Source organism: Oryx dammah, unplaced genomic scaffold, assembly GCF_014754425.2.
Source record: "Oryx dammah isolate SB20612 unplaced genomic scaffold, SCBI_Odam_1.1 HiC_scaffold_2, whole genome shotgun sequence".
In the NCBI taxonomy this organism is placed as follows: domain Eukaryota; kingdom Metazoa; phylum Chordata; class Mammalia; order Artiodactyla; family Bovidae; genus Oryx; species Oryx dammah.
The window spans coordinates 125,241,535-125,313,623 of record NW_024070186.1 but is presented as its reverse complement, the minus strand read 5'-3'; positions in this window follow the sequence as shown (position 1 = coordinate 125,313,623).

Sequence of the window (72,089 nt, the reverse complement as noted above, 5' to 3'; positions counted from 1 at the left end):
TGGTGTGTTAATATGCCCATTAAAACACAGGCCTGTCTTCAAGGAAGCATTGATTAAACAGCTATCTGGTTCCCCTTCTGTCCCAGGTCCAGAGACCCACCTCCTCTTGCTTAAGGAAGTGGCCTTCCCAGGATAGCCCACATCAATGTTTGACTAAGGCCAATACAGGACAACTTTGTTGTAGCATACATTATCCAGTTTCCCATATGACTGTCTAAGATCACACTTCTAATTCTCTCTCGTTTCAGTCTTGCTTTCCACCTCCTCCTTCAAAAGATGGTGATCTCTAACAAATAACAAACAAGACAAACTGACACAAAGAACCTAATGGGTGACAGAAAACTGAATCAATTTCTCTGAAAAAAAAAAAATTCCTGTGAGCTAGGAGACAAATTCTTCTTGAGAATGAGATTTGAGATGCATATAATTATATGCATAATAAATTCAAAGTGGTTATAAATGTTTGAATTAAGTGTTAGGGGAAATAAATGGGCTAAGAATAGTCTAAGGAAACAGAATAATTGCTGGACTGTCTTGGCAACCAAATTAGGGTCATTGATCAAGAAAACTGCGGACATTTCTTTCTTTAAAAATATCTTCCCTCAGATATTATGAAAATATACATATATAGCTTTCTTGCCATCTGTCTTATAGTCCTTCTCACTCTTTTCTAAGGATCTTTTTTCTTATCCATATCCTGTTATATTTAATGTTTATCAGAATCTATCTTGATGTACTTCACACATTTTCCTGAATAGGCTCATTCAGTCCTATACATCACTATCCTCCATCTGTGTGGATCACAATAAACTGGAAAATTCTGAAAGAGATGGGAATACCAGATCACCTAACCTGCCTCAAGAGAAATCTGTATGCAGGTCAGGAAGCAACAGTTAGAACTGGACATGGAACAACAGACTGGTTCCAAATAGGAAAAATAGTACATCAAGGCTGTATATTGTCACCCTGCTTAGTTAACTTATATGCAGAGTACATCATGAGAAATCCTGGACTGGAAGAAGCACAAGCATGAATCAAGATTGCCGGGAGAAATAGCAATAACCTCAGATATGCAGATGACACCACCCTTATGGCAGAAAGTGAAGAAGACCTAAACAGCCTCTTGGTGAAAGTGAAAGAGGAGAGTGAAAACGTTGGCTTAAAGCTCAACATTAAGAAAACAAAGATCATGGCATTTGGTCCCATCACTTCATGGGAAATGGATGGGGAAACAGTAGAAACTGTGTCAGACTTTATTTTTGGGGGGCTCCAAAATCACTGCAGATGGTGACTGCAGCCATGAAATTGAAAGACGCTTACTCCTTGGAAGAAAAGTAATGACCAGCCTAGATAGTATATTCAAAAGCAGAGACATTACTTTGCTGACAAAGTTCCGTCTAGTCAAGACTATGGTTTTTCCTGTGGTCATGTATGGATATGAGAGTTGGACTGTGAAGAAGGCTGAGCGTCAAAGAATTGATACGTTTGAACTGTGGTGTTGGAGAAGACTCTTGAGGGTCCCTTGGACTGCAAGGAGATCCAACCAGTCCATTCTGAAGGAGATCAACCCTGGGATTTCTTTGGAAGGAATGATGCTAAAGCTGAAACTCCAGTACTTTGACCACCTCATGCGAAGAGTTGACTCATTGGAAAAGACTCTGATGCTGGGAGAGATTGGGGGCAGGAGGAGAAGGGGACGACCGAGGATGAGATGGCTGGATGGCATCACTGACTTGATGGACATGAGTCTGAGTGAACTCCGGGAGATGGTGATTGACAAGGAGGCCTGGCGTGCTGCGATTCATGGAGTCGCAAAGAGTCGGACATGACTGAGCGACTGAACTGGACTGAACTGAATGATGAATTCCCAAACGTTTTGCACTGTATATCTCTTTCTTAAGCATATGGCCATATAACTAGTAGTCTATTGGTTATTTAAATCTATAGGTGCTCTAAACCCAGCATACACAAAACTTAACTCTTTGTTTTTATCTTGTTTTGAAAAATGTGTTCTTCTCATATTTAAGATTGCATTCCATAGGTTCAGTTCAGTTCAGTCAATCAGTCGTGTCCGACTCTGCAATCCCATGAATAACAGCACGCCAGGCCTCCCTGTCCATCACCAACTCCCGGAGTTCACTCAGACTCACATCCATCAAGTCCGTGATGCCATCCAGCTATCTCATCCTCTGTTGTCCCCTTCTTGTCCTGCCCCCAATCCCTCCCAGCATCAGAGTCTTTTCCAGTGAGTCAACTCTTCCCATGAGGTGGCCAAAGTACTGGAGTTTCAGCTTTAGCATCATTCCTTCCAAAGAAATCCCAGGGTTGATCTCCTTCAGAATGGACTGGTTGGATCTCCTTGCAGTACAAGGGACCCTCAAGAGTCTTCTCCAACACTACAGTTCAAAGGCATCAATGCTTCGGCACTCAGCTTTCTTCACAGTCCGACTCTCACATCCATACATGACCACAGGAAAAACCATAGCCTTGACTAGACTGACCTTTGTTGGCAAAGTAAAGTCTCTGCTATTAAGTATGCTATCTAGGTTGGTCATAACTTTTCTTTCAAAGAGTAAGCGTCTTTTAATTTCATGGCTGCAGTCACCATCTGCAGTGATTTTGAAGCCCCCCAAAATAAAGTCTGACACTGTTTCCACTGTTTCCCCTTCTATTTCCCATGAAGTGATGGGACTGATGCCATGATCTTCGTTTTCTGAATGTTGAGCTTTAGGCCAACTTTTTCACTCTCCACTTTCACTTTCATCTAGAGGCTCTTTAGTTCCTCTTCACTCTGCCATAATGGTGTTGTCATCTACATATCTGAGGTTATTGATATTTCTCCTGGCAATCTTGATTCCAGCTTGTGTTTCTTCCAGTCCAGTGTTTCTCATGATGTACTCTGCATATAAGTTAAATAAGCAGGGTGACAATATACAGCCTTGACATACTCCTTTTCCCATTTGGAACCAGTCTGTTTTTCCATGTCCAGTTCTAACTACTGCTTCCTGACATGCATACAAATTTCTCAAGAGGCAGGTCAGATGATCTGGGATTCCCATTTCTCTCAGAATTGTCCTCAGTTTATTGTGATTCACACAGTCAAAGGCTTTGTCATAGTCAATAAAGCAGAAATAGATGTTTTTCTGGAACTCTGTTGCCTTTCACATTCCAGGATGTCTAACTCTAGATTAATGATCACACCACCATGATTATCTGGGTCGTGAAGATGTTTTTTGTACAGTTCTTCTGTGTATTCTTGCCACCTCTTCTTAATATCTTCTGCTTCTGTTAGGTCCAGACCATTTCTGTCTTTTATCGAGCCCATCTTTGCATGAAATGTTCCCTTGGTATCTCTAATTTTCTTGAAGAGATCTCTAGTCTTTCCCATTCTGTTCTTTTCCTCTATTTAGATTTTTTAAATTTTGAAATGAAGCTAATTATCTGTAATTTCCTCTCTTCTTATTAAATGTTGTCAACTCTGTAGCCTGAATAATACTTGAATCATCTAGTATACTCTTCTTTATATCCTCCAATGTGTTTGACATGTATTATTTCAATACCCTGAAAATTGGACCCCCTAGCTTGAGTCTTATTCCCCCTGTTTTTTAAGTTAAAATCTATCATTTTATTAGTTCTTCATTAAATTGTTGGAATTGAGAGCTAAACATAAGTTTAAAGAAAAATGAAACACCTCAAAAATAGATCCTGAAAGGCATCTTCTTCTGGCAAGCAGTCAGGGAATAAACATGTAAATAAATTGACTTGTGTGTTCCATATCAGCCATGGTCAGCAACATAATCTCTGCCTTGCTTTTAATTAACATTACACAGACCCTCTATATATCTAACTCAAAGTTTACTGGCTTTCCTCGTGGCTCAGATGGTAAAGAACCTGCCTGTAATGTCAGAGACCCAGGTTCAATTCCACTATTCATGCCTGGAGAATTCCATGGACACAGGAGCCTTGCAGGCTTTTATTATAATCCTTGATCTCTGTACACTAATCAAATACCTGGAAATAGAGCTTTGGATAAAACAGAAAAAGATAGCTTTACTGCTTTGCCAAACAAAGGCTACCTTGAAAACCTATGTGTTTCCACCCCAGAGATGCTGATGAAGGTTTTCATAACACTGAGTCAAAGGTGGGGTCTCTGACAAGAGTAGGGTGTAAGAGGGTTGTTAAAGTTGCTCAGTCATGTCCTTGCAACCCCATGGATAGTCCATGAAATTCTCCAGGCCAGAGTACTGGAGTGGGTGGCCTTTCCCTTCTCCAGGGGATTGCCCCAACCCAGGGATTGAACCCAGGTCTCCTGCATTGCAGGCAGATTCTTTACCACTGAGTGACAAGGGAAGCCCAAGAATACTGCCGTGGGTAAGCAGGGTTTGCACTCCCTTTATCTCATCTCAGGGGGTCAGTTAGCTAATTTTAATGGGCTTCTCTGGTCCTTTTAATCTTGCTTCAGGTGGTTTCTTGGCTGTTTCTCCCTTGATAAGCAACTGTTCAATGGTGGTTTAGTCACATTGTTATGACCCCATGGACTGTAGCATGCCAGGCTCCTCTGTACATGGGACTTTCCAGGCAGGGATACTGGAGTTGATTTGTTGATTTCCATCTCCTTCTCCAGGGAATCTTCCTGACCCAAGAATCAAACTTGGGTCTCCTGCACTGAAAGAACCATGAGAGAAGACCATATAACTCAGGGAAGTTTAGAATGACTGGAGTCAGGACTACAGGAAATGTGGGAGAGGAGGTCTCTGTGCCTGGGAGTCCCACAGGGCTCCACTTGGTTTTAGGATGTCTTGGCCTTCTCGTGAATTCTAGAAACATATTTTTCCTCAGAATGCTGAGGGAGAAAAAAAAAAAAAAAACTTGTAAAAGCTTTCATTTGAGATGCTGGCTTCCTAAAGCTATACATCAGTATACAATAAATAAGTAATTAGAAAATGTTGAAGTATGAAAAGATTTCTTCTTCCAACCAAAACCACTGCTTTCTAGAGGAAATTGGTTTCTCAGTTCAGCCACATTACGGCATTTAAAATTTATAATTATTACCAGGACAATGGAAAAGCATTGAGGCATTTGAAGCAGAAGAAACATTCAGTTCAGTTCAGTCGCTCAGTCTTGTCTGACTCTTTGCAACCCCATGAATTGTAGCACGCCAGGCCTCCCTGTCCATCACCAATTCCCGGAGTTCACTCAAACTCATGTCCATCGAGTTGGTGATACCATCCAGCCGTCTCATCCTCTGTCATCCCCTTCTCCACCTGACCCTAATCCCTTCCAGGATCACTAGAAAAACCATAGCTTTGACTAGATGTACCTTTGTTGGCAAAGTAATGTCTCTGCTTTTCAAAATGCTATAAAGGTTGGTCATAAATTTTCTTCCAAGGAGTAAGTGTGTTTTAATTTCATGGCTGCAGTCACCATCTGCAATGATTTTAGAGCCCCCCCCAAAAAAAAAATAAAGTCTGACATTGTTTCCATTGTTTCCCCATCTATTTCCCATGAAGTGACGGGACCGGATGCCATGATCTTCGTTTTCTGAATGTTGAGCTTTAAGCCAACTTTTTCACTCTCCTTTTTCACTTTCATCAAGAGGCTTTTTAGCTCCTCTTCACTTTCTGCGATAAGGGTGGTGTCATCTGCATATGTGAGGTTATTGATATTTCTCCCAGCAATCTTGATTCTAGCTTGTGCTTCTTCTACAGCGTTTCTCATGATGTACTCTGCATATAAGTTAAATAAGCAGGGTGAAAATATACAGCCTTGATGTACTCCTCTTCCTATTTGGAACCAGTCTTTTGTTCCATGTCCAGTTCTAAAACCAGAATGGATTCAGCACTAGCCTAATCTCAGACACTCAAAGCTCCAGAAAAAGAAGAACTTTGTATCTTTCAGATGCCAAACAGAGAAGTCAGAGAGCACTACCTGAGAGATTGCAGTGTGCAGATTAAAAACTCCACAGTGCACAGCTCATCACAGTGTTTCAACTGTTGTTTCTGAGCAGCTGGTAGAATAACTAAGATATCAACTCTTCATGGCCTCCATTAAACATTTCTTTGTTCTTGAGTCTATGAGCCTGTGACAGAGGCTGGTCTTAGTTGTGTGTACTTACTGATCTATACTGGCCTTGGCTGCTGTTGTTCAGTTTCTAAGTCATGTCTCTTTGCAACCCTATGTACTACAGCATGCCAGGCTTCCCTGCCCTCCACTATGTTTTAGAGTTTGCCCTCCAGGCCTATGGCTCTGCCTTCTCTTTTATAAGGAGATGTGAGATCAAATTGCCAACATCGGTTGGATCACAGAAAAAGCAAGATAATTCCAAAAGATATCTACTTCTGCTTCATTGACTATGCTAAAACCTTTGACTGTGATCACAACAAACTGCTAAAAATTGGGAATACCAGACCACTTACCTGCCTAGACCTGGATATATAACAATGGACTGGTTCCAAATTAGGAAAGAAGTATGTCAAGGCTGTATACTGTCACCGATTATTTAACTTGTAGAACAACTAAGATATCAACTCTTCATGGTCTCCATTAAACATTTCTTTGTTTTTGAGTCTATGAGACTGTGACTGAGGCTGGTCTTAGTTGCATGTACTTACTGATCTATACTTGATCAATTAAATTCGAGTCTATTAGGTCTGCCTTGGGTAAGATGACTGCACATGGTGGGCTGAAAAATGACACTCCAAGAAATATGAGGTCCTAATCCCTGACACTTGTAAATCACCATATCAAGAAAGAATCTTTGCAAATACGATTATGTTAAGGATCTTGATATGACCAAGAATCTCGAAATGGAGAGACTATCCTGGACTACCTGGGTGGTGGGCCTAAAATCCAATCTTGTTGTTGTTCAGTCATTCAGTCATGTCTGAATATGTGTGACCCTGTGGACTGAAGCATGCCAGGCTTCCCTCTTCTTTACCAACACCCAGAGCTTGCTCAAACTCATGTCCATTGAGTCAGTGATGATGACATCCAACCTCTCATCCTCTGTTGTTCCCTTCTCCTCCTGCCTTCAGTCTTTCCCAGCATCAGGGTTTTCTGAGTCAGTTCTTCACACAGCTGGCCAAGTATTGGAGTTTCAGCCTCAGCATCAGTACTTCCAATGAATAACTAGGATTGATTTTGTTAAGGATTGACTGGTTTGATCTCCTTGCAGTCCAAAGAACACTAAAGAGTCTTCTCCAACACCACAGTTCAAAAACTTCAATTCTTTAGGCACTCAGACTTCTTTATGGTGCAACTCTCACATCCACACGACTACTGGAAAAATCATAGCTTTGACTAGATGGAACTTTGTTGGCAAAGTAATTCTCCTGCTTTTCAATACACTGTCTAGGTTGGTCATAGCTTCTCTTCCAAGGAGCAAGCATCTTTTAATTCATAGCTGCAGTCACCATCTGCAGTGATTTCAGAGCCCAAGATAGTAAAGTCTGTCACTGATTCCATTGTTTCCCTATCTATATGCCATGAAGTGATGGGATCAGATGCCATGATCTTAGTTTTATGAATGTTGAATTTTAAGGCAGCTTTTTCACTCTCCTCTTTCACCTTCATCAAGAGGCTTTTTAGTTCCTCTTAAGTTTCTGCCATCAAAGTGGTATCATCTGCATATCTGAGGTTATTGATATTTCTCCCTGCAACCTTGATTCCAACTTGTGATTCATCCAGCCTGACATTTCCCATGATGTACTCTGCATATAAGTTAAATAATTAGAGTGAAAATATACTGCCTTGATATATTTCTTTCCTAATTTGGAACCAGTCCATTGTTCTATGTCCAGTTCTAATTACTACCTCTTGACCTGCATACAGGTTTCTCAGGAGGCAGGTAAGGTAGTCTGGTATTCTCAATTTTCAACAGTTTGTTGTGATCACAGTCAAAGGTTTCAGTGTAGTCAATGAAGCAGAAGTAGATATCTTTTGGAATTCTCTTGCTTTTTCTATGATCCAACCGATATTGGCAATTTGATCTCACATCTCCTTATAAAAGAGAAGGCAGAGCCATAGGCCTGGAGGGCAGAGCCTTGAGCCCAGAGGCTGTAACATTGAGCCTCACAAGTTTATTCTGTGGCCTTGAAATCTAGTAGATTTGCCCTGCTAGCAAATTTAAGTTGCTTCAGAATAGTGATCTCCTTCTTCCTTCCTTTTTCTCCCTTTTGGAATAGAACGTCTATAACTATTTTCCTATTCCTGCTCCTCTTACTTTGTATTTCAGAACATCTAATTTGCTTTCTAGTTTCATGTGTCCACAGATAGAGAGGGATTTTTTTCTCCTTGATGAATCATACATAGTCTCACACATATCTGATTTAAATGATATAAATTGTGAGATTTGAGACTTTTTAATCTAATGGTATGCTGGTAGATCTTGAAATTGACCTATACTTTAATCAGTTATGAGATTTGGGAGTGCTGGAAAGTGATAAATATATTTTCCATTTGTCATGGATATAAATCCTTTAGACCAAAGGAAAGACTGTGGTAGAATCTAAAATTAAAAAAAAGAAAAAAAATGTGCTAAAGTATATCTGATAATCCCTAGGAGCTGTAAATATTTGGGAAGGATCTTTGCAGATATGATTAATTTAAGGATTTTGAGATGGATTATCAAATCCTTGGATAATCAAATTATCAAATCCAAATAATCCTTGGATTATCTGGCAGGGCCCTAAATGAAACCACAGGTGTCCTTATAAGAAAGAGGCAGGGTAAGGTTATCAAAGAATACAGAGAAGAGAATGTGACCATGGTGGTAGAGATCAGAGTGATGTGACCACAAACCAAGGAATGCTGGAAGCCACCAGAAGTTGGAAGAAGCTGGAATAAATTCTCTTTTACAGCACTTGGAGGATCTGTGACTCTGCGAACACCTTGATTTTGGCCTAGTGACAGTGATTTCAGAGTAATACATTTTGAGGAATAAATCTCTGCTGCCCTAAGCCAACCAGGAAACTAATACACTGGAATGAAGAATCTCTTCTACATGTTTCTCTCTTCCTCTTTCATTCTGATAGTGTGCTCTTTTTTTGTGTGTGTAAATTTCAGAAAGCAAGAGCAAAATGGGAAAAGGCTAGGACCTTTTCAAGTCTCTGCTTACAACTAGCTTGCTGATAGCCCACCGGTAAAAGTAAGTCACATGAATGGTAACTGAGTGGCTCAGAGTCAAAGTGAGAGGGTTCTGCAACTTTACATGGCAAAGGATGTGAATATGGGCTAAAAAGAAGGTCAGGGTAATTTTGTAGTTAGCCATCCATATGTTTATTTTCTCTGAAGTAGATTTTTATCTTTGAGTTTGTCTCTGGCTAAATCCCCCTTATTTTCAGATTTTGATCTTTCTTAATGCTAACACTACTATGGTATAATTTTATTTTCACTATCATAGCATTTTCCCTCAAGGCTAATTTCACTGGTTATCACTAGAATGTAATCTCAGTGGGAGGAAGCACACAGTCCTTCTCATCTTTATATCTCCAGTGACTAATGTAGACCCTTTGATATAGGGTCTACATATGCTAATTCAACTACCATACAAATTATATTCTGCTACATTTGACATTCTTCTAATGCACTAAAAAAACAGTATTAATATTTTTATGTCAAAGAATTTTAAATAAATATATTATAACTTCTTCTTTGGACAGATAAGCTTATATACTTTTAATTCTCATTTCATATATTATGAATTGTTATAAAAATCAAAGTTGAAAATCTTTAACTGCCATTTAAAAAGTAAGGCAACCTTAATTGTCACTGATTATATTCAAACAACTTGGACAAATTATTAATATTGAAATTTTCTTTTCAGTTTATATTTTCTATCATTATCCAATTTATTTTCCCAAAAAACTTTAGGAAATAGATTGAAAATACCATAAAGTAATTTTTGCTCACACACTTCCATTTGTTGTGCTCAATCATCCAGTAATGTCTGACTTTTGCAACACCATGGATTGGGATTTTTGAAGCAAGAATACTGGATTGGGTTGCCATTTCTTCTTCCAGAGGATCTTCCTAACCCAGTGATTGAACCCATGTATCATGTCTACATCTCTTGCATTGCAGGCAGACTCTTTACATCTGAGCTGCCAAGAGAAGCCACACATCCAATTAAAATTTACCTATTGTTGAACAAATATGTTCAAGTGTTTGATATTCCTTTTAAAAATTATTAATAAGTCGTAACTGGTTGGATTTTTTTCACCTCTTTTTTCAACTCTCAAATTTTAAGTATAAAATGAACATTATTCTGCTGTTTTACTTTGGTTTTGTACAAAGTGAATAAGCGTGACCTTAACTTTAGCTAGAAATGCTGGTGAAGAAACTAAATGCTGAAAAATGTATTTAATGCTTCAAACACACACACACCTTCCTCTTTACATGACTTCTTATTGATATTACTTTTTATCCTGTTTATCCTTTTTCTGATATTGATATTACTATTTTTAATTATAATGATAATAAATGTAATTAATTCCAGCAGTATCACTTTATTGTTTTATATTTGTTCCTACTTTGATAAATATTTATGAAAAAGAAAAAGAGAAGTAGTAGCTAACATTGTCTAGAAAAATAGTTTAGACACATTCCCCAGAAGGTCCCCCCAAACAGCTGTGCCACTGTACCTCCATCCAAAAGCACTTGTCAAGCTCTGGGCCTTAGCAGCATAAAGAGTGCCAACTTTGCTGGCCTGTGCCAAACTGGGGAGTGCCTGATGCTGACTCAGATCCAGCTGGAATTGGTTTTAAAAACTCTAAAATCAGTACATTTTTATTTAGGAAGAAAATCATACATTCCTTTCTTCTTTTTCTTTATATCACTTTTGAAAAAATATGAACTGCTGAGAATAAGAATCACAGTATGAGTGTACTTTCTGAAATCATATTTGCCATTTTGCAGCTTCCAGATCACAAGAATTTCATATTATCTGAAAAACTGGGTCTCATCCATTCAAATATAATTATTTATCAAACTTTTTTTGGCAAAAGACTACAGTGCATAGTAGCTTAATTTGCACACATGTAAGCAATACAAACATTCTGATTTATTGAACAACAATTAGCTGAATGGCAGTCACTAAATTCAGTCATCCTAGTCAAGCTAGTGGCCTATATAGATGCAGTTTCAATGAAAATAGTAGCAAGTGTCAAAATAAATAGCAAATGTAATAAATTAAAGCTCATGACATATTAGATAATTTTAGTTCTTAAATAAATTTAAGGAGTGAAGGTCAACAGATCAACAATGACAAAGATATCCCATGGAAGCCTTATAAAATGTGTCTTGTCTTAAAATATTTATAAGAAAATTTTATTTGCAATCATTGCTAGCCAAGTCATAATAGTTTTCTTAGGAAAATGAGTAAACTATAGAAATAGAACAGGCTTTCATCACAGAAAGTGTATTATCTGTAGTCTGATGTTATTACCACCAAAACCACCAACCAAAAGTTGAAAACATTAATTGAAATAATACTTCAAAAGTTTATTTTTATTTTATTAATTTAAATTTATTTATTTTAATTGGAGGCTAATTACTTTACAATATTGTATTGGTTTTGCCATACCATACATCAACATGAATCCGCCACAGGTGTACACATGTTCCCCATCCTGAGCCCCACCTCTCACCTCCCTCCCTGTACCATCCCTCTGGGTCATCCCAGTGCACCAGCCACAAGACCATGAAGAAAACGGAAAATCAAAATACAAATTTGATTCTCTGGTAAGCATGAAATATTTCAGAATTGAAAAACGCAAAGTATTGTACTACTCACATTGTGCCATGTTAGCTACCAGTGTGCTGTATTGATAAAAGAAAGAAATTACTACAAAAGATAATCCATCCCCTCCTCTGCTCTCCATGGAGGCTTAATTATTGAATTTTCACTATACTGAAGTATTTATTCATAGCCCTTCTCAGGCAGACAATGTGAAATTATTTTTAAATATTTCTGTATATAAAGATTATGTACAGCAGTAATTATCACATAAAGTAAATGTAAATAAAGTGTCAGTGCAAATGTTGAATAAATGGTAATTATTGCTTATTACTTCTAAAATTATCATTGAACTTCATTAAAATAAATGTTCTCTTTCACTAGTTAAATTTGTTGCAGTGAGATATTAACTTTTGATAGTGAACACAGATCACTGGTGTAAAATCTAATCCAGGTCAACTTAACCACTCACAATCCACTGGTAAAGTGGGAACTTGGAAGATTTCTGTACACTAAATGAAAATATAAAATTTTATTTATACATATGTAGGCATGTTGCCCCTTTGGTTTTCTTTTGTGTGTGTTAAGTCACTTCAGTTGTGTTCAACTCTTTGTGTACCTATGGACTGTAGTCTGCCAGGCTCCCCTATCCATGAGGTTCTCCAGAGAAGAATACAGGAGTGGGTGGCCATGCCTTCCTCCAAGGGATCTTCCCAAACTAGGAATTGAACCCGAGTCTCTTACATCTCTTGCATTGGCAGGCTGGTCCTTTACAACTAGTGCAACCTGGGAAGCCCCTTGGTTTCCTTTACTAGCATCTTAATCGTTGACATGATGCCTTGCAATAAGTAAAATTACTTCATCAGTTGGACATTATCGATGGCAATTTTTCTGTTAATATGTTTTTCCAGCATCCCTTAAGAAATTCTGTTGAGAGAATTTAATATTAATTTGGGGAATAGTTATAAAAGCCATCAGTTGAACATTTTTCTTAGTAAATATTAACAAAGAAAAGATAAAAAAATCACATATCTTCAATAAAGGTAATCAATTTATGAATACAAAAGCATACACAATGTACTCATGCCCATATTAATTTTTTCAAATAAAACCTATTTCTACTCTGTATCATCTAATATGTGCAAAAGCATTTAATCAACAACAACAAAAAAAGAGCATACAGAAATATTACATCATCCTCTTTTGAAGTATCAGGGTAAATTTAAGAATAAGCAACTTATATCTGATGCATGCTTAGGCAATACATGAAATTTTATTGTAAACTAAAATAAAGTAAAAATAAAAATAAAAAATAAAAAGAAGTATTACAAATTAAATAAATCTCTAAACAAGTCTTTTCTAAACAGGTATTTAATGATTTTAGTTTTTTTGTTTTGTTTTGTTTTTTGAATAACAATGTTTCAAAACAAGAGTCCTTTTACAGTAACATGTGAAAGTACATTGATAGTATCTGATAAGAGTCCACATCGCACATCTCTCTCAGAGGTCTCCAAGGTGCTACTAGAGTTTACCAATATTTGATAGGATCTAGAGCTATCATACATTAAAGATTTTATTACATTTAGGCTGGCTAGGGATCTGTAATGGAGAAGGCAATGGCAACCCACTCCAGTGTTCTTGTCTGGCAAATCCCATGGACTGAAGAGCCTGGAAGTCTGCAGTCAATGGGGTTCCTCAGAGTCGGACACGACTGAGCGACTTCACTTTCACTTTTCACTTTCATGCACTGGAGAAGGAAATGTCAGCCCACTCCAGTATTCGTGCCTGGAGAATCCCAAGGACAGGGGAGCTTGGTGGGCTGCCGTCTATGGGGTCGCACAGAGTTGAACACGACTGAAGCGACTGAGCAGCATCAGCAGGGACCTGTAAGGGGCTTCCCTGGCGGCTTAGATGGTAAAGAATCTGCCTGCAATGCAGGAGACCCAGGTTCGATCCCTGGGTTAGGAAGATCCCCTGGAGAAGGAAATGGCTACCACTCCAGTATTCTTGCCTGGGAAATCCCATGGACAGAGGAGCATCGCAGGCTACAGTCTATGGGGTTGCAAAGAGTCAGACATGACCGAGCAACTAACACTTTCAGGGGCCTATAGAGTTATCATTTTGCAGCCTAATAACATGCTGAAAATGAAATGCCAACTAAGAAGAAAATTGAAAAAGATTAACACATAATAGACAGAATAAGAAAATACACAAAGAATCCCTTTAAAAGAATTTTACAATTTTGTTTCTCTAGAGACTCTTCAAATTATCTGTATTCCTAAAGAAGAGATCTTACAACTTTACTATAGATATCTCTCAGCTTGAAATGCAGAGTTGAATTATAATGTATGATGGCCCTTACCAATGAATATCCTTAATTGGAAGATATAGAGCAGAGTAAGAGAAAGTTGTTAATCCTCCATCTTTGGGACAGGGGGTGAATAAAGAACTGTTTAGAAGCAGCTGGGAAGAGAAAATTCAAGTCACCTTCTGAGAAAGTTAGTTAACTGTCGTATTTGATATGTGACTGATACAGGGAGGAGAGGCAGAAACAAAACTGCAGGGATTTTCTCAACAGAACATCTGCTATCATTCTAACAAATCAAAGTATTTGAGGATATGAGATGGTTTAGTAGTTATTCAAATAAATTAATACCAAATAGAAAATCAACAAAAGATTGACTGCTGGACAACCCAGAGCGCTATTGACAAAAAAAAAAAATTTGTTTTGTTTTTAGTTATACAAAAGGGCGACTTCATTATAGTCACAAAGAGAGCTGAAACAGTTCTTAAGACATAATTACTAAAAGCATACACCAAAATATAGAAAGAACTCCATCAATGAGAAATAATATACTATTTGCATATTAATTCATGTAGTAATAATAACTGCTTTAAAATTCAATATCTTAAGTGTAGAAATATGAATGCAAGATTTATGGTATAAAATGATGCTTGCAAGGATTAATATTTTATAATGATTAAACTCTCCCACAACTAAATAATAGGACTTCCCAGGTGTTGCTAGTAATAAAGAACCAACCTACCAATGCAGGAGACATAAGAGACACAGGTTTAATTCCTGGGTGGCAAGATCCCCTGGAGGAGGGCACTCCAGTATTCTTGCCTGGGGAAACCCATGGACAGAGGAGCCTGGCAGGTTACTGTCCATAGGATCACAAAGAGTCAGACATGACTGAAGCGACTTAGCAAGGATACACATCTAAATAACAATTATATGATCCAACTATACAAGTACATTTTCAAACTCAGTTTTATAAGTTGAAAAAATGTATCTATATGCTTAATGATTATATAAACTGATACAAATATTTAATACATACATTTACAATATAGTTATAAATATAGTTTCCATAATGCTCAGATGTTTTAGCCACAAATTTGCCACAATCTTTAAAAAGAAAGCTCTCCTGTCATGTTAAATTATACTATTTCTTTTTTAATCTTACCTAGCCTTAATAAACATGATCTAATTAGAAACATGGAAGAGTCAACCATATTTTTATTTTTACTATATCACTTTGATATATGGTCAATTATTAAATGGTTTCACTGTAATACATTTAAATGGCATGCAAATATTTAATATTAAATAATTTTTTAAAAATAATGGTTGTTGATTACTTAGCGCCTTTATCATTATGGTAGAAAGTAATATTTCTTGCTTTCCTTCCTCCTAGACATATGAGATGATTACATTTCTCTGTCCCCTTAAAGTTTAGGGTAGCTGTAAAACTCACTTTTGCAAATGAAAAATAAACCAGTGAAATACAGAAGAATTAATGGACAATTCTCCATTCTCTTTTCTTTTTCATACTGATTGTGGAAACAGAGAATCTGTACAGTGGAGACTCCATCAATATGGATTGCTGAGAAGTCTCACAGACGAGAGTTGCCATAGAAGGACACTCATATTAAGAGCTAAGTTGAAGAGTGAAAGGTAAATTTAATTATTAAACTACAGAAACGTGGAGGTGGGAGCAGAGTTGTCAGCCTGGTGTAAATTAGCTCATCCTGATTCATAGAATTTTCTTTTCCCAATTCCTGATTTGGGAATGTGATGTGACTACTCCATTCCACTGGCTATCTTCACAAAATTAAAATTATTATGTCTCTATAGAGAAGAGAGATAAGGTCACTAATTTAAAATCTATCAAAAACATTTAGTTACTTTGCGACCTGCACACAAAGTGCAGGCAGCTGCGACCAGCACACTAAGTGTGGTGGAGAGGACCTACCTCCCATCCAAGGAGTCATGGCTAGGCTGGCACAGGAGGGCCTAGAGGAGCTATCCCACGTTGAAGGTCAGGAGGGACAGCAGTGAGGAGATACCTCTCATCCAAGGTAAGGAGCAGCAGCTGTGCTTTGCTGGATCAGCCATGAAGAGATACCCCATGCCCAAGAAAAGACAAACCCAAGTAAGATGGTAGGTGTTGCAAGAGGGCATCAGAGGGCAGACACACTGAAACCATACTCACAGAAAACTAGTCAATCTAATCACACTAGGACCACAGCCTTGTCTAACTCAATGAAACTAAGCCATGCCCACAGGGCAACTCAAGACGGGCAGGTCATGATGGAGAGGTCTGACAGAATGTGGTCCACTGGAGAAGGGAATGGCAAACCACTTCAGTATTCTTGCCTTGAGAACCCCATAAACAGCATGAAAAGGCAAAATGATAGGATACCAAAAGAGGAACTCCCCAGGTCAGTAGGTGCCCAATATGCTACTGGAGATCAGGGGAGAATTAACTCCAGAAAGAATGAAGGGATGGAGCCAAAGCAAAAACAATACCCAGCTGTGGATGTGACTGGTGATAGAAGTAAGATCCGATGCTGAAAAGAGCAATATTGCATAGGAACCTGGAATGTCAGGTCCATGAATCAAGGCAAAATGGAAGTGGTCAAAAAGGAGATGGCAAGAGTGAACGTCAACATTCTAGGAATCAGCAAACTAAAATGGACTGGAATGGGGGAATTTAACTGAGGTGACCATTATATCTACTACTGTAGGCAGGAATCCCTCAGAAGAAATGGAGCAGCCATCATGGTCAACAAAAGAGTCCAAAATGCAATACTTGGATGCAATCTCAAAAATGACAGAATGATCTCTGTTTGTTTCTAAGGCAAACCACTCAATATCACGGTAACCCAAGTTTATGCCCCAACTGGTAACGCTGAAGAAGCTGAAGTTGAACAGTTCTATGAAGACCTACAAGACCTTTTAGAACTAACACCCAAAAAAGGTGTCTTTTTCATTATAGGGGACTGGAATGCAAAAGTAGGAAGTCAAGAAACACCTGGAGTAACAGGCAAATTTGGCCTTGGAATGCGGAATGAAGCAGGGCAAAGACTAATATACTTTTGCCAAGAAAATGCACTGGTCATAGCAAACACCTTCTTCCAACAACACAAGAGAAGACTCTACACATGGACATCACCAGATGGTCAACACCAAAATCAGATTGATTATATTCTTTGCAGCCAAAGATAGAGAAGCTCTATACAGTCAACAAAAAAAGACCAGGAGCTGACTGTGGCTCAGATCATGAACTCCTTATTACCACATTCAGACTTAAATTGAACAAAGTAGGGAAAACCGTTAGACAATTCAGGTATGACCTAAATCAAATCCCTTAGGATTATACAGTGGAAGTGAGAAATACATTTAAGGGCCTAGATCTGATAGATAGAGTGCCTGATGAACTATGGATGAGGTTCGTGACATTGTACAGGAGACAAGGATCAAGACCATCCCCATGGAAAAGAAATGCAAAAAAAGCAAAATGGCTGTCTGGGGAGGCCTTACAAATAGCTGTGAAAAGAAGAGAAGCAAAAAGCCAAGGAGAAAATGAAAGATATAAGCATCTGAATGCAGAGTTCCAAAGAATAGCAAGAAGAGATAAGAAAGCATTCTTCAGCGATCAATGCAAAGAATTGGAGGAAAACAACAGAATGGGAAAGACTAGAGATCTCTTCAAGAAAATTAGAGATACCACGGGAACATCTCATGCAAAGATGGGCTCGATAAAGGACAGAAATGGTCTGGACCTAACAGAAGCAGAAGATATTAAGAAGAGGTGGCAAGAATACACAGAAGAACTGTACAAAAAAGATCTTCTCGACCCAGATAATCACAATAGTGTGATCACTCATCTAGAGCCAGACATTCTGGAATGTGAAGTCAAGTGGCCTTAGAAAGCACCACTATGAACAAAGCTAGTGGAGATGATGGAATTCCAGTTGAGCTATTTCAAATCCTGAAAGGTGATACTGTGAAAGTCCTTCACTCAATATGCCAGCAAATTTGGTAAACTCAGTAGTGAACACAGGACTGGAAAGGTCAGTTTTTATTCCAATCCCAAAGAAAGGCAATGCCAAAGAATGCTCAAACTACTGCACAATTGTACTCATCTCACATGCTAGTAAAGTAATGCTCAAAATTCTCCAAGCCAGGCTTCAGCAATATGTGAACCGTTTACTTCCTGATGTTCAAGCTGGTTTTAGAAAAGCAGAGGAACCAGAAATCAAATTGCCAACATCCGCTGGATCATGGAAAAAGCAAGAGAGTTCCAGAAAAACATCTATTTCTGCTTTATTGACTATACCAAAGCCTTTGACTGTGTGGATCACAGTAAACTGTGGAAAATTCTGAGAGAGATGGGAATACCAGACCACCTGACTTGCCTCTTGAGAAATCTGTATGCAGGTCAGGAAGCAACAGTTAAAACTGGACATGGAACAACACACTGGTTTCAGAAAGGAAAATGATATCGTCAAGGCTGTGTATTCTCACCGTGCTTGTTTAACTTTTATGCAGAGTACATAATGAGAAACGCTGGACTGGAAGAAACACAGCTGGAATCAAGATTGCTAGGAGAAATGTCAATAACCTCAGATATGCAGATGACACCACCCTTATGGCAGAAAGTGAAGAAGAAGTAAAAAGCCTCTTGATGAAAGTGAAAGAGGAGAGTGAAAAAGTTGGCTTAAAGCTCAACATTCAGAAAACGAAGATCATGGCATCCGGTCCCATCACTTCATGGGAAATAGAAGGGGAAACAGTGGAAACAGTGTCAGAATTTATTTTGGGGGGCTCCAAAATCACTGCAGATGGTGACTGCAGCCATGAAATTAAAAGATGCTTACTCCTTGGAAGAAAAGTTATGACCAACCTAGATAGCATATTCAAAAGCAGAGACATTACTTTGGCGACTAAGGTCCGTCTAGTCAAAGATATGGTTTTTCCAGTAGTCACATTCATACATGACTGCGAGAGTTGGACTGTGAAGAAGTCTGAGTGCCAAAGAATTGATGCGTTTCAACTGTGTGTTGGAGAAGACTGTTGAGAGTCCCTTGGACTACGAGGAGATCCAACCATTCTTCAGTCCATTCTGAAGGAGATCAGCTCTGGGATTTCTTTGGAAGGAATGATGCTAAAGCTGAAACTCCAGTACTTTGGCCACCTCATGGGAAGAGTTGACTCACTGGAAAAGACTGATGCTGGGAGGGATTGGGGGCAGGACGAGAAGGGGACGACAGAGGATGAGATGTCTGGATGGCATCACTGACTCGATGGACATGAGTCTGAGTGAACTCCAGGAGTTGGTGATGGACAGGGAGGCCTGGCTCGCTGGGATTCATGGAGTCCCAAATAGTCGGACATGACTGAGCAACTTAACTGAACTGAATGTTTTGGTAAACACCATTTAACTAACAGGCTTGATGCTGCTGCTTCTGCTGCTAAGTCGCTTTAGTTGTGTCTGACTCTGTGCAACCCCATAGACCCACCAGGATCCCCTGTCCCTGGGATTCTCCAGGCAAGATCACTGGAGTGGGTTGCCATTTGCTTCTCCAATGCATGAGAATTAAAAGTGAAAGTGAAGTCGCTCAGTTGTGTTCGACTCTTTTCGACCCCATGGACTGCAGCCCACCAGGCTCCTCCATCCATGGGATTTTCCAGGCAAGAGTACTGCAGTAGGGTGCCATTGCCTTCTCCAAAATACACATGATTTGGTATATGGGATCTTAGTTACCAGACCAGAGAACGAACTGATGTTTCTTGTATTGCAAGGTTTATGCTAACCACGGGGCCACCAGGGAAGTCCAGTCACACTGTATTAAACCAATTTGGCCCCGTGGCCCCTTGGTTAGCAACAAACCTTGCAATACAAGGAACATCAGTTCGTTCCCTGGTCTGGTAACTAAGATCCCACATGCCTTGGGGCAACTAAGACCAAGCACTGCAACTACTGAGCCTGAGCATTGCAACTAGAGAAAAACCTATTCACCACAACTAGAGAAACCCACACACCACAACTATGATGTGATGCAGCCAAATAAATATTAAAAAAAATAATTCAATGTGATTATTGATTTAATTCTCTGTGAGACAGAGGATGAGATGGTTGGATAGCATTACCCATTCAATGTACATGAGTTTGAGCAAACTCCAGGAGATGCTGAAGGACAGGGAAGTCTGGTGTGAGCAGTCCATCAGGTCTCAAAGAGTCTGACACAACTTAGCATCTGAACAACAACATTGATAAAATTTAAATACATACAAAAAGAGTGAAAACAGAAATCACATCCCTGCTTGAGGGAGTTAAAGGAAAACTTCACAGAGAGGAGTAAATTCTCTGACTGAACACCAAGTCTGAGCATATTCTAGTGAATGCGCAAAGGTCTGACATATGAGTGAGTTCATAACAAGTTTGTAGTTACATATTGCCAAATAAGTATAATAGAGGTATTGGAGGAAATCAGATTGGATAGCTGGTCCAAGCCATATCACAATGATTCATATGCGAAGGGCTTTATACATTTACAAATGAGAAATTCTGGGGAAAATATTTCATTTTAGGAAAAAAAAATAACAGAAACTTTTGTTGTTTCGTATTGATTGGAAAAAGTGAAATAAGAGGAGGAGAACATTAGGAAACCAACTGAAAACAATAGCTTTACAAAAAAAGAGAGCAATGGTGATGCAGGAAAAAAAGAATGAACAGAACAGTATTTTAACTAGAAACAATCTGGGGAGCAACGTTTGGAAAATCAGGGACCTGGATGGATCTAAGATGTCTCAAAGATTTCAAGTGGATAAACATGGGAACACTGACTGAGGTGTGGGAATGCAAGAAAAAAAAAGAAAAGAAAAATACTGGTTTGAGAAATCGAAAGAAGGTATAGTGATTAATTCAGTTTGCAACACCCTGAAGTTGTGCTTTCCTGGTGGCTCAGATGGTAAAATCACCACATGCAACCTGGATTCAGTCCCTGGATTGGGAAGATCCTCTGGAGAAGGGAGTGGCTACCCAGTCCAGTATTCTTTTCTGGAGAATTCCATGGACAGAGGAGCTTGGTGGGATACAGTTCATGGGGTTGCATAGAGTCAGAAACAACTGAGCAACTAACACTTTCACTTTCATTTGAGTAAAGATATCTAGCAAGAGCTCAAAATAAACTTTTGATCTCTGATTTATCCTACTTTCCTAAAACTGTGTAATATAAACTGGTCAAAGAAAATATATATGTAGACTGAACTGGAAAAAATGAAGATTAAGTCATAGGGGATAAAGGAGACAGCCATGAATAATTCTTTCTGAAATCTCATGTCTATTTTTCTCTGTGCTTGAATCCCTGGCTTGTTTCCTTAGTTTCTCTGTTAAGAATACCTATCTTATTATTCACTAGAGCCTAAACTTTGTGAAATCAGGGGCTTCAGTTTATTTATATTTTATAGTCTACAGAAGTTATGGCAATGTTTATAGTTAAGAATCTCAATAAATTATAGATCAGAATTTAGCCCTTAGTGGAGTTATCTACATGTGTAGGCAATAGGAAAATTAAGTATGGTATCAGGATGTGCTAGCATATGAATTTAATATAGAGAACAACTGAATACACTTAATTTCCCAGCTATGGGATCTACAACAAAGAGACTTAGTATTGATCAGAAATGTGTAGGAAGTAGGCATGTCTGGGGGCTTCTCCGATAGCTCAGATGGTAAAGAATCCACCTGCAGTGCAGGAGGCCTGGATTCAATCTCTGGGTTGGGAAGATCATCTGGAGGAGATCATGGCAACTCACTCCAGTATTCTTCCCTGGAGAATCTCCATGGACAGAGGAGTCTGGCAGACTACCATCCATGGTGTCACAAAGAGTTGAACATGACTGAGTGACACAGCACAGAAATATCTGGTGGGATTCCCAGGTGGCACTAGTGGTAAAGAACCCACCTGCGAATGTAGGAGATGTAAGAGATGCAGGTTTTATCGCTGGGTCAGGAAGATTCCCTAGAGGAGGGCAGGGCAACCCACTCCATCATTTTTGCCTGGAAAATCCTATGGATAGAGGAGCCTAAAGGGCCACAGTCCATAGGGATAAAAAGAGTCAGACATGAGTGAAATGACTTAGCACACATGCAGACACATTTGAATATTAACTGGATGTGGCTGTTCATTGTACTGATTGTTCTGATATGCTTTTTTTTAATCTTTGAGAAGTTAAGAAAAATCTGAAAGAAGGTATACCTTCTGAGGAAAGAAATGTCTGACCCTGTAACAGCTTGGTTTAATATCACTTTTGGCCTCACAAACAGGAGAGATAATTTGTTTGGTTCCCTCCATGATGATAAGGTCAAAAGAAAATTAAAAGATCAGTGTCCATGGTCACATTTCTGAACCTTTACAGAATCTGTGACATCTCAGTCACAGAGTGCCAAAGAAGGTCTGTGTGCAATAAAATCATATTCATTCAATGAGACACAGTCTATTCACATTGTCAAATAACAAATGAATATAATATAGTTCTGACTGTAACTGAGTTCTGTTTTTATACTCAAATCCTGATAAAACTTTTATCTATCCTTAAGTTTTACTGCTTAGTTTTCTCCATTGAAATTCCATTCTCACTGTAAGGATACCATAATACAAATTATCTGACTTCTGTGATGCTAATTGCCATTCTGGAACAGTTACTCAATCTTTTAGACTTTTTCTGCTTGCATTCCATGACCCTGTTCATTAAGACATATGGGTATTTGATTTTGGTCTGGAACTTTCAGTTATGGTAATAATGCCAGGTCTGTTTTTATATCTGTAAATCATTTTTAGTTCTCAACTCTGTTTGGAAGCATACTCCTCTACCTGCCTGTAAACACTTGACCCTATTCCCAAATCAGACCCCTGGTTATTTACTCACTCCTGTTTTAGTCCATCTGCCAACTGTCATAAAACCCTGAGCTTTATATTCAAGCAGATCTGGCATAAAGTTTCCTAATGTTTACTAATTCAAGAGCCTTTTTCCAAGTGAAGAGACAACCATTTTCTGAAGGATAAAGGATGGGTAGAAAACTAGGCAAGTAATTGGCTTATATATCTTTGTTTCAGTATGTGCTTACTGAAAGGACTACTTACCCATTTACAGAATAATAGGGCCATAGATTTAGTAACAATAAATTGGCAAGAGTTTGGTTTATAAATCAGGAAGTCTGTATTGCAGACATTACCAGGATATTAATACGACATTTGTGATCAAAAGAAAGGGCAACTAGAAACATGACCAGCATAATTTACTATGATGTGGAGTGGCATTATTTATAAACATTCTGAATCACAGCATACTACCATTTCCAACTTAAGATCTAAAACATACATAGTTAATTTGGATTCAGTGGCTTTCCAGGTGGTGCTAGTGGTAAAGAACCTGCTTGACAATGCCAATGCAGGAGATGTTAGAGACACAGGTTTGATCCCTGGGTTGGGAAGATCCCCTGGAGGAGGAAATGGCAACCCACTTCTGTATTCTTGCCTGGAGAATTCCATGTACAGAGGAGCCTGGGGGGCTACACACCATGTGGTCACAAACAGTCAGACACAACTGAAGAGACTTAGTACCCATACACCTTTCAATCTGGCTTTAAGCACTTCTAATTTATTCTTGATTGTATGTATATTTAGGCAGTTTGTCATTTGCATGATTTACTAGGAATTTATGTTCCATGAGAAAATAGTATGGTTTGGACTCTGTATCATATAACCACCAAAAAAACTCTGGACCAACAGAAAGATAACTGTAGGAAGCATCTACCATTCTAGCACTGAGGAAACCCCATGGAATTATCAGAAACTAAAAGACAATTATTTCTTGGTATTCCTTATAGGTAGAATATTTTTCTTAAATGCCAAACTCGTAGAAACAAAATAGAAAAGTGGTGTCCAGGGGTGTTGGGAAAATAGGGAGAAGTTGGTAAAAGTGAACAAACTTTCAGCAATAAGATTAAAAATATCTGAGGATATAATACAAATATACATATGTGGTTGCTGCTGCTGCTGCTAAGTCACTTCAGTCGTGTCCGACTCTGTGCGACCCCAGAGACGGCAGCCCACCAGGCTCCCCCGTCCCTGGGATTCTCCAGGCAAGAACACTGGAGTGGGTTGCCATTTCCTTCTCCAATGCATGAAAGTGAAAAGTGAAAGTGAAGTCGCTCAGTCGTGTCGACTCTTAGGGACCTCATGGACTGCAGCCCACCAGGCTCCTCTGTCCATGGGATTTTCCAGGCAAGAGTACTGGAGTGGGGAGCCATTGCCTTCTCCGACATACGTGGTTATATATATATAATTACAAAAAAAGCCTAATTACCAAAGCAATTAATTTATTAATTCTTTTCTATAAGACCTCAGCTAGTTATAAGTTTTAGATCATAACCTCCTAAAACACTATCAACTTGTATAATACTCTTGACTTAGCTAATATTGTTAAAGTGGAAACAATTTGATTTTAATGATCTGTTTCCAGGAAAAGAATAAATTTATGCTCATTATTTAGGAGTCAGTAGACTAAATCCATAACTTCTAAAAAATAACTTTGATACCACATGAAAATATAATAAAGTTATTTGAAAATTTAAGCTAGCAAACAATACATTAAAAAAAAAAAAACAGTCAGTAAGGACCAGGGGAATTTGATTTTACCAAGTTTAAAATTAGGAAAGGAGGGTTATATTTTACTAAATTAAGATCATAGGGACATTGATGTATAATTATAATTTCAAGCTAGTCTCTTTTCTGAAAAAAAAAAAAAGCTTACTATAGTCTTTCAAAATAAACTATGTATAATTCAGTCTTTAAAAATGTATTAATAAAAAAATTAAGAGTTTTTAAAATAAGGCATATGACATATTTTTGGCAACCCTGTAAAAGAGATTGAATTTATTTTCTAATTCTTATGAAGATCTATCTATTGATACATTCAATTTAATTTGCCATTATGAATATTTTGTTTCAATGTCCTGACAGAAGACATTTCTGAAAATAGCTATGGGAGGCATTTGATTTTACATTTTTATTTGGCAAAAATGTTGTCTCCTATGTATTTAAAAGCCAATGCCTTTGCATAATGACTTTTTTTTTGAATGTGTATTATATCTTCTCTTTTACTCTTAAGATTTTCTTTTTTAATGAGTGCAAAGACCTACATTAAAACCAACAAATAATAACAACAAAAAGTAAAAATCTATTCTCAAGCAGCTATAATGTCTCAACACATTTGCTTAATCATTTCCTTCACTGAAAAACACCCTTTGCACTGTAACTAGAATAAGATATAGATTTGGGTAAGGCTTCTCCAGAGTACATTATATTAATCTCAGCATTATAGAAAAATAGCACAATCTTATTAAATATGCACTTTTTAGCATAGAGATAATAAGAAAATATTATTAGACAGTGTATCACCCTATTAACTGATGAACTGAAATAAAAGACATATATAGAGGTCTATTTAATATCTATTTTATTGTTACTTATAACCTAAATTTGATCATATGTAAATTAAACTTAATCTACCAATTTCAAATAATTTAAAAATAACTATACATCCTGATCACAAAATCTAAAAGATCAACAACATTATCTCTTGTAGTTTTGGGGGGAGGCAGCCCAAAATGCTGTGCCTTCAAGTGTCAGTTCTCTGACTAGCATGATTGAAGAAAAAAAAAAAAAATAGAATACAGGTCCTTTATGCCTCATGACCGAACTTTTATTTATTTATTTTTTATCTGTTTGCAATACAGGAACATATATGTGGAAAAGGAAGGGGAAAAAACATCCAAATGAACAGACTGTATCTGTATTTTAATTTAAATTTCCATTTTCTTTCTCTTCTCATATGACCTAGTATTTAGTAGACATGTAATTTATAATCAGGTTTCTGATCAACCAATGCAAAACAGCAAGATAAATTGACCAATTAGACACCAAGGATAAATACAAGAGGAAAAAGAAACAAACAAGAGAAAATGAAAGAAGAAAAATTAGAATAAAAATTGAAGGACAATAGAAAGGAAAGAAGGAAGGAGAACAGAAAAAAAAAAAAAGAGAAAAGTGGATGAATATATTCTTTCTTCCTCTCTTTTCATTATGGCTTTGTAAGTTAATTTGTGACAATTGATGTCTACATAATTGACTGATAACTCAGAAGTAGAACAGATTGGCAGAAGTGACTGTAAACCCCAGAGACTGTGCTCCTCTGGGTGGACTTTGTCTCATAGTTAGCTATTCCTTTAGAGAGAAGTTCCAAAGAGACTTGCTTGAGGATATTCTTACAATAGAAACCAATCCTTTTCTCTACAACTGAGCTAGGAGCTAGTAAGGTAACTTTTTCTTTACATATTATTGTAGAAGAAAATGAGATAGAGGCTAGGGATATGTGTAATCTGTAATTAACTAATGTTAAAATAATTAAATTTTGTGCCAGTGGCTAGTATTCTTATTTTGGAAGCATTTGAATTTAAATACCAAAACCATTATTAAATATTTCTACTGGTTGGGAACACACCAGTAAAGTTGTTGTTATCAAAAAATAATGCAAGTATTGATAAAAATATCATATTTGCCTATCAGTAAGCATGAAGTTCGATTGAAAAGGAAATCTTTCTTTAAGCATTTTATTATGAACTTCTCCAATAATCATTTATTTTGATTAAAAAAAAATTCTTTTTGAAATTTGAGTTTCTTCAAGAAAATAAGATACCCACAAAGGACTTTCCCTTTACCCTGTTGTCACAGTTGGGTGTGGAACATTGTCATAACCTGATGTATTGATCTATTTTTAAAAATATTTCCAAAGTAGGTATCACATTTTAAACAATTACTGAAAATTAAGATACTGGATATTTAATATTGCTGTGATTCTATGTCTCAACATTGTTTATCTTGAGATAAATCATTTCAATATCATCTGATAGGCCTTATATTTTGCTTTGCAGTTAATATTTTATATTGGAAAAATATAGATTAAGTCAAATTACTGAAATTAATTGGTGAGAAAAAAATGTGGTTGTAAGTAAAATGGGAACTCTTGTAAGAAATGTGCTAATGGAAAATATTTATGCATCCATTTTTCAACTTAGTTTTGAAAAACTCCAAACACCTTATAATTTAATGGCTAAGAGAATAAACAGAATCAGGTTTAAATTTTGACTATACTATCTTTTTTTTTTAATTTTTCACATAATCACCCTAAGCCTCAGAATTTTCATAATTTTTAAAAGATAACACTAATAAGGATAAAATAAGTAGATAGCAGCAATTATCTATTTCCAAACCTGGCCAGAGAATGACTTTAACAATGAGGATTATGTTCCTTTTAGAGTGAGATTAATATATACTTTTATGGAGAAGGTAATGGCACCCCACTCCAGTACTCTTGCCTGGAAAAATCCCATGGATGGAGGAGCCTGGTGGGCTGCAGTCCATGGGGTCGCTAAGAGTCGGACACGACTGAGCGACTTCACTTTCACTTTTCACTTTCATTCATTGGAGAAGGCAATAGCAACCCACTCCAGTGTTTTTGCCTGGAGAATCCCAGGGACTGGGGAGCCTGGTGGGCTGCCGTCCATGGGGTCACACAGAGTCGGACACGACTGAAGTGACTTAGCAATATATACTTTTATATAACATAAAAACCATTATGAATGTTGATATTAATGCATTACACATAGCGTTATTATGTGTAATTAATGAGATAATTTTATTATTGTATAATGGCTTTCAAACTATATAACAGATATTTTCCAAGCTATATAAAATTAGGAAGTTTGTTGTTGTTTAGTAGCTGAGCCATGTACGACTCTTGTGACTTTATGAACTGTAGCTCGCCAGGCTCCTCTGTCCATAGGATTTCCCAAGTAAGAATACTGGAGAGGGTTGCCATTTACTTTTCCAGGGGATCTTCTCAATCCAAGGATTGAACTCATGTCTCCTGCACTGGCAGGTAAATTCTTTAATATTGAACCACCAGGGAAGCCTTGGGAATTATAGGATTATATTTTATTATATTTTTCAAACATACAGTATTCACTATCAATTTGTCATCCTTACAGTATAACTTAGTCTTGTCCAAAATTAAAAGCTTTCATTTTTTCTTCGTACCCACTCTCATTCTCTGAATGTTCACTTTTTGAATAAAATTAAAACTACATTAAAAGCACAGATATCACAAGAGGCCAACTCTTGAACTATTCCCTGCTGTTTCTATATCACACTTTTCTAATTCTTCCTAGATTTGTAATAATGTGTCTCTTACTTCCATTCCCCAGTGCCACTTTTTGAGTTGCCTTAATTGTAGGTCAAATAAACTGGAAGTTTTAGATTGGGGAAGGAGTAGTGAGAGGGAATAACTAAACTAGGAATCTTTAGAAAATCTTCTTAATCAGATGTCATCTTCTGACATCTCTTTCTATAGCTAAATGAAAGTAGCAGCTACCACCCCTGTTTATGTTAGCAGGACCATTATGAGTCACACTATTTTAATCATTTTCATGGTGATATTTTCACTGAAATTAATATTGTATTTTATTTTAACCTCAGACTTTACTTGAACATCTTTTTTCCATTGATTATTCTTATACTATATTCTTGTGTATACATAGCTTAAATACTGAGATCATTTATATATATATATATACCCATATGACATATAAAAGAATTAGAATAAGCCATGTATTCTAATACATCTGTTGACCATTAGTTAATATACTACTATACTATTTCAGTGGTAAACATGGCATGACTATTCCCAGTGAAGCATAGAATACATAAAAGAGAGTAAAATAAGTTAGTAGGTGATTACTCTTAAGCACCTGGGAAGTAGCAATCCCATAGAAGAGTCATGTTCTGTGGATCTGTTGACTTACTTAGCAACTTGCAGTCACCTAAAGGATCTACAAAATAAACTGCACATACACCAAACTCAAGATAAAAAAAGGAGTTAGCCAGGCAAAGAACATGGAGAAGAGTTCTACAGGGATAGAGAACAGTAGGTTCAAGCTATCAGAAGCTAGAGATAGAACACTGCCATCAAGGAACTGAAAAGAGATCTCTGAGGGGACACACAGAAAAGTCATTGTGAGAAAAGAGGGTGAATGCATAAGCATGAACAGGACAAAAGGTGAAAATCATGTAAATAGTTTACATTTTAGTCTAGTTTACTGATTTATAGCTAGACTTTTCCTTACTTTCAGAAAAAAAAAAAACTGTGAATGATGCTAGATGGCAAGGTCAGTCAGGTCTCAGATATTCTAAAGCAGCCAAGGAAGAGATGAAACACCTACTAGATGAGCTGTTCACAGAGAAACATAGAACATTGGTATTTATTAATGTCATCATATTATATGTTTCTCTTATACTGCTAAGGAATTTTGAAAAGAATTCATCAATTTTAAAAAGAGAATGAAATAAACAACTTCTGCCAACTGAAGAGATAAATATTACAGAAGTTACTTGACATCTGAGGAAATCTCCGCAACTAGGATCAAGAAAGTGAAAAGCTTGGAGAGGCCCTTGGTCATTGGAAAGCATTTATCCTGACATGCCTGACCACCACTTTTAGGTGGAGAACATTATTTGGTACAGAATAAATAGTATAGTGAAGTAGAATACTTACTGTCTGCATAGACTCAGGTGTTAACTGCCCAGGAGCAGATGCTGGCTTTGCAAATGACTACCAGTGAGACCCAAGTTATTTAAACTCTCAGTGTTCTTCTCTGTAAACTGGAGATAAAAATAGCACATATTACATTTTAGGATTATTGTGATAATGAAATCAGTTTCCATTTCCATAAATAGTATGTGGAGTAAGGGGAGCAGCAGACTTCCACATTGGAATACAGGGATGGATCTGAAGATGAATGGAACAGATGAGGTGGACTCGCTTTAAAACTGTTACTCATATGTCATCCCTAGCTAAGGTTTTGTGACTTAAACACATGTATATTAAATCCTTGTGGAAAAAGCAATTGAGTATTTAAATTAGGTCACCATGTGCTTTACTGCCCAAATTGGAACACTTTTTACAGTAAAAGTGTGTGCTAGTAATAATTAGGACTAAAGAATGGTGACACTAGGATCATCGTAAATAAACAGAAGAATTGTGCCTTCACAACGAGGTCTGTTGTTAAATTTTGTTGCCTGAAGAGCCAAAAATTTCTTGATTACATTCTTTTTTTAAGGCAACTTTTACATGAAAAAGTTTTAAGGCAACTTTTTCAGTAATGGTGAAAATGATTGATGACATTTCTGTAATTCATTCATGTCTTTTATACATATTGCATGTCTTATTCCTAATAATAAACCCATCAAGAAGGTGACACTTTCAACTACTACTGCTTTACAGGTGAGGAAATTAATATATGATAAATAAAAATAAATTTCTATGAAATCAGATTCACTCAGCTAATTAGCATTAAAGCCAAGATTCCAATGCTGGCAGTTCAGTATCATAGGCTACATTTGTAAAGGGTATACTGTAGGCTCTTGAAGGATATTACCAGGAAGGTGACATAGTCATATTTATGCTTTGGAAAACAAACCTATTTGTAGTACAGAGGAAAACTTGAGGGATAAAAAACTGATTAAAGAGAAGTAGTAACAATGACAGATCTAGAGTGGCTATGTGGAGAATTAGGGAAGGAGCAGAACATCAATTTAGATTTTGATTAGACATTGCTTTTGAACTGGGTGCTGTAGAAGACTCTTGAGAGTCCCTTGGACACCAAGAAGATCAAATCAGTCAATCCCAAAGGACATTGACCCTGAATAGTCATTGGAAGCACTGAGGCTAAAGCTGAAACTCCAATACTTTGGCCACCTGACACGAAGAGCTAATTCACTGGAAAAGATCCTGATGCTGGAAAAGATTGAGGGCAAGAGGAGAAGGGGGTGACAGAGGATAAGATAGTTGGATGGAATCACTGATTCAACGGACTTGAGTTTATGAACAAGGAGATAGTGAAGGACAGGGAAGCCTGGCGTGCTGCAGTTCATGAGGTTGCAGAAGGTTGGACACGACTTGGCAACTGAATAAAAACATTAAGACATTGGTGGAGAGGAAGAGGAGAGAGTAGATTTGGCCCCTGAAAATCCTTTTGGAAAATGTGTACATAGTAATACCATCTATTCATTGATTAAGGTGTTTTCTCTGTTCCTCTCCAAGTATATGAACTTTGACTTAGGAAGGTATTACCCAGAGAAATGAATGTTCTTATAATCATAATTATTGTAGAAAAAAAGACATTTTAGAGTAATCAATTTTGAGGTTTCAGGTTAAAAATATGGTAAAATTATTATAAAAACTTGAATTTAAAATAATTATATGACAATTGCTTTTCAGTTGCTTGATTATATATTGTTCTTTTACAAATATAAATAAAGATATTTTAAGACAAAATTGAGACATATTTTTTAAAGTTTCTGTAAAAATCATTTTTATATTCTGAATGCTTCTTTCCACATAAGAAAGAAAGTTCTTCATTAAAAAAAAAATTTCACAATTCCAGTTTAATTTAGCAGCCTCTAATAAAGTATTTCAAATTTTAAATTCAATTATGCCCACCCCCTTCTTAAGGAAGTTTAAAACCTGTTCTTTTGGGTCAAGTCCCCTTAAAATTCATATGTTGAACTTCTTACCCTGAGTACCACAGAAGGTAAACATATTTGGAAATAACATTGTTGCAGATGCAATTAATTAAGACGAAATTATGGTGGGGAGTGTCATCATCCTATGTGACTGGTGTCTTTGTCAAAAAGGGGAAATTTAGAGTCAGAGACTTACATACACAAGGAGAACCATGTGAAGATGAAGTCAGAGGTGGAGCTGATACTTCTGTTAGTCAAGGAGCACAGAAAACTGCCAGCAAAACACCAGAAGCTAGTAGCAAGACATTTAAGACATTCTTCTCCAGAATCTCAGAAAAACCAACCCTGATGACACTTTGATCTCAGACTTCTAGCTTCCAGAGCTATGAGACATTACATTTCTTTTGTTTATTTTGCCCCATTTGTTATGGCAGACCTAGCAAAATAATTCATGTAGATATATGTAATACATTTGTATATTAGCTTAAAAATATCAGTCAATATTTCTTCTGGGTTCCTCTATTTTATAAATCGTGACAAGAATTCTCTTTTCTAATTATATGTAAGTCAGATGATATATAATTAACATAAGACTAAGATTCAAGCTGCATAGTACAATGCTTTCCAAACGTTAAAGCTAAAAATATGAAACTACCTTGGGAAAACCCATTATTCTCCAGGCAAGAGTACTGGAGTGGGTTGCCATTTCCTTCTCCAATTATTAAAGCAGTTACAACTAAATAGCAACGTGGCTTTGCAGTAATCACCTAATACTTCTGGGCCTCAATTTTCCCATAAAGTATTTCATAGTTTTTGAATTAAAGATCTCCATTGATTTTTAATTATAAATTTTGTACTTTATAATTATGGAACATGATGTTACAAATTTAAATATAATGGATAACATTTCAGTACTTCTCAACATAGTGTGTACAATAATTGCTTAAAATTACTGTCATGATACACGTTCTGAGTCACTAAATCTAGCTGGAACCTGAGATTCTGCATTTCTAGCACGACTGTAAGTGATGACCATGCTGCTGGTTCTGGACTATATGTGTGCAGCAAAGGGTTTTAGTTTTGCCATGGTTACTTAAATGAATTTTGATTTCCACCCTCACCTAGGCAGGCATCATTAATGATATTAGCACCAGTTCAGTTCAGTTCAGTTCAGTCCCGTTGCTCAGTCATGTCCGACTCTTTGCGACCCCATGAATCACAGCACGCCAGGCCTCCCTGTCCATCACCATCTCCCGGAGCTCACTCAGACTCACGTCCATCGAGTCAGTGATACCATCCAGTCATCTCATCCTCTCTCGTCCCCTTCTCTTCCTGCCCCCAATCCCTCCCAGCATCAGAGTCTTTTCCAATGAGTCAACATTTCGCATGAGGTGGCCAAAGTACTGGAGTTTCATCTTTAGCATCATTCCTTCCAAAGAACACCCAGGGCTGATCTCCTTTAGAATGGACTGGTTGGATATTCTTGCAGTCCAAGGGACTCTCAAGAGTCTTCTCCAACACCACAGTTCAAAAGCATCAACTCTTTGGCACTCAGCTTTCTTCACAGTCCAACTCTCACATTCATCTATGACTACTGGAAAAACCATAACCTTGACTAGATGGCCATTTGTTGGCAAAGTAATGTCTCTGCCTTTCAATATGCTATCAAGGTTGGTCATAACTTTTCTTTCAAGGAGTAAGCATCTTTTAATTTCATGTCTACAATCACCATCTGCAGTGACTTTGGAGCCCCCCAAAATAAAGTCTGACACTATTTCCATTGTTTCCCATCTATTTCCCATAAAGTGATGGGACCAGATGCCATCTCATTGTTTTCTGAATGTTGAGTTTTAAGCCAACTTTTTCACTCTCCTCTTTCACTTTCATCAAGAGGCTTTTTAGTTCCTCTTCACTTTCTGCCATAAGGGTGGTGTCATCTGCATATCTGAGGTTATTGATATTTCTCCTGGCAATCTTGATTCCAGCTTGTGTTTCTTCTGGTCCAGCGTTTCTCATGATGTACTCTGCATATAAGTTAAATAAGCAGGGTGACAATATACAGCCTTGACGTACTCCTTTTCCTACTTGGAACCAGTCTGTTCTTCCATGTCCAGTTCTAACTGTTGTTTGCTGACCTGCATACACATTTCTCACGAGGCAGGTCAGGTGGTCTGGTATTTCCATCTCTCTCAGAATTTTCCACAGTTTACTGTGATCCACATAGTCAAAGGTTTTAGCATAGTCAATCAAGCAGAAATAGATGTTTTTCTGGAACTCTCTTGCTTTTCCCTTGATCCAGCAGATGTTGGCAATTTGATCTCTGGTTCCTCTGCCTTTTCTAAAACCAGCTTGAACATCAGGAAGTTCACGCTTCACGTATTGCTGAAGCCTGGCTTGGAGAATTTTGAGCATTACTTTACTAGCATGTGAGATGACTGCAATTGTGTGGTAGTTTGAGCATTCTTTGGCATTGCCTTTCTTTGGGATTGGAATGAAAACTGACCTTTTCCATTCCTGTGGCCAATGCTGAGTTTTTCAAATTTGCTGTCATATTGAGTGCAGCACTTTCACAGCATTATCCTTCAGGATTTGAAATAGTTCAACAGCAATTCCATCACCTCCACTAGCTTTGTTCATAGTGATGCTTTCTAAGGCCCACTGGACTTCACATTCCAGGATGTCTGGCTCTAGATGAGTGATCACACCATCGTTATTATCCATGTTGTCAAGATCTAAGCACAGGCAACTGCAACTGGCACACTAAGCGTGGCGGAGAGGAGCTACCCCACGTCCGAGGTAATGGGCAGAAGCCAGGAGGACTCCATGCCCAAAGAGTGGCGGCCAAGAGGAGTTCCCCTCGTCTCAGGACAGGGGCATCTGCCAGGAGGAGCCACCACGCGTCCGAGGCCAGGGGCGGTGGCCAGGAGGAGCAACCCCATGTCCAAGGGTCGGTAGCTGCATGGGCACAGGAGGACCTAGGGGAGCTATCCCACGTTGAAGGTCAGGAAGGGTGACAGTGAGAAGATACCCCTCATCCAAGGTAAGGAGCAATGGCTGTGCTTTGCTGGATCAGCCATGAAGAGATACCCCACGCCCAAGGTAAGAGAAACCCAAGTAAGATGGTAGGTGTTGCAAGACGGCATCAGAGGTCATACACACTGAAACCATACTCACAGAAAACTAGTCAATCTAATCATACTAGGACCACAGCCTTGTGTAACTAAGCCATGCCCACAGGGCAACCCAAGACGGGCAGGTTATGGTGGAAAGGTCTGACAGAATGTGGTTCACTGGAGAAGGGAATGGCAAACCACTTCAGTATTTTGCCTTGAGAACCCCATTAACAGTATGAAAAGGCAAAATGATAGGATACTGAAAGAGGAACTCCCCAGGTCAGTAGGTGCCCAATATACTACTGGAGATCAGTGGAGAAATAACTCCAGAAAGAATGAAGGGATGGAGCCAAAGCAAAAACAATACCCAGCTGTGGATGTGACTGCTGATAGAAGCAAGGTCCGATGCTGAAAAGAGCAATATTGCATAGGAACCTGGAATGTCAGGTCCATGAATCAAGGCAAATTGGAAGTGGTCAAACAAGAGATGGCAAAAGTAAACATCAACACTCTAGGAATCAGCAAATTAAAATAGACTGGAATGGGTGAATTTAACTAAAATGACCATTATATCTACTACTGTAGGCAGGAATCCCTCAGAAGAAATGGAGCAGCCATCATGGTCAACAAAAGAGTCCGAAATGCAGTACTTGGATGCAATCTCAAAAACGAAAGAATGATCTCTATTCGTCTCCAAGGCAAACCATTCAATATCATGATAATCCAAGTCTATGACCCAACCAGTAACGTTGAAGAAGCTGAAGATGAACAGTTCTATGAAGACCTACAAGACCTTTTAGAACTAACACCCAAAAAAGGTGTCTTTTTCATTATAGGGGACTGCAATGCAAAAGTAGGAAGTCAAGAAACACCTGGAGTAACAGGCAAATTTGTCCTTGGAATGCGGAATGAAGCAGGGCAAAGACTAATAGAGTTTTGCCAAGAAAATAGACTGGTCATAGTAAACACCCTCTTCCAACAACACAAGAGAAGACTCTACATATGGACATCACCAGATGGTCAACACTGAAATCAGATTGATTATATTCTTTGCAGCCAAAGATGGAGAAGCTCTACACAGTCAAGAAAAACAAGACCAAGAGCTGACTGTGGATCAGATCATGAACTCCTTATTACCACATTCAGACTTAAATTGAACAAAGTAGGGAAAACAGCTAGACCATCCAGGTATGACCTAAATCAAATCCCTTAGGATTATACAGTGGAAGTGAGAAATACATTTAAGGGCCTAGATCTGATAGATAGAGTGCCTGATGAAATATGGAATGAGGTTCGTGACATTGTAGAGGAGACAGGGATCAAGACCATCCCCATGGAAAAGAAATGCAAAAAAGCAAAATGGCTGTCTGGGGAGGCCTTACAAATAGCTGTGAAAAGAAGAGAAGCGAAAAGCAAAGGAGAAAAGGAAAGATATAAGCATCTGAATGCAGAGTTCCAAAGAATAGCAAAAAGAGATAAGAAAGCCTTCTTCAGTGATCCACGCAAAGAAATAGAGGAAAATAACAGAATGGGAAAGACTAGAGATCTCTTCAAGAAAATTAGAGATACCACGGGAACATTTCATACAAAGATGGGCTCGATAAAAGACAGAAATTGTCTGGACCGAACAGAAGCAGAGGACATTAAGAAGAGGTGGCAAGAATACACAGAAGAATTGTACAAAAAAAAAAAAAAAAAGATAATGAGCCCCTGAACCACAACAAAAAGAAGCACTCATTCTCCCACAACAAAAGAAAGCCTGAGAGATAAGGAAGACCAATAACAGCCTAAATAAATAAATAAATAAATAAATAACAACTATATTTAAAAGCAAAAATAAAATTCAGCCCTTTTCTGTTTTCTTTGTTTCTGAATCTAGTAGTTTTTCCTTCTTGTCAATATGAAGGAAGAGTAAAATTTGGAACCCTAGGTATATAGATATATTAGTGTTGTGTGTGGGTGTATATGTGTGTGGCGGGGTGACTAAAGTTGCCCACAGTAGCTCATATTTTGAAAAGTTTGAATGGTATTTAGGTAAAATTAATCATTTATTTGATGAAGTAATGATAACTTGTGGAGTACTGGGAGACTTAAAAAGGGAAAATTAAAATTTTAGAGGCTAGGTGTGATATCAATAGTTAGTTAATTTCAGGCCTTAAATGATCAGCTTCTCAAATCCTATTGAAACACATCAGTGTACAAAATTTTAAATTTATGAAAAAATTTATTAATTAATTACTAACTTTAGTCTTCCTAAACACTTTAAGAATTTCAGAAACACTGTTCAATAAATATCGTGATGTTTCTTCCTTACTTAACTGAATAACTTTTTTCAGGCAGTTCTTGAGTCCCTTTTAAAACTACTAATTGGTTGTTTGAGATCCAAACTTGAATGTACTTGAGAATTCCCTGGGGATTCATTGTTAGAGCTTGGCACATTCACTACCATGGCCCAAGCTTGATCTCTGGTCAGGGAACTAAGATCCTGCAAGCCAAATGGCACAGCCAAAAATAAATCAAATAAATAAAATTTTAAAAATCTGAATGTATCTTAAAAGCATTTAGAGTGTGCCTAAAAAGCACAAGAGGTCTAAAAAGGATTTTTATATGTTTCTTGCTTATTACTATAATTATTAATATACAAGTTGGCAAGCATATTTTTGTTCTTATTATGAACTAATAATATAACCTTTAAAAGAATCAGTCAAGGTCAATTTGTAAATAACTAATATTAATCTTTGGAGAGCATTTCTATGACTTGAGGCAGAAAAGACACTAGCTGTATCTGGGACATCTTGTTGTTGCCAGAAAGCAAGTATCCATGTAACAGCATTAAGACGGAGTTCTAAATGACTTAAGAATCTGCTTAAATGTATCTATGCATTTTAGTCTTTGAAAGTAGGAAAGAGGAGCAGTGTTAAATATTAGTAAACCTAGTAATATTTTAAACAAAAAAAGTAATGTGCCAAAACAGGCAGTTTCCTTTGTCTATGTAGAAAGAAGCAGAAAGAGTAGAAGTGTTCAAAAATGATAAAATAACCAAGTGCCTAGAAGAAAGATAACTCCATAGATAAGCCTCAATTTCCTAGGAGAGCCTAGATGATACTTCTAATTATAATAAAGCATTAAAAAAAAAACCAGATCAGATTATTATATCATGAATATAGCACAATGGGTCTGGTAATACTGTGAAAGCAAATATAAGGACCTCAGTTCAGGGAAAGATCTGTATTTTAAAAATTAAAATCCATAAGTAAGTCTTATATATCATAAATCTGTCATATAAAATGGAACTGTATTTTAAAAATTATCTCATGACTGGTTACTTGGTATGGAATTAATTCATAAGATTAATGTATTCACCAAGAAAATAATTATAAGGATACCTTCCTGTGCACAAAAGCCACTTGACTATGAAACAATCTATTAAAAATGTGTTGTAGTTTGTCAGAAGAGGCTTCTTTGAAAAAGGGACATTATTCTTTTTCAACTGTTTTCTTCTCATTCACTTTTTTTTTTTCTCTGCTCCACTCTAAACAAAAATTCAGTGTGGTGTTGGATAGTCAAAAGAATAGTCTAGACCCAATATTCTTCATCATCATTAAACATTTATCAAGTACACTGTCAATTGGCCAAGCTGGTGAAATGTTTAACTGTTATGCTGTAAATTTCAACCACTTGCCTCCATTTGCAAGCCCCTTTTATGAGCAATATCACACTTGCAAATCCTGCTGTGCTGGATGGTTTAGGCAAAGATACTTTCTATCAGATGAGTCTGCACACCTTTGGTCATAGCTTTTTTTCAAAAGTGAATTACAATGATTTCAAGTGAAGCTTTCAGTATGGGATTGAAACAATTAAACGAATAGAAAAATTAGAGAGTGACCACCTTAAATTGTGATACAAATTAGGATAATCAAAAAGTTTAAATCAAATAATTTTGATCTCAGTGAATACAGTCTTTTTATAAGCACAAGCCCCTCATGGATCACTGCATTGTTGGAGCAAAGCAGCTTGCATAACTCAGTGAAGAAATGAGCCATGCCCTGTAGGCCACTCAAGACAGAGGGTCGTAATGGAGAGTTCTGATAAAACTCTGATATGCAGAGCACATCATGAGAAATGGCAGGCTGGATGAGTTACAAGTTGAAATCAAGACTGCTGGAAGAAATATCAACAACCTCAGATATGCGGGTGTTACCACTCTAACAGCAGAAAACTCATCAAAGAACCTCTTGATGACTGTGAAGGAAGAGAGTGAAAAGGTTGGTTTAAATCTCAATACTAAAAAAACCAAGATCATGGCATCCAGTCCTATCATTTCAAGGCAAATAGAAGGGGAAAAGGTGGAAGCAGTGACAGATTTCCTCTTCTTGAGCTCTAAAATCACTGCAAATGGTGACTGCAGCCATTAAATTAGAAGACGACTGCTTCTTGGCAAGAAAGCTATGACAAACCTAGACAGTGTGTTAAAAAACAAAGACATTGCTTTGCCAACAGTCCATATAGTCAAGGATATGGTCTTTCCAGTAGTCACGTATGGCTGTGAGAGCTGGACCATAAAGAAGGCAGAGCACCAAAGAACTGATACTTTTGAACTGTGGTGCTGGAGAAGACTCTTGAGAATCCCTTGAACAGCAAGGAGATCAAACCAGTCAATCCTAAAAGAAATCAACCTGGAATACTCATTGGAAGGACTGATGCTGAAGCTGAAGCTCCAGTACATTGGCTACCTGATGCAAAGAGCTGAATCATTGGAAAAGACTCTGAAGCTGGGAATAATTTTGAAGGCAGAAGGAGAAGAGGGTGACAGAAGATGAGATTGAGATAGTTGGATGGCATCACCAATGCAATGGACATGAGTTTGAGAAAACTCTGGGGTATGGTGAGGGACAGGGAATCCTGGCATGCTACAGTCCATGAGATTGAGAAGAATCAGACACAATGTGGCAACTGAACAACAATAGGCACATCATGATGATGACGGTACAAGCAGATACTGGACTCCCAAATATTTGAAAACCAAAGGAAAAAGACTATCTTGCAGAGAGCAATCAATGACCAGATAAAAAAGAAGGCAAGTTGTAAAGAGCAAGGTCTTGAATGTTGTAGTAAGGGTAGAAGAAAGAACACAGAGATAGGTTTCTGAGGCAGAGGAGATACTTCCACTTGGTGAAGTGAAGTGAAAGTCACTCAGTCGTGTCCGACTCTTTGCGACCACATAGACTATATAGTCCATGGATTCTCTTGGCCAGAATACTGGAGTGCGTAGCCTTTCCTTCTCCAATTGGTAGGTAGACTTTATAAAGAGGAGTGACAATGAAAATGCACAGAGAATGCTTACATACTCTGATATGAGTTAAAGTTTCAGTTGCCAAATATTACTTGAATCTACTTTCTAATCATTGGCAAATTTAGACATTACACTCTGGCAGCTCCACATTTTAGATTCCATTCAAAGAATGCCCATTCATATCACTTGTGTATTTTTCCTTGTATCCATTATTGAAGGCCTATATCAGATAACATTATATTCATGCATGTTTCTGAAAATTCTCAGCCATTAACTTTTGTTAGTATTTTAGTTTAGTTTTTGATGATAATTCTAAAATGCAATCTCACTGAGAGAACTTTTTATTGTATTGTCTCCGATACTTAAGATCACAAATGTATATTTTACATACATTTTGTTCACATTCAATGATTACATACATTTTGAATATTAAATATTTATTAAAATTAAGTTAATTATAACATTACATTGTATATCACTCTAGTAATCTAGAGTAATATTTTTAATAAATTCATAGTGAAAGTATTTTAAAATATGTAAATTAAGTATTAGAGAGCAGGTATAAAGTTTTCTGGGAGAAAGTCATATTGCTGATAGCAGTAGTCTAGGATTCTTAGGACAATAAGTACGATTCTGCACAGCTGCAAAGAAAAGCACTCAACTCAGATTTACGATCAGGAGTAAATTATAATTAATAATAGCCAAGTACTTTTTTAAAATGGCAACTATTTTCACTTTAAAATATTTTCATTAAAAGAAGTGACATCTTTTGGTTTAAAAAAAAAAGCCTAATAATGTTAAGTTTGGCTGATGTGTAGAATATTTTATCTACCTATCTAGATACTATACACATAGATGATATTCATGAGGGTATATATGTGTTTAGGCCAAAATATGCCCCACTTTGAAGATGTCCACACTCTAATCCCTGGAACAAAGTAGTTACATGACAAAAGAGATTTTGCATTTAGAAAAAAAATTGTAAATCAGCTGAACTTTAAACAGGTTATCTTGGATTTTCCATGCCCCCTAAGTAGCCACAAGAGTCCTTAAAAGATGAATGATAGAGGCAGAAGGGTCAGTCTGAGAGATGCTACAGGAGAGGAGGCAGAGGCCAGATGAAGCTGAAAGAGAGATCAGTGAGATATGAAGTATTCAAGGACCTGATATACCTTTGAAGTTCTGAGATGAAAACAGCTGTCACACAGGGAATGAAGGCAGCCCCCCAAAACTCAGGACACCCTGCCAATGACCAGTAAGGTAATTTCAGGACCTCAGTCCCACCTCAGTCCCATTTCAGCATTTAACTGAAATCTGATAATAATCTGCAGTAATCAGGAAGCATTTTCTTCCCCAGACCCTGCAGAAAGGAACACAGTCCTGTGGATCTCTTGATTTCAGTCTTGGGAGACTAAGCTGAGTTCCAGCATGAATTCACTGGACTTCTGAAAACTGTTGAGGGTACTGTTTAAGTCACCAAATGAAAGTGAAGTCGCTCAGTCCTGTCTGACTTTTGCAACTGCATGGACTATAGCCTATCAGGCTTCTCGGTCCATGGGATTTTCCAGGGAAAAGTACCAGAGTGGGTTGCCGTTTCCTTCTCCAGGGGATCTTCCCGACACAGGGATTGAACCCACATCTCCCGTATTACAGGCAGACGCTTTACTCTCTCTGAGCCTCAAGGAAAGATTAAGTCACCAAACCTGTGGTAATTTGTTATGGCAGAAATAAGAAAACATCTTCTAGGTTTAGATCCAAATATTCCTATAGTGTTTATAAATACAGTTATAACATTTTTAATCTCTGTTTTCTTATCAAGAATTTAAAACTTCAGAGGTCCTAGGATTCTAGGACTGCCAGGACAGCATGTCTGATTATTAACTTTGGAAACAGTACACATATCTTTCAAATGTGGACAATAGAGATCTAAAAATAATGAATATTACAAAGTCTTGAAAGGGATGTTGAACATTATATAAAAATGCTGATTATTTTGGAATTTATTGGATATATTATCTGAAAATAGCCATGTACTTGCTCTGCAAAAATGCCAAAAGGTAGGCTATGTTAACAAGTATTTTTGAACAAAATCTAAACATTCACTCATTTATTTCAAGACTACATTTTTTTTTCCTTTTAATCTTACTTCTCCTCTATTTTTTCCCTCAGTACATATCTTTTTCCTTATTCATCATCCCATCTTGATTTTTATTTGCTGATTTTGTATTTTACCTGTTTAAAATTTCAGGTATGCATAATTGGAGGTTTTTTTTTTTTTTTTTTTTTCTGGACGGTAACATAAAATATAAAAATAAATAATACATGTAGCAGTCTATTTAAAAAGAATTCTTTTATTGCATGGTGAGATCAGAAAACGTTCAATAAATGCTGACTTATGCTGTTTCAGCATATTTCAAGATCAAGTCAGGAAGAACCATACACTTCAGCCTAAACTGAGTATAAAAGGAAAGAAAATTATTTAAGGCACAGCTGTTGAATAGCTACTCTTTCCAGCTTAGAAAGGTAGCAAATAGTAGGTAGCAAATAGTAGCTAGTCAATAAGCTTTATAAAATGAATACACTGTCAAGAGAAAGATGACTTGTCAGTGGTGATATTCTTAGGTAACAGTTGTCAGTGTGTTTTCTGAACACTTGACATTCACCACAGTGGGTATACTATTATTGTGAAATTATTATCTCTAATTAAATTAAAAATATAATTCTTAGAATATAGTACATATTAAACAATATTTGTGAGATGGAGAGAGAATTTTTATTAAATGCACTTAAGAAAAACAAAAGAAAAACACAAATTTCAGGGGGAAAAATACTTCCCTGAATCATTCAAATCTGTAGCTATCAAAAAATGCTGTATTTTAAGCATGTAACAGTTCAGCATGCTAGAAGAAAACCAGACTATTGTAATATGTGTTTTATATTTCCTTGAATATAATGTCCTTGACACATGTTAAAACAACCTGAAATATTTTGAATGATTTAAGACATTTTTCTACTGACAAGCCTATATTGATTGCCACATTAAATGGATTGTGAAACATCAATATATTTGAGTTGCTACCAGAAGTCTTTGGAAGTTTCCCACTTCTAACTCTCCCAATGACTTCAGATTTGTTTGTCACTCTGAAAAGTTCTCTCCTTGTCATTATTTAGTACTTGAGAATGAATATTTAGCCAATATAAGCAATCATGTTTGTATACTTAAATTCTGGGAGCAGATAGTCTTCAAGACTTTGTTTCTTTTCTTTTATGTTTTCAACTTCTACACTCACATCCTTACCCTCTGGGATGTGTAAGGAGATACTAGATTTTATAGAGTGAGATAACATGTAGAGATATCATAGAGACAAATGAGGTAATAAGTTAAAATAAAGTATGTGACCTAGTCTCTAAAGTAAAAAAAAAAGTACCTGTCAGAAAGTCATGGTTGCTTAAAAGGTATAAAAAGTCAGTAAAAATTTTATTAGGCAAAGTGAAGAGAACCTAGTTCAAGACATTAGAAGTGTGAGATCTTGTGGGGAGTCAAGTATGAATGTTTTTCTCAGAAACATGGCTGAAGTACAAAGGTTGCTTGATAAGGTAAGAAGAGTCCATACAGGTTTTTGTGAAACTTTCTGATGACTTTGTTGTAAAAAGAAACTGAAAACCATCTAAGCATTTGAAGGAATATGAATGGCCTACTTAGATTTATTGCACTCATTTCACATGCTAGCAAAGTAAAGCTCAAAATTCTCCAAGCCAGGCTTCAACAGTTAGTGAACCAAGAACCTCCAGATGTTCAAGCTGGATTTAGAAAAGGCAGAAGAACCAGAGATCAAATTGCCAACATCTGCTGGATCATAGAAAAAGCAAGAGATTTCCAAAAATTACCCACTTCTGCTTCATTGACTATGCTAAAGCCTTTGACTGTGTGGATCACAACAAATTGTGGGAAATTCTTAAAGAGATGGGAATACCAGAGACCACCTTAGCTGCCTCCTGAGAAACCTGTATGAAAGTCAAGAAGCAACAGTTAGAACCAGACATGGACACAATGGACTTTCTCCAAATTTGGAAAGAAGTACATTAAGGCTGTATAATGTCACCCTGCTTATTTAACTTATATGCAGAGTTCATCATGTGAACTGCCAGGCTGGATGAAGCACAAGCTGAAATCAGGACTGCTGGGAGAAATATCAATAACCTCAGATATGCAGATGGCACCACCCTTATGGCAGAAAGCAAAGTAAAACTAAAGAGCCTCTTAATGAAGGTGAAAGAGGAGAGTGGAAAAAGCTGGCTTAAAACTCAATATTCAAAAAATGAAGATCATGGCATCTGGTTCAATCACTTCATTGTAATTAGATGGGGAAACAATGGAAATAGTGACAGACTTTATTTTCTTGGGCTCCAAAATCACTGCAGGTGATGACTTCAGACTTGAAATTAAAAGACTCTTGCTCCTTGGAAAAAAATGCTATGACAAACCTAGACAGTGTATTAAAAACCAGAGATATCACTTTTCCAATAAAGGTCCATCTAGTCAAAGCGGTGATTTTTCCAGTAGTCATATATGGATGTTGAGAGTTGGACCATAAAGAAGACTGAGTGTCAAAGAATTTATGCTTTTGAGTTGTAGTATTGGAGAAGACCTTTGAGAGTCCCTTGGACTGCAAGGAGATCAAACCAGTCAATCTTAAAGGAAATCAATCCTGAATATTCATTAGAAGGACTGATGCTGTGGCTGAAGCTCCAATGCTTTGGCTACCTGATGTGATGAGCCAACTCATTGGAAAAGACCCTTATGGTGGGAAAGATTGAAGGCAGGAGGAGAAAGGGACATCAGAGAATGAGATGGTTGGATGACATCAAATCAATGGACGAGTTTGAGCAAGCTCCGGGAGATGGTGAAGGACAGGGAAGCCTGGCGTGCTGCAGTCTATAGGGCGGCAAAGATTTGGACATGCCTGAGCAACTGAACAACAACTTGGGTTTATAATGGTGAGATACTGCTTCTGTGGGCAAACCTCTGCCCTGGAGAGAAGGCACTTATTTTTTCTCATTACCAATCATTACTTAGATTCAGATTTCAATGTATGGAATAGGTCTCATTTACTCTTTTTTTTATTATTAATTTTTTTTTACTTTATTTTACTTTACAATACTGTATTGGTTTTGCCATACATTGACATGAATCCACCATGGGTGTACATGCGTTCACAAATATGAACCCCCCTCCCACCTCCCACCCCATATCATCTCTCTGGATCATCCCCGTGCACCAGCCCCAAGCATCCTGTATCCTGCATCGGACATAGACTGGCGATTCATTTCTTACACGATAGTATACATGTTTCAATGCCATTCTCCCAAATCATCCCACCCTCTCCCTCTCCCTCAGAGTCCAAAAGTCCGTTCTACACATCTGTGTCTCTTTTGCTGTCTTGCATACAGGGTCATCATTGCCATCTTTCTAAACTCCTTATATATGTGTTAGTATACTGTATTGGTGTTTTTCTTTCTGGCTTACTTCACTCTGTATAATAGGCTCCATTTCATCCATCTCGTTAGAACTGATCCTCTCTTCCTTGTTGCTAGTCTGTGAGAGCCAAGAAATTGTCATATATAACAAATTACCACCAAATCAGCGTCTTAAAATAACACATATGTGTTTTTCATTTGGGCTTCCCAAGTAGTGCTAGTGGTAAAGAATTCACCTGCCAATGCAAGAGACGTAAGAGATGAGGGCTCCATCCCTGGGTTGGGAAGATCCAGTGGACTAGCAACCCACTCCAGTATTTTTGCCTGTATAATCCCCATGTACAGAGGATCCTGGCAGGCTACAGTCTATAGGGTCACAAAGAGTTGGATATGACTAAAGCAACTTAGCACACATGACAAATATTTTTCATTTACTTTTTATTTTTTGGGTGAGCTGGGTTCTCATTCCAGCATGTGGTCTTTTCTCTAGTTGCTGAGCATGGGCTTAGTTGTCCCAAAGTATATGCGATCATAGTTCCCCAACCAGGGATTGAACCCGCATCCCTTGCATTGGAATGCAGGTAAAGTGCCATGAAAGTCCCCAAACATGTATTATTACAGTTTCTTTGGGTCAGCGTTTGGGCATGGCATAGCTATTCTCTGCAGAGGTTTTCACATAATTGCAAAGCAGGTGACATCAGGTCTGGCATCTCATCTGTAGGGTTGACAAGGAAAACTTTTGCTTTGCCACACCTATGACTGTTTTTTCTGTATCTTAGTTGCCCAGTCATGTCTGACTCTTTCCAACTTCATGGACCATAGTCTACCAGGGTCTGTCCGTGAACTTCTCCAGGCAAGAATACTGGAGTGGGTTGCCATTCCCTTTTTCAGGGGATCTTCCTGATCCATGGAAGGAACCCTCATCTGCTGCAATGGAAGGCAGATTCTTTACTGTTTGAGCCGTCAGGGAAGCCTGCCTTCAGTTCTTTGTGACTTTAAGATTAATGGTAGCTTTCTTATTTCCAACAAAGGAAGAGAGAGGGAAACTAGAAAGAACCTGCTAGCAAGACAGAATCTTACTAAAGGTAGCCCTTTGCCATAGTGTTGGTTAATCATGGTCCTGCCTAAGCTTGAAGTCAGGTCAGGTAGCATAGGGAGGTGATAATTATATGAATTCATTAACAGTAAGAGGTAGAGATCACAGGGCCATTTTAAAGTCTATCTGCCACACTCCTATTTCTGCTTTGCTTGTTTAATACTTTTATTTATTTATTTAATTGCTATGCTGGCTCTTAGTTGTTGTGTGGGATTTTCTCTATTTGCAGTGCATGGGTTTTTCACTGTGATGGCTTCTCTCACTGTGGAGCACAGGCTCTAGAGCACATGGGCTGCTCAGGTTTAGTTGTTCTGTGGTATGTGGGATCTTCCCAGAACAGGGATCAAACCTGTGTCTCCTGTGTTGGTAGGTGGATCCTTTACCACTGGGCCATCAGGGAAGCCCTGTCTCTGTCTTTGGATGCTCTTTCCTCCCACCGGGAAACATTTGTATCTGGATTTACTTCCCTGGCTCTGTACTAGATGTACAAATGCATTTCACTATCACCTGTTGTTTTCTGTTTTCATTCTTCTGATGTTTATAGTATGAAATAATTTCATGATTCACAGTGATAAGATCAGAGACTTAAGAGTTTAATATTTGGATAAGCAGAAGTTGAAACTGAAACAAACTCTTGTACAGAATAACTGCATGAAGATATTGGATCAACTTCTTTTTTATAAATCACATATTTAATCATTTTATTGATAAAATAACAAAACAAAACCAAGAATGACTTTACTTAAAGCAGAAACAAAGTGACTGCATTCTGTTTTGTTTTGTTTTGTTCATGAAAATATTCATACTAGCAGAACTGTCTGGGTCATAGTCAATGGTAAGGAAACAACCAACAAAAGTTTGAACAAACACATGCATAAATAATAATGAAATGAATGGATGAATCATTGTGGTTAATGTGCCTTCAAGTGGGAGAACATGATATCAATGTCCATGCTGTTCAAAAGAGTGATCATTTCAGGTTCACAGGCTAAAGGTCATGTCATTTGAAGTGCAATGCCCTTGAAAGATAATCAATGTGTTCTCTGGACATGTGTTACATTAGAAAATTACTGAATGTTTTTTTTTTTTTTTTCAGAAACAAATGCACATGTTATGTCTCTTTTGTTCTTTCTCAATAACACTTTAAATAAATAGAAATTATTTATTAGTATAAACTTGGAAATACCTTACTAAATTGAAAATAGTCCACAAGAATACTCCTATCAAGACTCTCATTAATTTGACAAACCTTTCTCATACTTCTACTTTTCTCTAGTGTTATAAATTACTTTGGGCACCATTTAAGAAATATAGTTCCTAGAGCCACTCAAATTGTATTAATTTGTAGAAAAGATAATACTGAATTAATAAATGAACTACAAAGTGAAACTAAATATTTATAAATTAGAAAAAATGTCACGGTTAAGTACAGTGATTAAGCCATTGATTTTTCCTCTCATAATTTGAAACCCTTACAAATACCTTTCAAGCTAACCCAGTGTTTTTTCTTTCTTGGAACTTGTTTCTCACCAATGATCACATGAGGGAATATGTATAAAATGAATTTTACTGTCACCTTTTTTTACAATAGTAGAAAACAAACATTGTAAGAGGATTGTTAGTAAGATGATTTACAGTACTTTTTATGCTGCAGTTGTTCCCAAGGCCATGATTGGCAGTCATCATTGCCTTCGTAAACCAGAGATTCTAAACCCTCAGTTAGTAATTTTCTTGGTCTAAGTAGCTTTCCTGTTGGATACTATGAGAGGCTGGAATGACTCAGCCTCTCTTCAATAAGGGATCAATGTCTATTGTGCTTCAGGTTGAGTTCTTCAGAAAAGAAGTTAGAGTTTGGGATCTGGGATTTATATTAAGGATCGATACTTGTGAAAGAAAGAAGAAGGATTAGGCAGATGGAGAATACTATAAAAGCCTGATAAAGTCTTGGCCAATCCAGCAATGTATTCTGGGGTAAATGTTGCCTGTTGAAGTTATCATTTGTTAGGAAAAATTGGCCCAGTATCTGTATCTGTCTTCATTCAGCCTTCAGACAGTCAGAGGAAGGCTTCTCCTGGAATAGTGGAACCTAGGGAAAAGTGACTACACATTTGAGCCAGCACTGAAGAAACTGACAGCTAAAAGCTGTCTGTGGACAACGTTTTCTAAAACTAGACAAAACATCCTTGCTTAAATAGATAAGTAGGTGAAAGATCAACATACCTACCATACACTAATTCCCATATTTTTAGCAGGCCATTTAAGAGCGTTTACAATTAGAGCTGGCCAAGAGAAACCCCAATGGGTCACCTATATTTAAAACATATTCTTGGGAACACTCAGGAGGTCTAGTGGTTAAGGCTCCACTGAGCTTCCACTGCCAAGGGCACAGGACTGACCCCTAGTCAGCGACTAAGATGCCACAAACTGCACAGTGCAGCCTAAATAAATATTTAAAATATATTCTCTTCTGCCTCCATTGTGCAGTGGTAGCACTATATATTCATGATGCTCAGGATTAATAACCTATATCAGTATAGTAATTCACTGACAGTTTCCTGAATGTGGAGTCCAAGATATGAAGGCAATAGAAGAAGAGTATTACTAAGAAACATGTGAAAAGTAGAATTGGAATGGTGATATAAGGAAAATGCAAATAAATCCAGTATCCCAAACTCTCAAAAGTTCTACAGTGAAATTTTTCTTGTCTTTTTGGGAAACACATTGTATTGGTGTCACTAAAATGTCTCAATTTAGAACTAGAACCAGATCTTATAATTTCTTGACTGTTGTTTTTGTTCAGTCGCTTAGTTGTGTCCGACTCCTTCTGACCCTATGGACTGCAGCATGCTAGGCTTCCTGTCCTTCACCATCTCCTGAAGGCTGCCCAAACTTGTTTCCATTGAGTCGATGATGCCATCCAACCATCTCATCCTCTGTCATCCCCTTCTACTCCTACCTTCAATATTTCCCAGCATCAGGGTCTTTACTAATGAGTCAGTTCTTCACATCAGGTGGCCAAATTATTAGAGCTTCAGCTTCAGCATGAGTCTCTCCAATGAATATCCAGGACTAATTTCCTTTAGGATTGACTGGTTTGATCTCCTTGCAGTCCAAGGGACTCTCAAGAGTCTTCTCCAACACCACAGTTCAAAAGCATCAATGCTTTGACAGTCAGCCTTCTTTAAGGTCCAACACTCACATCCATGCATGACTACTGGAAAAACCTTAGCTTTGACTAGATGGACCTTTGTCAGCAAAGTAATTTCTTTGCTTTTTAATATGCTTTCTAGGTTTGTCAACTATTTTTTGGGTAGTTGATCACGAAGTCAAATTCAGAAAAATTATACCAACAACTTGATTGACAGATAGACTAATAGATATGATATACAGATATCTATAATAGATATCAATATCTATATCTACAGTCAATAAAATTATAGGAAATATATGTGGAAATGATTACTAACTCTATTATATTAATACCAATAAAAGAAAACATAACTATTTTGAACTTAACATTGAGATATATTTAACTGTTGCTCTTACCTTTGTAGTGGAGGGAATAATTTTCCCCTCTGCTCTCAGAGGTTCTCCAGATAGGACCCTGCATGTTAGATTGACAAAACACAAATCAACAAAATAAAAATAATCAGTTTATTAATTCATGCAGTGATCATCAGTGGAGAAACCTCAATGATGAGTAACTGAATTAGATGGTTTAAAATGGGCTTGTGCTTATGTGCATGCTGCATTGTCTCAGGGATAGGAGAACATTAAGCCAATTTTGGAGGCCTCTGGGCTCATTCAGTTCAATTTTTTCTAAAGCTTATCCTGTCTTGGTGTGATGTAACAGAAAGGTTCAAAGACTTAGGACAATATAAACACTAACACATTTTTAACCTATAAAATATATAACATCACACATGTATTCAAAGGAGAGGGAAATGGCAGACCACTACAGTATTCTTGCCTGGAGAATTCCAAGGGGGAGGAGCTTGGGGGGCTACAGTCCATGAGGTTGCAAAGAGTCAGACATAACTGAGCAACTAACACTGAAACATGTATTAAAAAAAAAAGGAAAAAAAAAGGCTAGAGAAAAATCTTCACAAGGAGAATTACACTGGAGAATCATATAGTTGAGCATTGTACCAGTATTTCTAGAAAATCAATGTAATAGATCTTTTCCACATGGTATTAATAAAAGGAGAGATGCCATCATTGGATTAGGCTCTTATGGAGGTAGAAGATAATTTAATGAGAAGAACAAGAAGGGAAAGTTAATGTAATAGGTATCAGGCCAGAATGATGTTTAAAAAGCTCTGATCTAGTGGCTTATTGATCATCTATTCTCTAGGAATGAATCAGATGTGTAATTTTACCTGTACAACCAAAATAAATCGTGATATGAATAGGAAATTTAGAGTAAATGTTCCCGAGGACTCCAGAGCAATATTCTTCCTTACTTTTTTAAATATGTTTATTTATTTTACTTGGAAGTTAATTACTTTACAATATTGTGTTGGTTTTGCCATACATCAACATGAATATACCACAGGTATACATGTGTTCCCCATCCTGAAACCCCCTCCCTCTTCCCTCCCCATACCATCCCTCTGGATCGTCCCAGTGCACCAGCCCCAAGCATCCAGTATCATGCATAGAATCTGGACTGGTGATTCGTTTCATATATGATATTATACATGTTTCCATGCCATTCTCCCAAATCATCCCACCCTCTCTCTCTCCCACACTGTTGGTGGGAATGCAAACTACTACAGCCACTATGTAGAACAGTGTTGAGATTCCTTAAAAAACTAGAAATAGAACTGTCTTATGACTCAGCAATCCCACTGCTGGGCATACACACCAAGGAAACCAGAATTGAAAGAGACACCTGTACCCCAATGTTCATTGCAGCATTGTTTATAATGGCCAGGACATGGAAGCAACCTAGATGTCCATCAGCAGATGAATGGATAAGAAAGCTGTGGTACATATACAGAATGGAGTATTACTCAGCCATTAAAAAGAATAAACTTGAATCAGTTCTAATGAGGTGGATGAAACTGGAGCCTATTATACAGAGTGAAGTAAGCTAGAAAGAAAAACACCAATACAGTATACTAACACATATATTTGAAATTTAGAAAGATGGTAATGATAACCCTGTATGCAAGACAGCAAAAGAGACACAGATGTATAGAATATTCTTCCTTTTATGTCAAATAAATCTTGACTTGAAACTGTGCCCTGTTAGAAGAAACCAAAACACAATAATTTTTTATGGAATCAGGGGTTCTGATACAATGATAGATCTTTGAAAACAAGCCCAGAGTATGAGAATGTGGGTGGCATATAACAGAAGGCTCCCTAGGAGATGGCTTTTGAAGTCAAATGGACAATGACAACCTGTGAATATAGGTCACTTCTTCCTCCCTCAGGATAACAGTCATCTAAGGCTGCCATAATAAAGCACCAAAGACTTGGAGAATTAAACAACTGAAATTCATTTTCTCTCATTTCTGGGGGCTGGAAGTCCAAGATCAAGATGTCATCTGGGATCATTTCTTCTTCAGGCTGTTCCTTGGCTTGGAAATGTCTGTTTTCTTTGTATTCTTATGGTTTCCTCTCTGTGTTTATCTATATCCAAATCTCGTTTTCTAAAAAACAAACAAACAAACAAAAACTGATCGTATTAGATTATGGCCTACCTATATGACCTTCTTTACCTTAATTATTTCTTTGTAGGTTAGGTTGTCTGGTACTCCCATCTCTTTAAGCATTTTCCAGTTTTTTGTGATCCACACAGTCAAAGATTGTAGTGCATTCAATGAAGCAGAAGTAGATGTTTTTCTGGAACTCCCTTGCTTTTTCTATGATCCAATGAATGTTGGCAATTTGATCTATGGTTCCTCTGAATCTTTGAAACCCAATTTGTATATCTGGAGGTTCTCAGTTCATGTACTGCTGAAGATTAGGCATATTATAGTCTATGGTGTTACAAAGAGTTGGACATGACTTAGAGACTGAACAGCAACCTCCTTGTAGGTCCTATCTCCAAATAAAGTCACATTCTGAGGTTACTGTAGGCTAGGACTTCAACATATAAGTTTTTTGGAGTCACTAATTATCTCATAACATGCAGCCATGAATTTATAGACAAAGTAGACGTGGTGACAAGAGTATAGGTTAGGCAAGATTTCAAGATCATAGTCTCCTTTCACCAAATTTTTGTCATGGCTGCCACCACTGATAGGTGCCTTTCTTCAGAGCAACTCTTTCCATAGCAACTGTGTTAGGAGTTATTCAATAGCTTACTCAGTACTTATTTTCTCTGCTTACTGTGAGCATAAACTAGGAGCTGGGTTTTAAGTCCTATATCCTAAGAACCAGTGGAGGATATGCTGTTTGCCCTGGAGCCAGAATGAATGAGTCCATAAACTACAGAGAAGAACTGGAGGTAGTATATATCACTATTCCAACCCAAAACTATTTGTAAAATGTTTATTTTATTCTCTGACCTCAAAGATTGGACTCAGTTGGTTTAAGAGACTCTGTGGGTTTAATAAGTCTGACCTCAAATATGAGATTTCCTAATTTAAGATGTTTTACTGGTAACCAAGGGAGTAATAACTCCACCAGGGAGTATAAGAAATATTTCTATTAAATTAGAAGTTAAGGTTCTCATGTGTCCTTTTAGTCACTAATAATACAAGATTTAATAACAAATAAAATAATAATTATTCTGTATAGTATAAAGGAAGGAATCTAAAGACCTAGCTATCTAGAAATGTAGTTTCAATTTTAAATAATGTGTGATGATCAGATCATCTTCCCTAACCCAGACAGACATGTTTCAAAGGGAGAAATATTAATAGTAAAAGTAAGTCTGGTTTATTTATTAATGCAAATTACATTATATGACAAACATTTTCCATAATTCTAAAGAGCTAAATCTCCACTTTTGAAGTTAGTCAAAAACATACAAAAATTTTTTTTCAGAAAAATTTTGAGTATGACTTCTTTTAAAATGTGCCAATAAAATGAAATAGTAACAAAAGGAAATTAATAGTCACTTGATAAGTCTAAGAAAAGTCTTTTTTGGTATACTTCCCAGAAACTGTGAATGTGAATGTGAGTGACTTAAATGATTGGATTTTCAAATATTTTGTGACTTATTGGGTTTTCAAACTTAAATTCAAAACAGTTAAAGCAATGCCTAAATTTATTTTTTTTTGTTGTTTAATCTCTAAGTTGTGTACAAATCTTTGTGACCCCATGGACTGCAGTCACGCAGACACGCTTCCCTGTCCTTCAGTATATCCCTGGAGTTTGCTCAAACTCATATTCACTGCATCCATGATACCATGCAACCATCCCATCCTCTGTCACCCCATTCTCATTCAACCATCAATCTTTCTCAGGATCAGGGTCTTTTCCAATGTGTTGGCTCTTCGCATTAGGTGCCCAAAGTATTAGAGCTTCAGCTTCAGTATCAGTCCTTCCAATGAATATTCAGGGTTTATTTCCTTTAGGGTTGACTGGTTTGAGCTCTTGCTGTCTAAAGACCTCTCAAGAGTCTTCTCCAACATCAAAGTTTAGAAAGCATTGCTTCTGTGCTGTTCAGTCTGCTTTATGATTCAACTCTCATATCTGTACATGACTATTGGAAAAACAATAGCATTGACTATATGGGACTTTGTTGACAAAGTGATGCCTCTGCTTTTTAATATGCTGTCTAGGTTTGTCATAGCTTTCCTCCCAAGGAGCAAGAGTCGCTTAACTTTGTGGCTGCAGTCACTATCCACAGTGATTTTGGAGCCCAAGAATATAACATGTGCCGCCATTTCTACTTTCTCCCCATCTGTCTGCCATGAAGTCATGGGACTGGTTGTCATGATCTAAGTTTTTTGAATGTTGAGTTTTAAGCCAGCTTTTTCACTCCCATCCATCACTGTCAAGAGGATGTTTAGTTCCTCTTCACTTTTTTACCAGACGAGTCCTCTCATCTGCATACCTGAGGTTACTGATATAAGTGATAAGTGAAGTCGCTCAATTTTGTCCAACTCTTTGTGAACCCATGGACTGTAGCCCACCAGGCTCCTCTGTTCATGGGATTTTCCAGGCAAGAGTACTTTCCAATCCCAAGAGTGGGTTGCCATTTCCTTCTCCAGGGGATCTTTCCAACCCAGGGATCGAATCCAGATCTCCTGCATTGCAGACAGATGCTTTATCCTGCTCATACATCACCCAGTAACCTTAAAGCTCAACATTCAGAAAACTGAGATCATGGCATCCAGTCCCATCACTTCATAGCAAACAGATGGGGAAACAGTGGAAACAGTGGCTGACTTTATTTTTCTGGGCTCCAAAATCACTGCAGATGGTGATTGCAGCCATGAAACTAAAAGAAGCTTACTCCTTGGAAGGAAAGTTATGACCAACCTAGACAGCATATTAAAAAGCAGAGACATTACTTTGCCAACAAGGGTCCATCTAGTCAAGGCTATGGTTTTTCCAGTGGTCATGTATGGATGTGAGAGTTGGACTGTGAAGAAAGCTGAGTGCCAAAGAATTGATGCTTTTGAACTGTGGTGTTGGCGAAGACTCTTGAGAGTCCCTTGGACTGCAAGGAGATCCAACCAGTTCATCCTAAAGGAGATCAGTCCTGGGTGTTCATTGGAAGGAGTGATGGTGAAGCTGGAGCTCCAATACTTTGGCCACCTGATGTGAAGAGGTGACTCATTTGAAAAGACTCTGATGCTGGGAAAGATTGAGGGCAGGAGGAGAAGGGGATGACAGAGGATGAGATGGTTGGATGGCATCACTGACTCGAGGGACATGGATTTGGATGGACTCCAGGAGTTTATGATGGACAGGGAGGCCTGGTGTGCTGTGTTTCATGGGATCATAAAGAGTTGGACATGACTGAGTGACTGAACTGAACTGAACTGAACCTTGATTCCAGTTTGTGGTTCATCCAGTCTGGCATTTAGCATGATGTACTCTGCAGAAAGCTGCTTCTGTGGTAACTCAGACACTGAAGACTCCACCTGCAATGCAGAAGACCAGGGTTTGTTCCCTCGGTTGGTAAGATCCCTGGAGAAGGGAATGGCTACTTACTCCAGTATTCTTGCCTTGAGAGCCTTTCAAAAACGATTTTCATTTTATTTACACATCTGTGGCTGAATTCAATAGACTCCAAAGGATATATTTTTAAAGCACTAGCTTTCATTTTTATAGTTCAATATTTATAATAAAATATTATTTATTATACAATGGAATAAAATAAAGTCATTTGCAGCAACATGGATGAACCTAGAGATTATCAAAGTAGGTGACATCAGCCAGATGAAGACACATATTGTGATATCACTTATATGTGGAATCTAAAAACATCATACAAATGAATTTATTTACAAAACAGAAGTAGACTCATGGTCTACTCCCTCACATGGTGGTGAGGGATAAGTTAGGGGTTTTGGATTGAAATATGCACTGTTATATTTAAAATAGGTAACCAACAAAAACCTATTAATAGCACATGTAAGTACACTCAGTATCTTATCATATCTATAATGGAAGAGAATGTAAAAATGCAGACAATTAACCACCAGTAGTACATCCTCTCCACAATCATTGTGAAAACAAAAACACAATTTTTGAGGAAGGGACAAGTACATTTTTAGCACTAATAATTCAAGGGAGTAGTATGGGAATTAGCACTCATAAATGAGAGATTATTTTGACACTTTTATGTTAGCTAAAAAAGAGAACAAAATTTTACTTCTAATTACATATTCCATTTTCTCTGATAGGGGTTAACTAAAAAGAACTTACTCTGTCTCATTTAAATATCTGTGATGCTATAATCCCCCTTTAAGATTGGTGCAATTGTCTCCAGCATAGCTGGTTAATTACATTGTCTATATTTTAGAAATTTGAAAAAAATCTAGATAATCTAATGGGAAAGGCAAGATAATCCAATCAAGCTATCTAAATTCTCATACATTGATATTTTAACAGAACCATGACAAAAAATGGACTTTCTTGTTTCTACTTATTTTTTCTTCTGTAAAGAAAAACTATAAAGGAATGGAAAGACTAAACATGAAACTCTGTCATTTCCATCCATGTTTTTCTCCAATTGAAAGCATTAATAGTAATATTTAAAGTATTAAGGTGAAGATAACATTGCTCATGATCTTCCAGATCATATATATTTTTCAATATTTAATTTTAATTATATATTTTAAAGCATTTACACAAAGCTAGAAAATTTTCATAGTTCCTAGATAATGTTCAATATAGGTTTCAGAAGCATATATGCTCAAATATATCAGTATTTATTGAGGGTATAGTGATCATTTTATTCTCATTATAATCTAGAATGTCTAAAAATACTATACAATTTCTGACTAACCTAAATGTATTGACAAGCTTCCAGGTTTAAAATCGACAGTCATCTGTGATTACTTTTGTACTCAACATAAAATGAACGACCAAGTAAACTAGGATTTTAATCTTCGTATATAGACAAATATTCCACTCCTAGAGAAATTTCAGTTAACATATTGTAGGTTTAGTATGTATTAAGTCAAAGAGGCAGAACATGTTTTCTTAATTGACTTTCCCCAAAGTTTATTTCAATCACAATGTTTAAATTTCAATTACATTGTTTTATTTCCATATATGAATGTTCAATCTATGTAGATGAATATGAATGTGTAAGATTATTATAAATAGCTTGAGAAAATATATTTCAAAACATCTGATGTGCAACCAATTTGAATAATGTATGACTTCTGAATGATATTTCCCAGAAGAACTTTGAGGGGATGCTGTTATAATAAATATGCTAAAATTATTTTAAATAATTAACAAAGAGGAATATTTTAATTGTTACTTTACTTATTTATAAAAATTAAGTATCTTAAACAATGAAATTAGCCATCTCATCTAACTATAATCATATATCCTACCATGTTGTTCTCAGAAATATACTAGGACTCAAACTGAAAGCAAATCACATTATGCATATTTTAAAACCTACACAATATATGAATTATTTTACATCAAAGGTAAGTACTGGTAAATTATTTCAAATGTGGTTTTGAGGCTTTTATTAGATGAAAATTATTTCCTTTCCTTCAATGTATCTTGTAAATATACAGCTATATATTTGTTTCTTTAATTTTTAATACAAGTCTGAATTCTACCACCATAGACTGATAAAGAAACTGTGGAAATGACCCACTACTTGTTCAGCAACTCTTAGTTTTTCCACAAATCAATTTTCCTTTCCCTGGAGGAACACAACTTTATATTTTCTAAATCTTTAACATGCAATAATCTTCCATCTTTAACCTGTTGCCAATTTCAGTCCCATAAAAGCTATCTGAACATGTGGTTAGTGCACAGATTAATACCATTGCTAAATTGTTTTCCATTTCATCCAGTGTTCAATCTTGAGTCCAAAAACACAGTCTTTCCTTGAATTACTCATAAATTGCCTATTAAGGTGCTAACATCACGCTCTTACTGCTTCTTGATATTCCAGGGTCCTTAGGAGCTATCAACTATGGTATTTTATTATTATAGTTGCTCTCCATTTTAGATCTGCTGTGAAAGAGCTTTCAGTGCATATTTAATCAGCTCCTTAAATATGATTGGCTTATATCCTCCACATCTGCTTCTCTTTTTTTCATCCTTTCGTGTTTAGTTCTTGACCATTTAGTATTCAGAAGATAAGTTTTATATTTTAAAATTGCCAAAATATTGCTTGCAACCACCTGCAAATCTTGTCTTTAAAATATAAAAAAAAAAACTTTTCACCTTGCTTATAGTTTCCTTTGTTGTGCAGAAGCTTTTAAGTTTAATTAGGTCCCATTTGTTTATTGTTGCTTTTATTTCCAATATTCTGGGAGGTGGATCATACAGGATCCTGCTGTGATTTATGTCGGAGAGTGTTTTGCCTATGTTCTCCTCTAGGAGTTTTATAGTTTCTGGTCTTACATTTAGATCTTTAATCCATTTTGAGTTTATTTTTGTGATTGGTGTTACAAAGTGTTCTAGTTTCATTCTTTTACAAGTGGTTGACCAGTTTTCCCAGCACCACTTGTTAAAGAGATTGTCTTTAATCAATTGTATATTTTTTCCTCCTTTGTCAAAGATAAGGTGTCCATAGGTGTGTGGATTTATCTCTGGGCTTTCCATTTTGTTCCATTGATCTATATTTCTGTCTTTGTGCCAGTACCATACTGTCTTGATGACTGTGGCTTTGTAGTAGAGCCTGAAGTCAGGCAAGTTGATTCCTCCAGTTCCATTCTTCTTTCTCAAGATTGCTTTGGCTATTTGAGGATTTTTGTATTTTCATACAAATTGTGAAATTATTTGTTCTAGCTCTGTGAAAAATACCGTTGGTAGCTTGATAGGGATTGCATTGAATCTATAGATTGCTTAGGGTAGTATACTCATTTTCACTATATTGATTCTTCCAATCCATACCTGTGGCAGATTCATGTTGATGTACAGAAAAACCAATACAATATTGTAAAATAATTAACCTCTAATTAAAATAAATAAATTTATATTAAAAAATAAAATATAATGTAAAAAACTCTTCAACCTGCAGACAGTACTTCATTGTGTGCTGGTGTTTAAATATTTTTTTTTAAATAACAAGGGTATTTCACAGTTATAATTCAAGTATTAAATAAGGTATTTAGTGGAAACATTTTCTAAAAGCCATGCTTCTTTAGTATATTGTCTACATGTATAATAAAATGAAATTTTAAGCTTAAGAATTACTGGTTTAAGCCGACAATCTTGTTTCTTTCATGTAACAACTTCTTTAATTTTCATATATTTTCTCAATCAATAGAATGTAGTCTCATATTCAAAATAATTCCTTCATGATAAAAAAGAAATGACATATTACTGTCATATCAGCATATTAATTAACCTGAAAGCAAGTTGAGAATAGACATTTTTATTGTTTCAAATGTTAAAATAATAACTCATGCTTTCCTATTAACACTTCTCAGAGCCCTGAAATCCTTAGTATTTTTAAGTTCATACTGGATGACATTAAAACAAAAGTCTTAATCAAACATCAAAACCATTTTCCAATAGGAGATAGAATGGCTTCCTCTTTGTCAACTTTTACTGAAAAACTCTACTGAAATGCATGTAGTCATGTTATCTGCAGATTGGACTAAACGAGTGATTATATATCTTAATTTCATTTGTTTATAAGTTAGACTTTTGCATTCACAACTGAAGGACTATGCATATTTTACCTGGCAAACATCTATAAATCTTGCATATTGTCTTATATTTTAATATATTACTCCTATTTAGGTATAATCTTTGTCTCAGTGTGTTAACACTTCATGTATCTCTTGGAAGTACCTCTAAATGTTTCATGTATTTTTCTCACTTTAATACATTGCAATAAAATTATTTTGCTCTAATTAAGAAGTTGCTTTATTCAAGTATTCCTGCAATGCATTTGGGGAGATCTGAAGATGAATCATGCAAAGCACTTTTCCTGAGTTAGCATAAAATCAACTTGATAGAATATTCCATTATATTCTTCAATATGCCTTCTTCATTTTTTATATTCCAGTGCTCCTTCTTTCTGTGTCATGGAATCGTTTTTTGAGGTCAAGTTACTTCACATCAAGAATTATTTTCCTTAATTTTTTGGATGTTTTCTACAGGATTGGATGCCAATGCCACTCTTTTTTCTATATCAGTAACGTCTCTGAGTCTCCTATGCTATTTATAAACATGGTCTTTCTCATCTTAACTATTTTCTCTTTAACCATTAACTTTAAAAACATCAAAAGGCTTGCAGTATAATGAACATTACACTCTTTTTCTTTTTTTCTGGGGGGTGTGGGGTGGGTGGCTTAGTTAATACATAGTATCCCCCTGTGTTTTCTAAGAGTCATTCATTTTTTCTACCCATTACTAATTTTATTGATTCATTTGTTCATTCATTTATAAATCCAAACTGATTTAATTATAGCAACATAAGTTTAAAATAATAAAAGTAGTGTGTATTACACATTTTCTCTGGAATTTTCACTCTCATATAATGTCTCTATTACTCTAAATAAGTCTTGGATCTCTAAGAACCATCCTAAAATTATGTATATTCATATATTTTCTTGAGAAAGAAATGGCAACACACTCCATTATTCTTGCCTGGAGAATACCAGGGACAGAGGAGCCTGATGGGCTGCCGTCTATGTGGTCACACAGAGTCAGACACGACTGAAGTGACTTAACAGCAGCAGCAGCAGCATATATTTTATAAATTCTTTTGTCAATAAATCTTTGCAATCATGTCTTTGACAAATCTTGATTCCCACCAACTCATATTTGACTTTAGCTATGTTGTTTCTCTTATCACCATCATTCAGTTTTTTAAGTCACAGAAACCCTAACATAGCTGGCTAGGATATCCTCTGTAGAACTAGTTGATTTCCCCTGTGCAAATTCCACTTTCTCTTGGACTAAGATAACTGTTAGCCGCCTTCTATACACACCTCCTTAATTTATACTACACGCCACCATGCTAGATAAATCAAATTATCTATGCAAAATCAATGCATATTTAATGTCAGTTGTGATCTTTTCTTGCTTCCAAACTTACATGTAATGAAATCCTAAAGATATAGTTTGTAGGAAGCAGTTATTCTCTGACACATAAAGTTATGGTAGGTTGTATTGATGATCTATTTCCTTTATTTTTGTCTATTTTTTCTTCATTCTTCCTTTCCAGGAGTTAGCAGCACCCATCATTCATGTAGAAACAAATGAATATTTATTTTTTTCTGTTTGTTTGATTTTGCTGTGGTTTAATTTTTAGGTCTTCTTGGGAAAGCCATAAGAAATTGATCATGTGAGTAGATACTGAGAAAACTGCCTTACTTTTTAGTATTCTTAGTTTTCTCAAATGTAAAATGGAATAATAATGATAAGAATGTCTACTCTTAGAGTTATTCTGAGAAATACAGTAACAATATACTTAAAGAACTAAGGTTGATTCTAGATGCATGCATGCATGCTCAGTCTCTTCAGTAGTGTACATCTCTTTGCAACCCAATGGACTATTGCCCACCAGGCTCCTCTGTCCATGGCATTCTCCAAGCAAGAATACTGGAGTGAGTTGCCATTTCATTCTCCAGGGGATCTTCCCCACACAGAGATCAAACCTGCTTCTCCAGCGCCTCCTGCATTGCAGGCAGACTCTTGTCACTGAGCCACTAGGCAAGGCCCTTAATCTATATACATAGTCTTAAATAAATCAAGGCAATCTAAATGTACTTTGATAATGTTTTTTAAAGAAATATTTTTGTCAACTATGAACTATTTCTGTATGATTTCTGGTCCAAATTTTTTATTAATGAACATTAAATTAAAATCTGTGTGTTTTACTGCTTATTTACCACTTTAAACCTCATATGCCCACCTTTGACTTCAGAAACCAACTACCTCACTTTGGTTTTGATTTTACAGTGCCTTCATATATGTCCATGCCATATAAAATACTGCTTTCTTCTCCCATTCCACAAAATAAGGAAGGCTGTAGGAATATGATGAACACTCTCACATGCACAATACCTAGGTTCCAGGATGGTAGGAGATGGTAGGAAATTATTTTTGTTCACTGGGGAGTAAAAGCCAATGCCTTTTCTTTTCCTCTCTCAGAGAAGCATCTCTGAAATAAATATTTCAAAAGGGTCTTCAGAAATTCCTGGAGGATCCACCACTAATCAGGTGTTGCCTACCCTATTGTTTGATTTCCCACCTCTTCTATACAGAAAACTCTTGACTCCTTCCTTCTGCTCTGGGATCAACCTCCAAATAAAGGCTATACATGCAAGCTGACCTTAGACATAAGAAAATCTGATCTATGATAAGATGCTAACCCCTTGCCCAGGTAACTTAAATAATTTATTCAATTCAGTTCATTTCAGTTCAGTCGCTCAGTTGTGTCCAACTCTTTGCAACCCCATGAATTGCAGCAAGCCAGGCCTCCCAGTCCATCACCAACTCCCGGAGTTTACTCAAACTCATGTCCATCGAGTCGGTGATGCCATTCATATGCAGGTCATAATATTAATTTGTATTTTACACTGTTCAAACTCCTTTGTAATGATGTGTCTTTACTGTTTCAGATAGTAATGTTTTGTTCTTAGCAAGATATTGAAGTTCTTAAATTTGGGGATTTTGTTTTCAATAAGCATCAGTAATATTTCAAAACAGTGTATACACTGATCTGAAAATGACCTTCTACCAGAATACTCTGAGAAAGAGGAAACCACCTCAAAATGATTGCAATCTCGTAAGGTAGCCAAGGCCAGACCACAGCTGCATGACATCAACAATATCTCCAGATGCACCTATGAGGCCTGCCAGTATTCATTTGAGAAAGGAGCCAACAGAAGTGACACCAAGGAGTTAGCCACGGGCCCCAATGCTTTGAATAGAACGTACATTCAGACTTTGGCATCTGGTTCTTACTTTTGCCAAATGTGCCTTGTTTGTATCCACAGCTGTTAAATGTGTTCGTTGAAAGGGAATAGACCAGGGAAAAGGAAGAGATTGATGAGAGATACGCAAGCTTCTGTGGGAGGCAGTGTCAAGTCAATGTACAATTTACTTACAGATAATTATTTGCTTTAGAAATCTGGTGTAATTTATGCAAACAACTGTGATATGTGGTGAGCAGAAACCTCATTTTATAGCAATGTTCTTTATATTTCATTGTAAATTAGCAATTTATAATTGTGCTCAACTAATTATCACCTAAAGAGCAAATATATCATCACTTATTTCAAATAATAGAAACTGACTGCTTAGATTGAATTATTAAAAGCAGGAATATATATAACTCTCTTATTACACTTATAATGTTAGGCTTTTACAAACATATTAGCAAATAAAGGGTCTTTATGCTGACACTCTATTAAGTATATGAAATTTTTAGCCATTGGAAGCAGTTGAATACTATACATAATATTTAAAACTTTCAGAAATGTGCATGTTTATTTCTACTTTATGCTTTATTTGTACAGCAAAAATGCATTTTAAAATATTTTGAAAGTGAAAGCTTAATGCCTTTAAGTATTAAAATAATTAGTATGATGCAAATTTACTGAATTCACAGTTCTTATCTTTCTAAAAGTGAATGTGTTAGTGGCTCAGTCATGTCCGACTCTGCCACACCACAGACTGTAGTCTGCCAGGCTCCTCTGTCCATGGAATTCTTCAGGCAAGAATATCAGAGTGGGTTATCATTCATTTTCCAGGGGATCTTCCTGACACAGAGATGGAACCTGGGTCTCCAGTACTGCAGGCAGATTTTTTTTGCTGTTTGAGCCACCAAGGAAGCCCTTTCTTTCTATATTTATTCACAGAAATAGCATAATTTGTAATGAAAGGATGGAGTAAGTCATATTACTATTATTATTATTTTAGTTTCAAAAAATTACTGATGTGCCATATTAAGGAGTAGAGTAAAATTTATCACAGTTGGATTGTCTGCATAGTTCATGCCGTGTGACAAAAGTTATAAAGTATAATTTATCTACTAAGAAGCCAATTCTCACTTGTCATTTCAGACCAATGACTGCTGATTAATTTTCAGAAGCACTTTTTTTTTACTCTGATGTCCTATGTTAGTTTACACTGCACACATCACATGATTTAAGGTTTTAGAATATCCTAGGTCTAGTATTCAAGTCCCCTTAGAATACCGTGCTGAACTCAAAAGAAAACAAGAGTGGGTAAATTAATTTATGAATCACTGTCTTTTTCACTTTTTTAAATGACTTGACCATTGGGGATTAAGATGTTAAGTAGATTTTTTTAGTTGAAATAAGCAATCTTAGAGATTCAAATCCTATTTCACCTTAGAAAATAGGCATGGGAGTTCTAAACAGTCTCAGAATCACAGTCTTCCTTCCTAAACTTCATGACCTTCTTATTCCAAAACTTGTTTCAAAAGGAGATATGGGAAAAGAAATTCACTTTGCTCATGATAAAGGAGGAGTCCTGCTGCTCTTGTGATGAAAGAAAGAAAAAAAAAAAACACTTTTCATAACTTTTCCCTTCCTTTATGATTAAAGTATCTCTTATGATCATAGAAAATTTCTCCTCCTCTTGTGACAATAAAAAACTAATGACCAGATCTCTGATAATAAAAAGCAAAAATTTTCTTCACCTATGTCCTACATCAGAAATAACATATAAGTGAGAAGTCTAAACTGACATTCTGTTTCAGTATATTCTAAAAGAACAGTCAATCCCACAGATAAGTTTATTTGGGATAACTGGGTTGATATTGAACATCCTGTACAATTTTTAAAAAATGGTCAAGATTAGTGCATGATTTGCATGTGTGTGCCTTGCCTACCTATACATTGTTGTTAGGGTAGTATCTTAATTATTCCTAATGATTTTATGGTGATCCTTCAAAACATGTCATGAGGTAGAGTGATGGCAAGTAATGATATCCAGACACAAACAGATAGGAAGTACATAAAAAAAAAATATGTAACAACCAGAGGAGCAAAAATGGCACAGTTTAATTTAAAAATGAAATTTAAATTATCAGCTTGAGTGCTTTCTTTTGTAATTAAAACCCCACTAGATTTTTTTTAAAACAATATACAATTTTACTGGTTATGTAAATGACAAATGGACATTTATACTGGGCTTCAAGGCTCCATTTTCCACTTTGAGAGGGTCTCTGGCTCACTCATACATGCATTAGCTGTGCCCTGGTTTCCTTCAGGATTGGCAACATGCTGTCACCATTTATAAGCTACATGTTTCCTTATTCAGTCCTACAGTAAAACAAATAATTGTTTTCCTCAAGTTCGAACAAAATCTGACCTTTGGTCTTATTGGAGAAACTGAAACCAATCATTGTAGCCAGTATAATATCAGGAGATGTTTACTTTAATTAAATGACTTAACCTGGATTACTGCTCACTCCAGATATAAATATTGTACTGGAGGTTTGATGATAATGCTTGACTTAACAAAAGTATCAGTAAAACAGAATGGTTGGTTTTCTAAAATTTAGTTAATGTTAAGAGGGAGGTGTATATTGAGTAAGCAATGATCTTCTCTTAATATTTACAAAAACAAAAATGTTGTTAGTTAATGTTTAGAAACACACTAAATGTGAGTTTTCAGGCTTCTTTGTTTCTATAAAATAGCTATTACTCTAATTTACACTCAATTTACTTCAAAATATAATGCATTTTATATGCATATTTCTAAAATTGTGAGAATTTTAATTATTACAATTTATGTGTTGGGAAGATTTAGTCAAAGGCAATAAAATCATTATTTGATCTTGGGTAAGAAAAAAATACAGAATCAAATATCTGTTTAGATAATAGCACTAAAGTTCTAGTCTCTTTTCTCATTACTAAACTTCCGGGAGAAAATCAGGGGATGTTATACATATATATAGACACAATATATATACACAGCTGTGTGTGTGTGTGTATCATACACATATATACCCACATACATATATATACTCGTGTAGATATGCATATCTATGTGTGTATGCATAATACATATTCATATATATAAACAAGTGACAGAGAATATATATCAGTGAATTCAACTTTTTAGACATTTTTGGTATAAGACCCTATTGTGCAGAGAAAAACATATACTTGAGAGGTTATGAATTTTAGAAATATTAAGTGTTGTAACTGGAACCCCTACCACTGTTTGTTATGCAGTGCTGGTTGTTATGACCATAAATCTGGGCATATAATGTTAAGGACAGGGTTGGAGCTGTCTGATTTGAAGCATATAAAGTCTTAACTGCCGCAGATAATGTCAACCCAAATTATTATTTCCATTTAAACGCAGATTATAGGACAGGAAGTCATAAATGGAAATTAAAAAATAAATTCAGCACATATTTCAGAAAGTACCTTTTCATGTAGAGAATAGTAAATGCTTTAGAAGAGCCTGCAGGCAAAGTTGTTGAGGCAAAAAGCAGGAATGTCATTCAAGAAACAATTAGATGCCATCCTTGGGGAAATGGAGTACTAAAAAGTATATGCCTTGATGGACCAAATGACCTTTATTTGCTCTCCAAAAATCCCTCATGCTCTTATAATTCTAATCGAGAAATATTTCAGCAATTTGGCCTCCAGCAATGTCAGTTCTTACTTGAATTATTCACCTCACCAGTTCACTGCTGAGGAAGAACCTTTCTCTTACTGCTACAAAGATTGCATATTGACCACATGTAATCTCAAAACTGTTGTCCATAGGCATTTTTTGCAAGGACACTTTAGGTCAGATACTATACAGGGTGTGACTATAGAAGGCTGTTTCAAATCCAATTTGATTGCAAACTGACCCAAACTGGAGAAGAAATTCAATTAACTTCATTAATTATAAGAAAATATGGAGATTATTAAGTATTATTAAAATGTTTTCCTAGCCAACATTTTAACATATAGTTTGTTTTTGAGGAATGAAGTCTATACAAATGATTGTTTTCTAATTATTTTGATTAGGTTAATGGGCTATCTCTAACCATAGACTATATTTTGATAGAATATCATGAAAATAAAAATAAGTAAATAAGAACCTTAAAAGAAGTTAATTACAGTTGATCTGAAAACACATGAATTCAATAATTGCACACTTCAGAAAGCTAGCAGTTGATATTGAAGAAATGTAATATGCAAAATTTACTTGGTGCATTTGAGTGAAGTTGGAGAAATCAGCTATCTAGTCTTATGGTTTTTGCTAGATTTAGCTGAACGCAGAATTCTTAAGAACACAGGGACACTGTGAAAACGACATTCCCCTTATTATGTTCTTAAAGTGACATTCAGTGAAAGAAAAAGAACATGTTTCTCTCTGTCATCTAAATGAACTCCTAGAGTTCTCTCTGTGTATCACAAATTGGAACCCAGTGGTGAGCTGAGTGTCAATAGTGTATTTTCAAAGGCTAATAGAAGGTCACATAAATGGGACAATTCAAGGCAAAAAATAAAATAAAATAAAAAGTAGAGGCTTGAAAAGTGCCAGTACATTTAAGTGTTTCTAAAACAAATAAATATTTTAGGATTGGTTGCCAAAGATGAAAATGTTTAAAAACAAGTATGTTCATTAGAGTGTGAACTATTTTTATACTGGATGAAATCTGCTAATAATGTATAAGTGATACTTTTATAAAGTACTGTAACAAAGCATCATATTAATAAAGTAAATAATAAAATTTATAAATCAGTCTGTACTAAAGAGAAAATAGGCAAAATTATTATGCTAAACATATATTATGTGGATTATATTTCAGAATCTTTTAAACTATGCAATCATAGCTAAAATAAGAGTTTGAACTGAACTTCAAAATGATGGAAAGATTATTTCTCATTTACAAAATAAAGTTTTAACCTAGTGTTTAATGTATAGAGAATGATGTTTTGACATAAATTACAAACAGGATGAAAAAATTAAATCAAATAATTCTCAGCAATGCATAATCAAATAAGAACTTCTGTAACAAAACTAGCAAATGGTTAAATACTACTCTGATGCTCATAGTAATTATGTAAAGTAAGCTAGTACTTATTAATTTATGAGAGTTTAAAAACTCTCTTTTAAGTATGAAATATGTATTATAATTAATTTCTTCAAACTCTATAAAATTGCCTATTACTCATTTAATTTAGTTAAAAATTGCATTTGGTTATTCTCTGGTAGTCTTTGTGTTATTTGAATATAGCTCAAAGTTATTAGGCTTCCCTGATAGCTCAGCTGGTAAAGAATCCACCTGCAATGCAGGAGACTTGGGTTTGATCCCTGGGTTGGGAAAATCCCCTGGAGAAGAGAAAGGCTACCCACTCCAGTATACTGCCCTGGAGAAATACATAGCTCATTTGGTAAAGAATCCACATGCAATATAGGAGACCTCAGTTAGATTCCTGGGTTGGGAAGATCCGCTGGAGAAGGGAAAAAGCAACCTACTCTAGTATTCTGGCGTGGAAAACTCCATGGACTTGTACAGTCCATGGGGTTAAAAAGAGTGGGACAGGACTGAGCGACCTTCACTTTTTATTTATTTATTTATTTATTTGCCTGGGTTTTGCTCATAGCTCAATTAGTAAAGAATCTGCTTGCAATTCAGAAAACTCAGGTTTGATTCCTGGGTTGGGAAGATCCCCTGGAGAAGGAAATGGCAATCCATTCCAGTATTCTTGCCTGGAGAATCCCATGGACAGAGGAACCTGGCAGGCTATAGTCCATGGTGTCGCAATCAGTTGGACATGACTTAGCGACTAAACCACCACCACCACCACAGCCTCTGGGACTGTTTTGAGCTTCCCTTTTGGCTCACCTGGTAAAGAACCTCCCTGCAATGAGAGAGACCTGGGTTTGATCCCTGAGTTGGAAAGATCCTCTGGAGAAGGGAAAAGCTACCCACTTCAATATTCTGGCCTGGAGAATTCCATGGACTGTATAGTCCATGAGATTGCAGAATCAGACACGACTGAGGGACTTTCACTTCACTTACACTTCAGAATGTATTAGTTTGGTGCAAAAGTAATTGCAGTTTCAGACCATTAATTTTAAATCATTATAACTAGGATCAAAGACATTTTTATTAATCAAAACAGGAGAAGTTAACAATCAACACATTTTTGCCAATGAGAATTAAGCTTGTTTATTCTTGTAGCATAAAAATCTGTGCTTGTGGATTCAATGAACTCTTGAAAAGCATTTTCTGTCTCCTGTTGGTTGTGGAAGGATTTTCTCTGCAAAAAGTTGTTGAAATGCTTGAAGAAGTGGTAGTCAGTTGCTGAGAGGTCAGATGAATATGGCAACTCAGACGACTGAGCTACTGGACTGAATGAGTATGGCAGATGAGGCAAAACTTCACAGCACAACAATTCACTCAACTCTTGAAGCATTGGTTGTGTGATGTATAGTCAGATGTTGTCATAGAGAAGAATTGGGCCCATTCTGTTGACCAATGCTGGCTGCAGGCATTGCAGTTTTCGGTACATTGCATTGATTTGCTGAGCATACTTCTCAGATGTGATGGTTTTGCCAGGATTCAGAAAGCTGTAGTAAGTCACACTGGCAACAGACAACCAAACAGTGATCATGACCTTTTTGGGGTGAAAGTTTGACTTTGCAATGTGCTTTGGAACTTCTTCTTGGTCCAACCACTGAGTTGGTCATCGCCAACTGTTGTATAAAATCCACTTTTAGTCACATGTCACAATCTGATCAAGTAATGGTTCGTTGTGGTATAGAATATGAGAAGATGACACTTCAAAACATTGATTTTTTTTTTTGTAGTCAGCTCATGAGACATCCACTTACCGATCCTTTTCACCTTTCCAATTTACTTCAAATGCCAAACAACCATAGAATGGTTGGAGTTGGTTTCCTCAGCAACTTCTCACATAGTTGTAAGAGGATCAGATTTGATGACTGCTCTCAGTTGGTCATTGTCACCTTCTGATGCCCAGCCACTGTGCTCCTCATGTTCAAGGTTGTTGCCTCCTTCTCAAAACTTCTTGAACTGTATGTTTGTTTGGGGTCAAAAGTATTGTTGGCAAAACCAATACAGTATTGTAAAGTAAAATAATAATAATAATAATAATAATAAAATGATAAATGGTTTAAAAAAAAGCATTATTAGTGTTGCAAGTTGTTTCTACTGCTTTATGACACATTTTGAACTCAAGAAAATTACTCAAATTTGCTTTTTGTTTAATATCATTTTCATAGTTTAAAATAACTTAATATACAATAAACAGTGAGTAATGTCATCAGCAAAAAAACTAAAAGTGAGATATGTGCATTAAATGATGTATAACACAAGCACATTTACTGAGAATGTATTCCATATCAAACAACAAATTTCATCAATGGATAAACTGCAATTACATTTGCACCAACCTAATATTCAGAGGATTTTCTTGTGAATAAAGCATATGCACATTATGGATAATCACTCCACTCTTTGTCAAATAATGTTCCATGATGATAGTGTCTACATTCAGAAAACTAAGATCATGGCATCTGCTCCCATCACTTCATGGCAAATAGATGGGAAAACAGTGGAAACAGTAGCTGACTTTTCTGGGCTCCAAAATCACTGCAGATAGTGATTACAGCCATGAAATTAAAAGACACTTACTCCTTGGAAGGAAAGTTATGACCAACCTAGACTGCATATTGAAAAGCAGAGACGTTACTTTGCCAAGAAAGGTCCATGTAGTAAAGGCTATTGTTTTTCCAGTAGTCATGTATGGATGTGAGAGTTGACCTATAAAGAAAGCTGAGCACTGAAGAATTGACGATTTTGAACTGTGGTGTTTGACAAGAATTTTGAGAGTCCCTTGGACTGCAAGGAGATCCAACCAGTCCATCCTAAAGGAGATCAGTCCTGGATGTTCATTGGAAGAACTGATGTTGAAGCTGAAACTCCAATACTTTGGCCACCTGATGCAGAAAGCTGACTCATTTGAAAGAACCCTTATACTGGGAAAGATTGAGGTCAGGAGGAGAGGGGGACGACAGAGGATGAGATGGTTGAATGGTATCACCGTCACAATGGACATGAGTTTGGGGGGACTCCAGGAGTTTGTGATGGACAGGGAGGCCTGGCGTCCTGTGGTTCATGGGGTCACAAAGAGTCGGACATGACTGAGTGACTGAACTGAACTGAACTGAACTGATGATAGTGTAATGAGACCAATTATGTAGTACTCTGATGAAAATCTAGTATCAAGTTATGCAAGGTGATGAATAAAAATTTTAGGCTAGATAACTCATGAATCATTGAAAAACCAAGAGAGTTCCAGAAGAACATCTATTTCTGCTTATTGACTATGCCAAAGCCTTTGACTGTGTGGATCACAATAAACTGTGGAAAATTCTGAAAGAGATGGGAATACCAGACCACCTGGCCTGCCTTTTGAGAAACCTATATGCAGGTCAGGAGGCAACAGTTAGAACTAGACGTGGAACAACAGACTGGTTCCAACTAGGAAAAGGAGTATGTCAAGGCTGTGTATTGTCACCCTACTTATTTAACTTATATGCAGAGTACATCATGAGAAACGCTGGGCTGGAAGAAGCACAAGCTGGAATCAAGATTGCCAGGAGAAATATCAATAACCTCAGACATGCAGATGACACCACCCTTATGGCAGAAAGTGAAGAGGAACTAAAAAGCATCTTGCTGAAAGTGAAAGAGGAGTGTGAAAAAGTTGGCTTAAATCTCAACATTCAGAAAATGAAGATCATGGCATCCGGTCCCATCACTCCATGGGAAATAGATGGGGAAACAGTGGAAATAGTGGCTGACTTTTTTGGGGGGCTCCAAAATCACTGCAGATGGTGACTGCAGCC